The following is a 70,664-nucleotide window of genomic DNA, read 5'->3' as shown; positions in this document are numbered from 1 at the left end:
TTATATATGATGTCTGTCATACTGCCAATGCTCGGGATTTAAATTATACCACTTGATTAATGACCTGGTTTAAAGGCACTTAGATAAGTCTTATCGGTCAAATAATTGCGTTTACAGGCACTGCTTAATGGGAGTCCTGGATTAGGTGTTCGAATGTCGAATTCAAGAAGGCTATGTGTTTCTCTGATATTTAAAAAATATGTATATAGTAAACAAGTTGCGTAATTTTTCCGCTAATCGAGTCGGCAAGGTGTAGAAACTCGAATTCTGAGCTCGATTTTCGATACAGGATTTCTCTCGCTTTGATTAGGGATGCTAATCAATTCCTGGTCAAGATTACACCACTTGGACTAACGATCTGGTCTTATCTGCCGGGCCTGAGGGATTTTATGGGAAAACATAGTGATCACTGGGTCATCATTCACTCAACGTAAATTCCATTATCTGAGTAATTATACTAGAAATGTATTTAACAGTCGGATCGTGTTTAAATAATTATTCGGTACGCAAGGCATTCCGGAGAGGTTTTTTTTCTTGTGGACGGTGATTTTTAAGGAAATTTTAGTGACATTCCTTAGATATAAGGTAAGTAAATAATCCGTCATACGACTCGGATAATTAATTCAGCAACACGTGGGTACGCGTCTCGCTAATTACTAAGTTCGATTTTAGGTCGTTAATTCCGGGAACAAGATTAGACTACCTGGACTAATGAGTTAGACTCACCTGTTGGACCTGCCGTGTTTTATGTGAGAACAGAGGAATAGCAGTCTAATGAGACCGTTTAAATTACAAGAATGATATCAGCTACGGCCAGATAACACTTCCCAGAAAATTCTAATCTTCGCAGAATTTCCATTGGAAAATCAAGTGCTCATAATTGTTGCAATTTGGGTCTGGCAAGTCAAAATTCCACCCGAAGGTAGATTTTGATTCAAGTCTCTGCTGTTCGATCTCGACCTCAAGTCAGCCATGGGCGAGAAAGTTATTAGCAATAACGGCGCGCCGTCATGAAATTTATCGATTAGTTCAAGGTACATTAATCTGGTGCAAGTGCATCCTCTAGAATTACTGGAGACGAGAATTTCATCGGGTAAAAAAGTCGATAAAAAGTCTCGGTTTACTTTGAGCATTCTATCTGGCCGCATAACGGTGTATTTATTCCAGGAAATTTACGGGCAGCTAATTAATTAATTATTCCACCATTACGTGCCGTAACTTTTAATGTCATGTCGAGATCCTCAGATGCCAGCTGCCCCTGTTCGCGTACTCGCATATACCCGAATTACCGGATATTTTTGCTTAATTACTTTGTAAGAAAATAAAAAAAAGAGCGATCGCATATTTTTCGTCACATTATTTCGCAGTGAAATTAAATAGTCATACGTCGTGGAATGTCGACTTCGGGGAAATTAATGATCGGTCACCCGAGTTGCCCTTTGTAACAGCTTGCACCAATAACCAACTTGGTAACCGGTGTGCGTAAACGTATATCGTGTACCAACTCCCAACTATACCAATTTGGTCGGAGTTTCCCCTTTCGAAAATTTCTCGAAAATTTAATAACGCCACCTAATTCTAATTTCGAGTAAACCGAGCATCAGAATCGTGCGTCGGCAGTTGTGAATACGCTTGTAAAATCTGAAATTCTTTTTTTCGAACAGATAAGATCTTGTTAAATGGTCCCGCGGTACAAGAGCATCTCATTTAGCTCTGGGGAGAAGTTTTCCGAGAAGTTGGAGAGGCGAACTTTCCAATTTACCGGAAAAGTCGGGAAACAAGAGCAGAGGAGCAACATCGAGGATTTCCTAGAAAGTGTGGCCCGAAGACATGGTAATCGGTATAATTTCGTGGGGCTCGTTCCTCACGAGTTTATGCAAATTTTTCTTGGCACTCGGTTTTCCGCATTATGCGAAAGTCTTGGAGGATGGTGGGGCACGATTTCCGGGATACTTTTCTGGATTAATCTCGGGTATCGAGACGATCGGTATCCTCTTGAGCGATGTCGTTCGTGATCCGAAATGGCGGGGGCCGAAGAACGGGAAGAAGAGGAACTCCCTGAGTGCCTTAAGATACGACACCAAGATCATTTGTTTTCTCGGTTTCACCCCCAAAGAGCTCCACATCTCGCTTCCGTGTCGATACGACCCTGCCTTTGCATGGTATTATTAATGAGACTTGTGCAGCTTGCCCGCGTTCGCCAGGACCTCCACGTGGACGCTAATGGCGACCCCCGGCACGTGGAAGCGTTTGCAAACAGTTATCGGAATGAATTAATTGAGATATGATATTAGACAAGACCGGTAATCCCAGCAGGCCGTTCATTACTTTTAATGCTCCTCAACTTATTTCAGGCTCTCCGTACTCGAGAAACCAGCGACACCGCCGGTGAACTTTGACCGGGATTCTCGGAAATCCTTCAATTACAGATGGAAAAATAAAGTGTAATTCTCCAGAACAATCATCGCCGCGGTATCTTTAGATGATTGCAACACTACCTGTTTGCATTAATATACATACTGCACCGAGCTCGGTTGCAACGTTACATGGAAAGAGCTTAATAGTGTTATCACGTTCACGAGTGTAGCGTGTAATCATTGTACCGCCTTCGATTTTTCTTTCTTATTTTTATCCAATTCGTTCCTAATTACTCCTTATATAGGTAACGATCTTATCGCACCGGTAATGGGTTCAGGTATCGCTGGAATATTCTTATCTTCCTCTCGAGGAGTGATTCTCGTCAAACTGGTATTCTTGGCGAATTTTAAATATCCTTTCTAAACGTCGGTCGAAGTTTTCTGTGACAAGATGGCCGCGGTTTTTATCGCTGGATTCCTGTGGTCCGAGACGGAGTGCACCTCGTCTTGGGAACTCGATGGAAGTGATAAGAGCCGAGTTTGGCGTGCATTTTTATATCTTATCTCCGAATCCACCACCAGCGGCGACGAAATGGGGGAGCTTGTAAAGAACCCTTGTAAACGCGCCCTAATGCGAGCGCGAGCATCGGGTCGCTAAAACGAAGAAATACTCGGATCTTTCCCCCGTTGGCTCTTCCCTGAGTCGACTTTTACGGTGACGAATAAAATCTCACGACCGGGATCAAATTGGGTTGTGTGACGTCATCGAGCTTCCTCCCGAATACGCGAGTGCTTTCCGAGGAAACTTGCGAAGGTGGTTCTCTTCGCCCCCAAAATGCGGCCTTTTCTCGAAATTCCAGAAACACACGTTTGCTGGGCTTTCCCGAGAATTAAAGAAAATAGGAATGGTTTATTACTCACGGGATTTAAAATGATTAATATTCCCCCGAGAGTTCTCCGAGGAAACTTGCGAAGGTGGTTCCTCATAATTTCAAAAAATGTATCTTCTTATTTTTTTTGCTAAAAATTTGTAAAATATACGTTTATATAATATTGAAGGTTTCTCGTTGAAAATTAGAGAAAATGATAGATATCTTTTTGGAGGAATTGAAAATTATTGATATTCTATTATAGATTGAGGAACGCGTGATCTGGTGGAGCCTTCCTTGGAATCAAGAAATTAACGTCTGAATTCTTCGTGGAATCCCTCTTTTTTCCCCGAAATTCTCTTCTTCGATATTCGCGGGAGCTATTTCGGCGCTTTTAAATGAGATCCTGCCTTTTCAATGAATTCGCGATTTCGGTCGGAATTCCGTATGGGACGCGTGATATACGAGAAGTAGATGTTTCATCTTGCCCGGCTGCGACCGGGGGACGTATTTTTCTTCAAGTTGGAAACGTCACCAACGCGGTGCGGAAATTCCTCGAAATGAAACCGCTTATAAAAGAAAATGTTCTAAGTTAACCGTTTAAGTCCTAGGGGGTATTGAAAAAACACTGTCGAAGAATCCCGAACAGCGCAACCGCGCTTTCTCTAAATGAGTACGAGAAGACCCAAACAGCGCGATAGCGCTTTGTTTATTTTATGTCGATGGATCCCACTCGGCGCGATAGCGTTTCTTGAATTGTAAGATGTATTATTTACACCCTTGCGTTACGATTTAAATTCCAATAGCGCGTGCCATAAACAACAAAAGTGTCGGTCATACATCGGCCCATTTCACGGTTTGGCTGAACGTAACTTCTCATACGGTTTGTTTACATTTGGCCCGATTGACATACCACGTCTTTCACACGTTTTGTTCACGTTTGGCCCGATTGATTTACCACGTTTCTCACACGATATTGTAAGTTAAGAGGTTAAAAGAAGGAGCTGTGTAATGTACTTGGGTCAGTGAATCTGAACGACTTTGACAATCGATAACGCACCGTCAGTTGTCCACAACGCTCGAAATGTGCTGGGTTTCCTCGACATAAGATCTGAACAGCGCAATCGTGCTGCCTGGGACTCAAACGGTTAATGTCACAAAATGAGACTTTACTTAGAGAAATATCAAAGTTGCGTAAGAGCGAGTATGTCCGTAAACAGGTTCGAGAGGAGCGACGGCCAGAAATAGATGTAGAAATGTTTTCATTCGCTCCTTTTCTCGATGAGGTCCTTGGAAGGCGATTTTGCTTATCCCAAGGCGAGAGACTTAACCCGTTGTTCCGATTGATTATGAGAACTGCTTTACGAGGACCTTAAGCCTCGATATCAAGGACTTTAATATTTCTGCTCCGCGAGTTTTGCGTCTCTCCATTCGGCTTGTGTGATTTATTGAACTAGAATTTTTAGCGATTCAAGGATTAACCGCCTTTGAAAACCTCGCACCGTTGAGGCCACAGTGAATTCAGAAATTCCTTTCGGCAAATGATAAATTCGTGGTGGGTTTTGGTTCGACCCTGCTATCATGTAAATTCTTTCCCTTCCAATTCATCTTCCAAATCGGGGATTAGTAACGAATAACCACCAGATACACCCTGATATAAGAATCATTGCCATGACGTCATAAATCAGGATTATATAAAGTTTGAAAAATACTAGTTAGGATTTTTCAAACTTTATGTAATCCTGCATTTTCCTCACCCGGCGGAAAATGTCTACAGCGGGATGGATGACGTTGAAATTTAACGTTGTTTCGTCATCTAAGGGATATTTTGGAAGATTCTGGTAATCAATTTCTCACAATTTCATCGACGTCGGATCATCGGGAGGTTAATGTGCAGTGATAGAGACTTGTTTAAAGGCACTTACCGATAATGGCTACATAATAGTAAACGTGTCCGGAAGAAAAAGAACCATCGTGAGCGGACTTCTTTCCTCGGTTCGCGTGCTGGTAACATTTAATAATCGGTTGCTACTTCATTGAATCGATTGCACTTGACCCCTTTGTCGGCAGGACGAGCATCGATTGGAAAACGGGCTTCCGTTTCCTGAAAAATGTGGAGATCCCATAAAGTGCAGATGCTCGCCTCTCTTTCTTTCCCGGTTACTTTTCAATAAAATCCTCAGAATTCTCGATATTCCCTCACTTCATTGTGCGAGAGGTATTCCGAAGAATTCGCATTTTCCAAGACGTATCCGATGCGCATCCGTTTGCGAAAATATGATGTCATCAGCGAACATTTTATGACGGTCATCATGAAAAATATGATTTTACAAGTGCGGAGTCGATAATCTTGTCGCGTTGAAAGGATGTAATTATTCCGTAGTTTATCGTGACACCTACCAGGAAAATGTGAAAACTCTAAAATTATACGTTTTTCTTTATTTTTTAGGAAAGGTCCAATCATTGCGATCATTCAATTTTGTCTCTAAAAGTCATGCACGGGATGGAACGAAATTTTCATCGGGCTTCAAAAATCCACCTGGAGTTCGCAAAGAATGGAATACCGATTTTATCCGCGAGAGATTCAAGGAAAATTCGCATTTTCCGAGGTGTAGATAGACAAGAACAATTAATGCCGATTTTATGGAGAAATGCGATTTCACGAAAACAGGGTCCATATTTTTCTCGCGTTGAAAGGACGCGATCGTTCCGTCTGTCGTGGCACGTGTCAGAAAATGATAAGATTTTAAAAATAAATTATAAAAATGAAAAATAAATTGCACGTTTTTCCTTCAGGAAAAGTGGCGATAATTGCGATCGGCTGATCTCCTTTCCTCCATAAAACAGGCACGAGATGAAGCGACGTAACTTTTGCCGGGTTTCTAAAATCCATCCCGGGGGTGCAATCAAAGGGTGGAATGCCAGCCGGTGGAAATTTTCCCTCGAATTTTCGCTTATTATCGAGGGTGGAGGCGAACGGTCCATGTATGAAAATCCGTGAAAACCTCCCCTGCGATTGGCTCGAAGCAGCTTTTGCGCCTCCGAGCAGGGTGAACGTACTTTTATTAAGTAACTCCACCCTGTCGCGATTCCCTCGAGGACTTACATAAGACTTTTTCTACATCCCTCAGTCGACCCGATGCCTCCAAATCGCGATTTCTCCTGCACGCCACCCCCTGGAGGATGGGAGCCAATAATTTTAAAATAGCCCCCTCGTAACCAACATGACGAAACGGAGGGATGCGAGTTACAAGCACGTTCGTTACATAAAGGTACATAAATTATTCGCCCTCTAGTTTCCGCTTTCGTGGGACTCGGGGTGGATTTTTGTTCGCCAGAGAGGCAAGCTCGCAGAAGACGTCGGTAAATGTCTTTTGGAACTTGGAAAAATGGAGTTTACTCGAGTTGCCCACTTATGAGGGGGCTCTTCGAGTCGATAGGAGGGATTAGGGGGAAAGGGGACTTAGCCTCCCTTTCTTTCATTAAGGGAATCGAAAGTACTTCGCGATGTAACTCGGGATGCAGCTTATCGTCGCCCACGCATCCTCTACATGAGATCAATATCGAATTAATAGGATGGAGCGATCAGCTTGCTCCTCATGACTGCGCCTCTTGGTACTTACGGCATGACCTATCGAATTGATAAGGAACTCATTTATTTTCGGATTTATTTCCTCGTTGATTTAGTCAATCGGTGGGTGCGTATTGGGAACGAAAAATGTAGCGCATGCGTGGTGAACATTTAATCCAGTCCTAATTTTTATTTTCTGAACTGCGTGCAGGTCGTAAATCATGGTTTTCTGAATTAAATCTGTTAACCTGTTTTTCTAGTATCATCTGATACGAATGTCGGGCTTGGCGTGAGATCTGGAACAGCGACTCGAAAGAGGAGCTCGGTATGCAAAAGATTCCGACCAAGATCCTCGGTCCCGGTTGATAGATATTGGGTTTCCGCTGAGGAATGATCGTGCTCGATCTTTCCGATGCGGAATGGCGAATTTGCAAGTCTGTCGTTTTACTGCGACCCATTTCCACGATTCCTTTCCCGTCCGGCGTGGACTTTACTCGCGAATTCGGCCTCATTCTGGCTTACATGTGAACTTGACATTTTGATCAGCGAATAATCAACGCTCACCTGGAATATTAACATTTATTATGCAAGAAAATATACGTGGCGATTGCAGAGGAAGGGAGCGTTCTTTACATCCTTTGGCAAATGTGTCAAAGGGTGTCATTTAGGGTGCATGCGGTTCCCCGGTTGCAAACTAATCACGGCGTCGAGCAGGAGCATTTTGTCCGTGTAAAATTTGAGAGACATGGTTAAACAAAATTAAACTTACCTAATTGGATACTAGGAGTAAACCGGAGCTTGAGGTTGAGGTTTGCGTTTCCATAGAGTTCTGTTGCGTCGATTTTGCGGAGAATCAAAATCATTCGTGCAGAAAGTTCCTTTCGTGAAACATTGTGGCGTGAAAGGTTAAGGCAGAAAGAAGGAAAAAGGAAGAAAATAAGGCGAGGACGACTGGCGGCGAAATTTAACACGTGGAGCCTGCAACTTGATACAATTTCACCGAGGAAAAAAGGAGACTTCCGTTTCCTGGGGAGTCCTGTCACGGACGTCAACGTAGTCGGGGATGGAAGTCGCATGACACGCGGCTTTTACCCCAAGTGTCAACACCAGCTGGGAAAGTCTTCCAAGATTAATTGTAGCTTTGGAAAAATCTTATTCGCGAATACCATCGGAAAATACGAGGGTCGGCCTCGTGGCGCCCAGAGAAAGCTCCGAAAAGTACGTCATACGTCATCGCGCTTCCTATTCTTTGTATAATTCCTCCGAGATCCCGTGGAGTTTTTTTTATACCCCCCATATACTCGACACAGGGTTTAGGAAGGATGCCCCATAATTAATATTCTTAGTAGTATCTTTAAGTGGCAACAAAAGAAAAGGGGATGTTCGCTCGAAATGGCGAACGTATTGTTACGTAAAGAAACACTTTGAGTTTAACGTTGGAAAAAGTTTTCTCAGAGAATGAATTAAAAGCGAGATAATTAACGAGTCGAACAGGAAAGGATGAGTAGGAAAGCTATTCCACTGCTTTTTCCTCTTTATCACTGGCCACTTAGCCAGGGGAAGACAAACTGCAATAATTCATTGCAGCATTTTCCTTGACCTCAGATAATTTCTTGATTAACAACGTCGCTTATTTTTCTGCCCAAAGTGGCATTATCCTTAAAAGAAATTTGGTAATTTTTACTCAATGTCATCATGTCATAAGTTTGCAATTTGCATATGCAATCTGGAAATTCAGCATATTCCCACGTAGGTAGTCGCGATCAATAATAGTTGCAAAGTAATGAAAATGTAAATCTGTTTGTTTAAGAGGAACATTTATATTTTTCGTGCACATTCATATGACGTCGAGTGATAATTACTCAATTTCCGTCATCTTTATATTTGAAGCTCGATTAAATTTGGAAAAGATTTTGAAAATCAAGCTCGGTTGCCCGTCCGAAAATAATTCATCAAAGAGAGATAACGAAGGTCTCGGAAAAAAGGGAAAAAGAAGAGGATACGTTCCCTTTCATCTCCCTTATCACACGATTGTTGGCCCTCTGTGCGCTGGCGCGAAACTCCCACCCCGCGAATGCACAACACGCGTCGCGTCGGAGGGCGTCGGGACGCGATCGCCAAATCGAAACAGCCCTCAAGCCCCGTCGGGTCTCTCCTCCATGTCGGTCCTTCGTCCCTGAAGGACTTCCTATAAATCTCTATCCCTTGTGGGGAAAAGAGCGAGGAATCCCGAGGACCTCGGCGAGCAACAGGTGAGTCAGCCAGGAGGTCTTAATTTTAAAGAAGAAATCAATAAAGAAGATTAAGAGCGCGGATTTACGGAGTGATCTCTGCGGAGGAAGATCGATGCGAACAAGGGAAATGCATCGGATAGAAAATTGAGAGACACGCAACAGGTGCACTGCAAACCGGCAATGCCAGGTGGGATGAGATTCCTCGACGAGGAGACAATTTGCTGGGATGCTGCGTCGTCGAAGGATTATTTCCCGAATAGAAGACACTTTGTTGCCGAGAATGTGTCATTACAGTTCGTAACAAGTATCAACACCCGAGGATACTTGAAGGTGTAAAGCAACGAAAGTTTCGAGGTCCTCGTTAGGTGACATTCATTTTTTAATCGGAAATTGCAGAGCTCATCTGCAATTCATTAGAAAGAGTCGGGAGGATCAGCTGCACCTTTGCAGGATTATATCTGGACGAGAAGATAGAGAAAGAGGAGGGAAGTTCGAGCAAGAAATCCTATTTTCGGGGGCGGAATTGCCGATCCTGATTCTGGAATCCGGCCAGGATTCGGGGAACTCTAACGAGGTGTGAATGCGGTTGCAGGAAACTTTCGGAGGCTTAATTAATTAATCACTTCTTTAACTCCTCGCCTTTAAAATGGGAGCTGGAAAGTTTGGAAACGCTTCCAGGAGTGGGAATTTAGTGCAAAGTAGACTTTAAGGAAGCTGCATCCTGGGGATTTACTATTCCGAAGGGACGCGAGGTGTTTCAAAAGTAGACGCCGCATGCGAGTGAGAAATTCCAACAGACGGTGCAATAATTCTCCTTTTTACGAGAAGAGGAGCTTCATATGCAAGGGAAGAGGGAAAATAACCTAAGGATTATCGGGTGATACTTGAAACGATAGTCGACCTCATCAGAGAACAGCTGGACCTCACGAAAGGTAAAAATTATTCATCTTTCCAAATCGTGATATTTATAATTCCCTGACGTCGTCATTTATTTAATTGGGCATTTTTTCCATGAATTTTCATTACTTCGCTGAGTTTCTGTACCGAGTGCAAACGCGGAGCGACTTTTACGAGTGCACCAATCCGGCTTATCAGACGAGTAGAAAAAGAAGGAAAGAAAATGCGCACAGGACCAGAGACAATCTCTCGGATTATTAACTGCAGTTTACGATACAGATGTTCTGAAAGTAAAATTCCCTCGTAACCAAGCTACACTTTCGAGCAGTTAAATATTATCTAAACGATCCAAAAAAAAAAGCGTACGAACGTGACTTTTAATTAATCATCTGGGAAATCGTCGTTTTCCTGGATCCCGGGGAATTTCACAGAAGAAACGAGAGCCACACAGTTCAAGGCAATCGGGATAGTCGATAGATATCGAAGAGGAAGATTTATTTATGTGTGATATTGGGAGTAACAAGGTCTTCAGCATTTTTTGTTGATATCTATAATAATATACGTAGAAATTTCATATTACTAAGATGTGAAAAAAAAAGTCCGAGCATCATTTTGTCTGGATTTGTGGCAAGCTCTCGATATGAGTTTCGTCAATGGGATTTGTTAACTACACCCTCGAGTTAACGTTTGCCATTATTTAAAGGATTATTAAAGAGATCGCAAAGCGCCTGGACGTAAAATGAATGCCCACTCCGGCATATCGTAATCGGATAATTAATGCTCGCGGTAATGAACGTCTCCATACGTCGTTGACAGAGTTATTAAATTGACAATCGCAGGATCTGCGATTTGCAAAAACCACAGAGCCTATATACACGTCGTAAACGATCGAGGGCGGAATCTTCCATATGCACAAATCATTAAGGATCTCGCGGCCTTCGCGGTCTCTGGTTGCGATCCGATCTTTCAGGAGATCGAATTACGCCTCGTGATCTCTAATAATTCCTCGATAGCGATCGACGGAATTAGCCGGGGAATTCCTATTTGTCTAGGATCAGGATCGAGGATCAAGGATCGCCTCAAAAAGACGGCCGATCGAGTCATTGAGCGATCGGTTGATGCCCTGTAAATCGACATTTGGTCCTTTCGCGACGATAAGGCTCTCCTTATCTCCTCTACCTAATCGTAACCTCCTTGTCTCTGAGGTCGCAATTTATTTTCCACCGCCTCATTTTTGCTCGTTTGTGTCTCCGTTGGCTCGAAGTGTTCTAATTCTGGGTGGCGAACGACGTCGTAAAAATTACTTCCACAGGAGTTACGTCGAGATAATGATCGAATCAATTAGCCGGGAATCTCTGTGTTTATCGTGGACTAGGATCAGGAATCCAAGGATCCCGAGAGACGAACAATACGACATTACGTGTCAGTCGATGACACAAGGTTGATACCTCGAAGATCATTGTTTTGACTCTTTTTTTTTCTAGGCGTCCCCATATCCAAGTCGCACTCTGCTGGACCTTGATGCTGGGCGTTGGTGTTCATCTCGATAAATCCAAATTCAGGTTTAAGGTCCCTGTCTTGAAATCTTCTCGATAAATCGTCAAGATTAAGGAAGATCCACGGGACATCCAACCTCGACGTTGTATCTCATCTTTGGACCTCCGCCTTAATCGCATCAGCTGATCGGATCTCGTCTCCCGGTTCCCAATTCATCATCCACCTTCTTTCTGGAACACCTCAGGAAATCCTAAGGATCAAGCGAGATCCAGAGAAAATCCAACCTCGACGTTGAATCTCGACATTAGGAAGCTGGTGGATATCCTAGGAAGGAAGCATCAGCTGATCGGATCTCATTCCCTAAAGGTTCCGTTCAAAGTCTGTTGACGAGTCTCCTGGAAACAAAGCGACAATTGTTGCATCTCCTCCTGTCAAGAGGCCTGCCTTAGACGAAAGACAAGGAGTGTTGTCATCTCCCCGAAACGAGAGTACGAGTCACGGGTGACCGAGAGGAGGTCTCGGCGTCGCGACGGCGAACCCTTCCGAACCGGTCGTTCCTCCTCTCTCTTGGAACCCGGACTCGGCCCAAGAAAAGAGCAAGAAAAGAGCCGGAGTTGTAGTCGATCCCACTCCTGTCTCTCGTAAGAGAGCGCGTGGAGTCGCGCTGGCGACTCTATCGAAGCGTCGCGACGACAGTCGCCGCTTAGGCGCGTCCGCACGATCTTCCACCTGAGAGTCTCTGGGGCGAAGAGGGCGAAGAAGTCGGCGCCGTCCTTGAAGAAGGCCGCGTGGCGTCCACGGAAGACGGGGCCAGAGGTCGTTCGCGCGATCCTAGGAACAATAGACTCCAAGAGGGCACCTATGAGAACCGGCGAGCGATTCGATCGGAGCCGGTCAAAGTGTCAATCGGATCAAGTGGATGCGCTTCGCGGTATCAAGGACGAGACCAGCGGAAAATTAGCGCTGGCATTCGACCGCTTAACACCGAGACGAGTGCAGTGATAACGAGGAGGGAGAGAGACAGGTGAAGGAAGAACGAGGATCGATGGACGAATTAGGACCTGGGAAAATCTGTATGAAATTCGAGGGTGACGAGGATGCTGGATTTGGACCCGAAGTCGACTCTAATCGAGGAGTCGAGATTGCAGGGTGATAAGTGCGCGAGATAATTCCAAGTTGGATTTGGAAAACGGTTCCAGTTTGGCTCTTTGGTCTCAAGTCCCAAGGATCTGGAAGTACCGGAAGTGAGGGTAATCCGAAAGGACGCGGTTGTAATGTTCGTATGAGATAAGAAGGACGAGATGATCGGTCCAGGGGGATGATTATGTCGTTAGGGCCACGTGTGAACCTTGAGGGTTTTTTACTACTTAGCGACGACATTGATGTTCACGTTTGACAGATCGTGTGACTAGGGCGATAAGGGGCGGCGAGATTAAAGCTTGGAGTCGGACGATCGGCAATGTTGAAGGTGTCATATATGCTGACAATGTTGATGTCAGGCTTGGGGGAATTAAAAAAGTTAGTGGCAGTAATCGAAAAGTTGACCAGCAGAGTACTTGGAGGAAGTAACGAGCGTCGGGAATTTTGAGGATATTGGAACCAAAGATAAGAAGAATTTTGAAATTAATTGAACGACGTCGAGGAGGTTCGACCCGAGGATGGTAAATATCGCTAGGACGTCGAGGGCTGATAAGTGGAACGCGAAAAGTGCGACTTCGATTTTGGGGGGCAAAACCGAGAAAGTTCAGGCCGGCGAGGGGGTCGTTGCAGTAATCGACCCTGACGTGACTACTTTGACAAGTGTAATAACCATTTACATATCGACTTCCGGAAAGTTTCGGACCCCGAAGAGTAACCTACGACAGGGCAGATTGGGAGAGTTATGGAGTTGCCTAATGAATTCGGAAATCGATGGGGAAACTTAGGGTGGGTTTGCATTAAGGGTTGAAAAACCTTGGGGAAGTTTGGGGGAGGTTTCAAGCGTGGAATTACTTCGGGGAAGTTCGTCTTGGTAACGCGGACCGACGGTTGAAAAATCTCGGGACATTTTCCGGGGGTGTGTATGTACTAAAGGGTGGAAATACAGAAAGTGGCAAGTTTCGAGGAATCGCTCAATGACAGTTGAGGAACCGTCAAACATTCGCTGAGATTGTGTGCGCAGAAGTGGAAAAGATTAGAGAAGTTTGTCGAGGGTGGAAGCACACTGGGGAGATTCCGATGTCCAGCCTCCCTGAGAGCTCTTAAGTCATCGAGTTACGTCTCCTCAAGATTTCCCGACTCACGGCCATTGTCTCGAAAGACTTCAATTCGATTTTGTTGACACGAGAACAAAAAACGAAAAAGTCAAGATTGATCCAAATTCGAGCACGGGACGATTCTACGGTCGTGCACACCTCATGCATTCCTGAAAATCGAAAAGTCACAGCTGTGTTACTTGGATAAGGCTGGTAAAAAAATAGAATCTGCACCAAAGATCACTGTCGGAATCTTCGACACGTGAAAGCTTCCCCAAGAAAACGGGACTCCCGTTTTGAAAATTCAAATCGCGCATCGGAATTCAGAGAAAGCGTCGCGTTCTCCAAAGACTGCCAAGTGATTCGCGACCAAGTCGAGGTGTCCAATCGAATTGGCAGCTCATCTCCGTGACAGCGATCTGTCACCCTTTAGACTGTCATCGATATTTCTCTGGGCCTCGCCGAAGGTGATCACCCCTTCCAACACCGATCCAGAGTCGACCTTGCTCCTCGACTTTAATTCGGCCAAATTGAAAGTAATCGAGTTAGAGGGTCTTGACCGCTCCTCGTGTAGTTAAAGTAGCTGCCGGAGTAGCTAAGTTCCGTCGATTAGTTGGCCTGGTGACACCGTGCCAGTAAAATCGCAACGGCAAGCCTCGTCCCGGCCATTGGTCAGAATTTCTCGAATAACATTTCCCTCATTCGGAGTTTCGTCGGAACACGATTCTCTGAAACAACTCCATTAAAGCCGATTGTTCCAACCATCGCTTGATTGCAGACCGTTGACATTTACAGTCTGTTGGCACTGTTCAAGGAACCAGCCCACCCTGGTCACTTTGGTCAGCAAATGCTTGGTTGGACTCTGTGAAAAATATTCCCAACCCCCAAGATAAAAAAGAACAAAATAGTACCACGTGGCGATGAGTGGGCGAGGATTTACCAAGATTGCTTGAAGGTCTAAAAACCATTGTCGAGGATGATCAACGAGAGTTTGTCGAACCTCCTCGCCCAGAGTCCGGAACTCGGCCTGGGCGAAGAGTTCTCCACCAGGAGTTTACCTGTGGACTTTCTGAAAGAAGGCAGACTGCAAGCTCAGCTAAACGTTTCTCACGCCGTCACGGAATACCTGAAGACCGAGGAAGCCTCGAGGAGAGACTCCTTGTACGTGGTTTTACCAGTCACCATCATTTACGTGGCCATCTTCTTCACCGGAGTCATCGGGAACGTCTCCACGTGCGTCGTGATAGCTCGCAATCGGTCGATGCACACCGCAACTAATTACTATCTCTTCAGTCTGGCCATCTCCGATCTACTTCTACTGATCTCTGGATTGCCCCCCGAGATGTACTACATCTGGTCGCATTTCCCCTACGTGTTTGGCGAGGTCTTCTGCATCATCCAAGGATTCGCAGCGGAGACCTCGGCGAACGCGACGGTCCTCACCATCACGGCGTTCACGGTGGAAAGGTATAAAATAAGCATGTTTTATCACCCTTCCGAGGGAAATATTCGACCCCAGCTATTTTTCCCGAGTACAGGAACACCTGACAGATTTCGCATTGATTCGCGACCTATCAAGTTTCCAAGCGAACGATTTGTTTGACGGCTCCAAATTCCGCTGAGCAAAATATCACCATTGTCGAAACGGGGAATGTTTTCCCCGGATTTATTCCGACACGCGAGGACAGGATACAATGTTAGGGGGGGGGGGGGGAAATACCGCGTTCGAAAAATTTGCAGAGATACATTTTTTAACTATCTCGGGGGCGGGTGGGAGATAATCGTTGGAAACTCGTCCACATACCGCGGGTGGATTTAACGTGCAATTTCACGCGGGAGGCAATGCGAGGAAACGCATGGAGAAATGTTTATTCCCCTTCGCAGGGGGCGGACAATTAATTCCTTGATGTTCTCCCCGTAGTTCTAGATTTCCCCTACACGCGGTAATTCCTCTAGTTCCGCCACCTTCTGCACTTTCCCCCATGGAGTTAACGGCATTGTAGTAATGGAGCAATGTCGGCGTTCCTTGCAGATACGTGGCCATTTGCCACCCCTTCATCTCGCATACCATGTCGAAGTTGTCGAGGGCTGTCAAATTCGTAGTTGCCATATGGCTGCTAGCCCTGTGTCTCGCCATCCCTCAAGCTATCCAGTTTGGGGTGGTCTACAACTATGACAGGAATGGGACTGCCATAGAAGACAGCGCAAGGTGCACCGTCAAATGGGAGATCCTGGCCCATGCCTTCGAGACCTCGACCTTGCTCTTCTTCGCCGTGCCCATGACCATCATCACGGTCCTCTATGTCCTCATCGGCATCAAGCTTAGGAAATCAAAACTGCTGACGGCTGTCAAGAGGAACTCCGTCAACAATAGTCTTAACCACAGCGAGTACAGCAGAAGGAAGTGCGCAGCCCAGAGGAACGTCATCAGGATGCTGGGTGAGTCCTATTCCGATAAGCCGATAACGCGATAAGGGCCTTTTTCCGTTCTTCATTTTATATCCTCACCTTCGTTATGTATTTCGGACCATTAGGATTTGGACCATTTATTATTCCCTCCCGTTAAAACACTTGACAGAGAAGAATTGACTGCGATTTCACGTACAAACATTTGGACACCAGAAGAAGTCTGATGACTCGATGACTCAGGTTTCCGGGGTTTATTTTTATATCTCGTGGTCTAGAGGGAGTTATCTTTAGTTTACCTCCCGGACGGACAATTTTACAGGATGTAAAAATAGCGGAGGTGTAAGCACATGGGTAGGTCCTGCGTCTTCTTCATGGTGTCAGGATGTTTTTACCCCCCACTCCCCCCTTTTTTTTGTGGACATGAGATGCGAACCAATAGCAGGGCATTTATCGTGGATATTATCTGCCGTGCTCTGTAATTTTCTGGAATAAAAACGAGTTGGACGTACGAGTATGTCGTTATTTAATGATATTGTGGGCGGGCGGTCGTAAGATGTAATTATTTATTCGATTCGATTCAGTACTCGCATGAATTCTAAGGGGAACGTCGGGTTTGGATGACAAGAAGTTGGTGGCAGTGTTTTCCTGTTAATCGAGACTTCAGGGTGGGGGTTATTAATATTTCCCGATGATTCTACAACGCGATGACTCAAGTAATACGAGACATTCGAGATTTCCCCCTTTTTGTCCCGCCTTTTAGATTATGGGACGTGAGGTCAAAAGTAATCGCGGGCAAAAAATTAACGACAATGCGTACCAGTCATTACGTTAATATTACTACTTGCTCGGTGATAATCGGGTTATTAAATCGTTATTTCACACGTCCAAGCGATTGTAGTGCGCAAGCTCGACATAGTTGCCTATAGACGATGACCGTGAAGGACGTTTTTCTCCCTTATATCTATTTACCATGAAACACATTTTAATAAAATCGTAAAAAAAAAATGTTCCGTCATTAACAACACTATAACGCAGGATTTTCATATCGGTTAAGGAATTCAAAGTGTGTCCGCAGCGGAGAGAAAAATCTTGGAGCTGGTTTGTCATGATTTCCATTTTTTTTTTTTCCCAATCTAGAATGTTATCTTTAAGTAGTCAAAAAGTGCAGAAGCCGAAACGTTTGAAGCGCAGTCGAGTGAATTATCTCGAGCCTTTCCTTTGAGATACACGGTGCATCTTCAAGGACGCCGCTGCAACAGGGTCCTTAATAAATTCGAGCGTATTCGTGATAAGAGCGAAAACTTTCCGATGGGGCGCTGATAATTATCTCGTACGGCTCGAGTTCGCGGGTATGCTAATGATCCCGTAAAAGCAGGAACCAGGTCCGTTAAGATTCCTGAATAACCGATCGCAGGTTTGGAAACAATTTCGGACTTTACCTTGAGACAACTCTTGCCGATGGAACCGGTTGGCGATCGAGTTGGTGCCGAGATACAACATTTTCTTTCCTCGTGGTCTTGTTCGCTGAAATCTTAGAACATGACACCTCGTTCGTAGTTTCAAGCTCATTCGAGGAGTCCGCAAAATCGCGAGTCGATCAGAACGAGCGAGGATCGAGATCGATCCGTCTCGAGATGATCGATCGAGGCGACCGTGGGTAAATAATAAATTAAGCCTTTCATTTAATCCTCTCCTAGGAATAACCCTAAAGAAAGCACCCTTACATGTGACGTTATAACGTGAAATTTTATCAAAATTGAATCTGTAAGGATTATCGAAAAATTTGGGAGTAATGGACCTAGCGAGGTTTATCAGGAACGTGATTAACGCGAAAGCGTTTCCTTAAGGGCGCGCCTTGAGGGGAGATCCAATAATATATAACGAGATGGGGCTCTTTAAAGTCGACATTTTAATTGAGTATAAAAGGAGTACTCGAGGAGAGTGCGGATTATTTTTTTTTATTTTATAATTTTTTTTTTTCTACGCGCTTTCTTAACCGTTTGAGTCCCAGGCAGGGCGATCGCGCTGTTCAGATTTTATGTCGAGAAAACCCAGCACATTTCGAGCGTTGTGGACAACTGACGGTGCATCACCGATTGTCAAAGTCGCTCAGATTCACTGACCCAAGTACATTACACAGCTCCTTCTTTTAACCTCTTAACTAACAATATCGTGTGAGAGACATGGTAAATCAATCGGGCCAAACGTAAACAAAACGTGTGAGAGACGTGGTATGTGAATCGGGCCAAATGTAAACAAACCGTGTGAGAAGTTACGTTCAGCCAAACCGTGAAATGGGCCGATGTATGATCGACACTTTTGTTGTTTATGGCACGCGCTATTGGAATTTAAATCGTAACGCAAGGGTGTAAATAATACATCTTACAATTCAAGAAACGCTATCGCGCCGAGTGGGATCCATCGACATAAAATAAACAAAGCGCTATCGCGCTGTTTGGGTCTTCTCGTACTCATTTAGAGAAAGCGCGGTTGCGCTGTTCGGGATTCTTCGACAGTGTTTTTTCAATACCCCCTAGGACTCAAACGGTTAAGAGGCTTAGGTCCTCAAGACGAGATTTCGCTCTCTCATGCGAGCGTTCACCTCTTAAGATCGGCAATTGTCGATAGCGCCAGAAAAGACCGTGGCTTTGTTTTCCTCTCTTTTTCTTCAGGACAAATCGCGGAATCGCGTGAGCGAAGGGCCGTTCCGGTGTTATCAGTGCCGATATCGAGACGACGGACAACCTTCGATTCAGGGATTCGGTTCTGGAAGGCCATTGTTTTCGGCGTCTCCGAAAATACCTCGAGAGTTCTGAAATTGCTTCAGGGCTTCCCTGGTATCGTTTCTGTCCCTTACAATCTTTTGCCTCGAGCCATGAAATCGGTAAGAAATTCTATTCGAAAACGCTAGATCGGTTCACCGAGGTGTTATCGCTCGGTATCGATGAAATATTTATCAGCAGGGGAAATATTCTGAATATTTGTCCTCGGGTCGGGGCGCCCTCGATTTGGGTCGGTATTTAGTCTCCCTAAGTGGAGATATCGGCAGGACTTCTAAAAATGGACCTTTTTTTACGTATGTATGGCGCCGTTCCGGGTTTCATGCTCCCTCGTGGTTCAACCGCAAACTTGGGGACATTAGCTGGGGCCAACTTTGTAATTCGGCTTGGGGGATGCTTAAAGGGTGTCTTCACGTACACACAGATGTACTAAATTCGGTCGTTTCGAGGTTTTGAAGCAATAGCGACTATCGTGCGATATCGCCTTACCTTCCAGAGGAAACTTCAAAGAGCGATTTCATCAATTTGCGGAACAATTATCTTCTGGTATATTCTGCTTTCTGGTAATGTCGCGTCGTGGAATGTGAATGCATAGGATTGTTCGATAGCAATGGCCTTTTATAGTGGAATTCAACTATTTAGGTCGGCTTGGGATCATTTCGAGGTGTCCTTACGTTCACGGATGTACTAACTTTGCTTCGAGGTTTTGAAGTTGTAGTCCTGACCGCATCACGCCAATGGCCTTATCGTTAGGGAAGACTTTGAATGGAGATTTAATTAATTTGTGGGATAATTACTTCCTCTAATGATATTATCTGTCACGGTGCAGACATTTTTAAGATCGTTCGGTAGCAATGGTATGTATGGAACTTCTCGATTAGATGGGGCTGGGCGCTCTTTTCAATTTTTATCTCGACGTGACACTCACGATCCTGCCTGTCTCAGGAGCATCCTTACTAACACCTGATAAGACGTCCTATCTCCCCTCAAAACCCCTTTCGCTGGTTTCGGTTTTCCCCTCGAAAGAATAAGGCTTCGAGAAGAGTGAAGTTTCGGGTTTCGCGCGTGAAATGTTTATCTTCGAAGAAGGAATATTAGGGAGGTCCTTCCCAGCATCGAAATGTCCACCTGACATTTGGACGATGCCTTCTAGGATAATCTAAGTCGTTTCTCGAGGTCCAAAAATAACACAAGAAAGCCTAAAACGGTCCACCTTCTTCTGTCCATCCTTAGCACTGCCTAACACCGACCAGAATAGATCTTGTCCGAGACGACACGCTTTTACACTCCGATCGTAATGCTAATCACCTTTACGTAAAAATTTAGGAATACCGTAGATTTATTTTTTTTTTCTACGCACGGAAAAAGGGCCTTGGCATTCCACGAGATGGTATCAGAATGATAACGACTCGCGAAGACGCATAGACTTTATCCATAAAATATTAACCAGGATACGGAGGATAGCCCGGGATATCCTGGAATACCCTTTCAGCCTTTCCCTCTCATGAATGCGATATCGACATCCTTGATCCCGAGACAAATGAGATCCTTTCTTTGTATTTCGATTCGCCAGGAATTTCGACTAGGTTCAGGATTTCTCCTCACGATTTACCCGAATCATCTTACGAGTTTCTAGACATTTTTACGAGTCCGTTAATATCGTGAATTTTGCTGATGTCTTTTTCTTAAAGCAAATTTTTACCAAACCGAGAGAGAAAAATTCCAGGATTTTGTAGCTATTAAATTTTGAAAGTGAGGATTAAGTGTCTTAATTTTTATGTTTTTGGGACAGAGACTTATAGTCAATCTAAAATACAGTCTACCGGTTATAGCACCCTGTAGTATACGTACTGGTAGATGTAATCGAATCGATAAGTCACTGTTAAGCCTTCCTATCTGCACTGGCCACGTTAACAAGGGTCCTGTAATGCAACAATAAATACTGCTTTAACAGTTCCGCTGGAAAAGTTGCCTCAAAGTACTCGCTTTTCGTTCATTACGCTTCGATTTATTTAACGTTAAGATTTATCATTTCTCTGGCATGTAATTGATGTAACGATAGGCTGACTTAATTCAATTTGATCCGATTTAAGCGGCGATGTCGGTGAGATGTATGTAGGCCGTTAAATATTTTTATTTCAAATACATCTTTAATGACAGGTAAGATTTACACGATATGTTCGCCTGGCATTGATATTTTATTAAATCAATTTAATCTAAAGGTCTTTTACGTGCTGCTTTTTTTTAATCCTTTTTATGAATTATCCGGTGTCGAGTATTGTAAGTGAGGGACTCATTGCACTCCATCGAAACGATAAATATTGTCACGATAAATATTCCGATTGAAAAAAAGTGGGGAAGTGCGTGTCGTTGCTCTTTTCAAGTGCTGCCCGAGGTGATTTGTTGAGTAACGAGATTTATCGACTTTTTTCGTGGAAAATTTTTCGCAAATAGACTCTGCGGAATACTGTTCTAGGACGTGGAACTCCGAATATCTGGAGTCCGGATTCTCCGCAAAATTTTCTCCCCCTTTTTACGGTTCGAATCGACGTAAACGCGCTAAATCATTTTTCACGAAGTATCCGAATCGTCGGTTTCTGACATAACCGTAAAATTTTTACGGTTTCCCGCTTTCCACCGAAAATTCTTCAGATAGTAGAATTAAACTTTAAGAGATAGATGAGTGAGGAAGTTGCCAATGCACCGCCCCTTAAATGTGCAGCGGGATTGATTGCAGTTACTTTTGGAAAGATTTATATTTTCCTCCTAAATTGCTTCTAACTCTAAATTTTCCTCGTTAAAGGTCAGTTTTATGGGTAGGTGCAGCATAATGCGATGTACTATGTCGCATCCGGGGCGTTTTTGAATGTACACCCTTGGGAAATTATGGAGCACATATTTCAATGGAAACTGGACGTGATCCGTTATCATGGAAGCCTGTCAATTATTACAGAATTGTCATCCGTTTTCCTCAATTCTGCACGTAAGCGCGCGCTTAAAAGTGTCCTAAATTCCTGTTAAGAAACTCTCTTTAAATTTCCCTAATTCTTCCTACTCCCTCCGAATTTTTTCCAGCGTTTCTAACGCTCTCGGTAAATCAAGTTCGGCAGAATGAAACGTAATACGGCAATCGGATATAGGCGGGTGGTTTTTTTTTTCTCACGATGTCAGGCGATATTACCGCTCCTTTTTTCCCCCAGGAAAGAGGATCCCGTCAGTTCCGCTCCAGCTTCCGATGGTTTCCCCTCGGAGGTTTCTATTTGTCCGTATCCTCGGAGTGGAAAATGGATCCAGCAACACCTCGATGCCCATCGATCCTTTTTCCCATTTTCATCCTCTCGTTATCATCCCGCACGCGCCTCCCCAAAGTTAAGGTATCGGAACCGAGCCTCTCTCTATGGGGTCCCATATCGATTCTCCACCCAACCCGGAAACCTCGAGGTCTCGGTTTTGCAAGGGACTCAACGAGACGATTAATCGTGGCCGGTTTCACGCCGAGGGCATCGGTCATTCCTCAAGAGGGATCGATTTATTGATCTATCGATCGGATTTCGTCCCTTGGATCCGGGACACGCACGGCGCTTAATACACCATACTCATCCAATTACATTCGATTATATCTGATCACAGGTAGGCAACAGTTAACTACGTTTGGGATCTAATGGCCTCACCAGAAGGGAGAGAACACCTGCGAATAAGCTATTTAAAGTTCCCAGTAGTTCGCCAATGTCTTAGTAAATGCCATCAAATGACGGTTCAATTTTACAGAAATAGTTATCTTACATAATACCGCACATCATGAGGTGTTGGGTAAAAGCAACATTAAGCCATTTATTTCGAATGATTTATATAAAACTCAGAGTAGCCCATATTTTGGTAAGCGACATAAAATATTTCTTATGTCGTTTCAATTATACGGAAATAATTCTTTTGCGCATTCTGCATCACCAGATATTGCCAGGTAATGACTGCGAATTTTTATGTGGATTAAATGAATTTTACCAATGGCGTTAACGAGCGTTAAGGCGACTCAGAGATTTGCGGCTACATTTTCATTTGCGCGAAAGTAATTCAAAATGTTATCTTCCGGACGAAATGTGCGTCGTCTCGGATCCAATTTTACGGAGGCGTGACAATTTATCGCAAAATATTCAGGGGGAAGGATTTTAAAGGGCACGAGCATTACCATTCAAGTTGGTTTTAGTACCGCAATTTACTCGCCGCGGCGGAGATTCATGCGTATAAACTTTAAATGGTGCTATCTCGCGATTGTACGCACGAAATCCCAGTTTGACATATATATCGTTGAATTTGTTTCGGTTTACCGCAAAATCCCGGCTCGGTTGCGAGTGTATGAAAAACCGACTCCGAGTTCGCTCGAAAAAGATGACCCGAATAAATCGAGGATGTAGGAAAAAAATCTATGATGACATTATATCACCCTAGAGACCTGAAAATATCTTTCGGCGTCGTAGAGAGAGTGGAGGGTAAATTCTGGCGACATTCAAAACCGTGTTAAATTACAAATCCAGATTTTTTCCTTCAGAGCACCTTTCACTGCGGACCATCTTACGGCTAAAAACATCCCCGTACGGTTCAAACAAAAAATCGGTCGCATTTTTTTTTTCTTCAAAACGGAGCAAGATAAATTTCACCATCAGTGGTCGTGAAAAAAGAAAAAATGGTAAAAAGTCCCGCGCCATGTCAGTTTTCCCTTTTCAGCGTAGTCAAATGTCGCGTGAATTTGCGATATTCACCTTTTCCGAGGCTGGGATGCGAGCTTTTCAGGGAAAATGGATTTTGATAAGGACTTCGGGTCAGATAAGACGTAACGTGGTATTGCGGCGCAGCAACGTGCTCGTCGCGAATGCGCTCCATATCCGAAATTTCGGAAATTGAACATTTCGACGGATGGGAGATCGCCGGTGAATACGTGATGGATTTATGCACCCTTTGGGAAAGACTATCTTTGCATACAACCCTCGGGCTACTTTGGACCCACTGTCATGCAAATCACGGAAACTTGACAGAAGTCTGGAGACACCCCTCCGAGCACCTGCTACGCGGGGAGGAAAAATGTTCCCGGTTACCTATCCCTCCGAAAATTATTATTATTTTTTTATATATATTTATTTCGCGCTCGTAAATCGCGGAAACTTTCAATTCGCCGTTTCTCGTGGGAGGTGAAATTGTACTGTTGAAGACATGGCATTAAATTTACGGCGGATTTACGCGCACCCTAAATGATGCCATTAATGCTGAATTAATTCCACTCGGGATACGTACAGGTCTAAAGTGTCGACATTGATGTCGTGTATTTCACAGTTAAGTACGTCCAAATGGAGCGGTTCATATCGGACGCGAGGGACGCCATGTTGCTTTCACGCGAGTCAGCTTTTACCCCTTTGGGGGTGCCGGGGAAGATTTCCCAGGTGCTGCTCGTATTATGTAAATCGTGGATATTTGACCGAAATCGCCGGTCCTTATTCTTGAGATCTGCGTGGCAGGCGTCGCGAAAGGGGAAATAATTTATTTAGATACGTACTTGCAGATGCAAACGGAACTGCATTCGGCGCTGCGACGTCGTGCGATCCCACAAGGTGAATCACTATATTTATTGCGCGGAAAACCGAGCTTTTTTTACGCCGATGAGTCGATATATATGTCGAGAAACATTTTATCCTTCCCCTTTTTATTCTTCAGATTTTTATTCGATCGGACAGCCCTTCGGAAGAACGAAAAAGGTCTTTGTTTACGCCTCCACCGTTGTCGGACGTGGATGGCCAAAAATGGCGGCGACCAACGCGCCTCTTCCACGCCGTTGTAAGGAACGTGGTTACAATACAGTCTCACCTTAACACGCTCCAATTTTAACGCTGAGTTACTTCTGAATCATCGTCGTAAAAATCGTGAAAGTTGCGACCAATTCGAGGATGCACCTTATAGGGCATAATTTATTGTCCAAGTCCACTGCATTGTGATTCCGGTTTGCGAGCCCCTTAGAAGATCGCTTTTATTCTCGTCGGAAGTTTGTTTATGTTATAACAGCTATTGTAGCACGTAAAGTGGTATTGTAATCTGGGCATGTCTGTAGTTTAGTCCCTCTTTTGGATTTATAAAGTATGAATGGACCGTAACCAGGGGTTGATACCTTTAGAGGGATTATCGGCTCCTTCGATTGCGCAACTTTTTGGCATTTACGCGAAAGGACAAGAAGATGGCCGCGGAAAGTGAATCCAGCGTGAGTGGCCTGCCCTCGACTTTATCTTTGCTCGTAGAAATCCGAGGAAATGGCGTTCCAGTTTCTTCCACCCTTTTCCTGACATTTTTCACCCCTCTTAGGCGGACTCGTAAAGGAACGGGAAACGCTGTTAACACGCCACCATTCGGGGGTTACGTCTTCCGGAATATTGTATGTATCCCACTTCCCTCTTTCCTTGGGATCTCCTCGTTCGTCGAGTACCTATACTCCCTGGAAAGCTCCCTGGACCGCTGGTTGGTTTATTCACTTTTTATTGAATTTACTGAGCCGTCTATGAACCGACCAGGCCGTAAAAACTGAAAGTCGGGGTCGTAAACGGAACGCCGCGGAAAACTTGACACTTCGTAACCGTCCGAGGTCGATAAAAAAGTCTTTTGAATTCTAATACTTTCCAGATATACCGGGGTTAGATTTTTCTCTTACAAGGTATCCAAAGTAGTTTCGAATGTTACGATCGCTTCGATTGATTTTCGCCGACTTGCCATCAGCGCTCCTTCCATTGTCTGCATTTTAATTTCTCAGCGAAATAGATTATTTTAACTTTTTCACCCGCAAGGGGGAAACATCATTTTATGCCGTCACTTATTCCTTTGCGCACGGCGTCGCTGTAACCGGGTAATGAGAAATTAATAATATAATTATGTATTAATTAGATCCCGGGCAGAATACTTACTGGCTTCTTCGCTAGCGCTCGTTACACCTGGTTTGCTTCGTTCTAATTTCAGGGGATGTTGCGAATTCGAGTTTGATTTTGCGAAATACTTTACCGGGATGCAAAGCGTCGTGCAACGAATTTCAATATGATGGAAATTAAGGGTGTCCAGATCGTGTGGAAATTCAACAACTTAATGGAGATAGAGTCTTTCATCGTCGTCTGGGTCTCGAGGCACGTTTTCGAATAATTGGGAGAAATATTAATATTTGCCAGATTTGAACTATTTCTTTCATCCGCGTTAGAATTTTTTCATTTTACCAGCGGCCATGTTCTTCGTCGTTATCGCTCTGCGGGGATTTGCAGGAGTCTCTCTCTCTCTCGAGAAAATTAACAGTGCTCGGATTATTTCGAGTTTCCTTGCTTACTCGACAAGATTCCGCAATTCCTTTACCGAAAGGCACACCGTCAGCCTGTATTCCAGGACGGGACTTCTGTAAACAGTCGTCAGTTACGTGGGTGTGTTGATAAATGTTTATTCATTCAAGTCCAATTATTCCGCGAGCAGATAATCGTCGATTACAGCGGAAAGGTGCGCACCTTGCGCCGCGAAGTTCGATTAATTATTAATCTCGTTTTTACGACATTCCGCTATTCTATCGCCGAGTAACGTTGATCATCGTCACTGCAGTCTGCGTCTATTAGAATATTGCATTTCGCGATATCGCGAACTACCGACGCGGAATATTCGACTTCTTACGCGCGAAAGTGACGAGCCAATTTCGACTCGTTAATTTCTCGCAATTTGTCGCAATCCCGTTTTCCGGAATTCCGCGCGACCCGTTACGGATTTAACGCATTTCCGGATAGAGGAAAATATTTCCGGCATTTCCCACGCGGCGTTCCCATTTACGGTATTATATTGAAATTGATTGAAAAATGTCTGCCGGCTGTACAATCACGCGTAAAAAAAAAAAGTGCTTGTAAGTTGAAGTAGAATGCGGAATCTTGGAAAGTAGGCTCGTCGGTACGTTCGCGTTTCGATAAATTACTTATCGCACATGAGAGTATCGTTTTTTTCCCGGGAAAGAAAAAATGTTAAAAAGTGTCTGTCCGGCCACGAGGGGCAAAAAATGAGAGAAAATCGAGCGGGCTTGTGGGCCTGTGAAAAGGGAACTGGGAGAGTTTAAAATAACTCGACGAGGCGTTTCTCTTGAAGGGAAGACAATGTTTCGAGACAAACAAGAAGCTTCCTTTTTGACGAGGTACACGTGCTGAAAGAGAGCGCGGCGCGAAATGCGAATCCGAGAAGCAGAAATCAGGACGGTAATTACAGACTGGAATAAACATCTAAATTTTCATATCCATTTTAATTTCATTTCAAATAAACAATTTTTATTTATAACCGAAACAAACCGCAGGATCAAATAGACAGGTAAACCCTGCCTACTTCTATTCAAATTCCCATTTGAAATGTTGTGCAGGAAATAAATCAAGCGAACGAAATAATTGCATCGTATGTGAATTGATTTTTCAGATTTAAACGGTATAAGAAGTATTTCCATGCTCATGATTCTCTACCGAGGGTAGTGACTGGTAGTCCCATGGTTATATTACATTTACGAACATGATAATTTCTACCATATTCTCTACTCTCGAGAATCTATATTCAGAGTGCTTTCGACATCTCCGGTCGCCATAAATCACGCCACGCAGAGATACAATTCCATTAGAAAATATCTGCAGACTCTGCTGAATGAAATTCTCTATTTTAAGATTCGAAAAAAAAATCTGGGAGTTCGGAATAGACGTATGACACGTATCCGCGAAACAAGGAGAGATAATGTCCTGGATAAGCATAATTCTTGTTTCGTGAGGAAGATGCGTGCCAAGAGGACGAGCACGCATATCCTCGCAGGCTTGCGAATCGCAAATCCTGCGAGCATAAATCACTTTATGATGTACTCAGGATATATCATTGAAGAGGTTGGTAAATAGTCGCCCTGCTTTCGTGGATTTCGTGTATCGGAAAATCTATCGAGCCCTTGCCTGAAACTGCGGACTTCCCCTCTTCCTTGGGACCCTAAATCACGTCGGAAACATCGGGAATAAATTCGGCAAATTACTCGGGGTCCTTTCAATGAAATTCGTCGGTTTGCTCGGCAACGGGAAGCCGTGGGAGTTGAAAACAGCCGAAGGAAACATTAGTCTCCTGTTGAAAGAGGACAAAGTTTCACGACGAAGAAGCTCTCCTCGGACCGCGACCCGTCGAGACACATTAACGATGACGTGGGACGTAAATCGCTACGAGAATTGCACCCGTGGAAAGGATCTCGAAATCGTACATTTTTCTTTTTCTAATCGAGACAACTCGGCGATCCCGGAAATCTCCAACGCCTTCGAGATCGTAAATCGCGAGGCGATACGACTCCGTCCGGAACAAATCCCCGGGAAATAATCAATTAATTCCGTCATTTCGAAAAAGCACCCACGGATGAAAATTCCGCGAATGAAAATTCCGGGAAAGGCCCCGTGAAATATGCATCGATTTTCTTACCGGAACGATGCCGATCACGAGGCCATTATCATACGAACTGGTTATCGAGCGAGTTTTTGTAAGATCCTCGGGGTGACACCGCGAGGATGTGAATCCTTTCGACACGAGGCGATTAACACTTGCAGCGATAAGGATTATTCTAGACGACTGTGATTTATAAGACCATTTATGACAAAGCTCCCATTTTTCTGGAAACGGGCTACCTGGAATTTCTATATTAATGCTTGATCTACTGGCGGATTTTTCTTGTCCTTGGCGGGCCGTCTGAAATCCGCCATTTTTTCAGTTCTTGTTATTCCAATGTTACATTGAATTCGTTTTATAATGACATAAGGTCCTCATCTTGAACGCCCCGATAAACATCGTTGAGTTAAAAAATAAATGTCGATTAACCCAGATCGCTTTTTCAAGGCCAAGCATCACCGATAAAAAATAGATCGAAGCCTGAAAGATACGTTTTTTCTCATTGTCGAAGATCTTTCTGGCCCGGCTCCAGATTTTTTCGTGTTTTACAATGGTTCCTTGAAAGCTTGTAGACTCAATGAAAGGAGGTGTCGGGAGGATCTTGAGATAGGCTTGTGTTGATAAGAGATACGTTTCTCCGTATTATGCATTGACTCGAAAAAGTACATGTACAAGACACGTCTGGTTATGTTAATTATAAAATCCGTCTGCACTTGCAAGTCCGTGGGTAAATCCTTAAGAGGAAGGATCAGACTCGTAAAAAGTCGCATAAGAGACTTCGGTCAATTAATAATTTGCATCTTTCTTATCAGATAATACTGTTGCTGATGTTAAACGGAATAACAATTTCTGGTGTACAATTTTTTTCTCCGGCGATTAAATTTTTCATTCGTAATCGAGGTGCTACAATGATTCTTTTCTTCCTCCACTATAAATTTAGCGGTAATTTTTTCCCTCCGTTTTTATCTCACAAGGCCGAGCTCTTCTTTCTACAGTTGACACCCTGCTCATGTTTATTGCTTCATGTCTCGGTGTCGGTATTAATATCGCCCTTGATATTATTACCTGCCACCGACATGAAAGGCGCGGGATCATAATTAGACCCATTCTCGATCCAGTTTTAGGAATCCAAAAATACATTGTTTTATCACGTACTTCACCCAAAATTTTTCCCTCCCACGCGAAAATACTTCCCACGTCATGAGCACGAGTGAAGCTGTGAAAATGTTCAAGCCCTTACACTCTAATATTGAATTATTCAATAATTTGGCCCCTCTCTAATTCCATTATCAATAACGTACTCAAAGGATAATCGACTTACGAATTTTCCGATATGGAGACGTACCGACACAATTTATTCCGGAGTCGTTGAAGCAGAATCGTGATACCGGGGCTTTAAAGTTGACGGATGAGTGAAACTATTATCACGAAAAAGGTTGCATCAAATTTGCATTAGGTCTCCGTACTCTAGGAATAAAAAGTCTGGATATTTCTATAATCCCACAAAATGGAAAAAGTAATAAAAGTAAAATTAATCCCTGCATCTCCGAACGCATTTCGAAATTAATCAATCACGGCACCCCACGTTATTGTTCCAAATTCGTTTATAAAATAAATTGGAGGAATCCAGAGGAGGTTTTCGGAGGGCGCCTAAATCTTCCCGAGGAAAAGCTCCCGGAAATGTTTTTCTAGCGTTTCGGCCCTCTTGGGTCGTCAATCGGAAAACTCGGAGTGTCTATGGCGAGGGCCATTTTCTCCTTAGAGAGCTTCTGGAGGTGTAATTTAGACCAGGAACAGGAAAAGAAGAGGGGTCGTCCTCGGATTCCGAATTCTTCCACGATCTTTCCGATGTGCTCTGGGAAGAACGACCCGGTAATAAAAGTTAATTTCTCCCGGCGCGGCGCAATAAAAGTATCCAGACTCGCGGGTAACAGTTAAATGAAGCAAAACTGCCGGTCCTCGATTTAACGAGAGATCATGCGTCCTTTTATTACGAGACATATGTCATTGTCGCTTCCTCCCCTCAGCTGTGGTTTTAAACAGAATTGGGGAACCCCTCGAGGGATTGTCCCGAACTTCTTGCTATTGTTGGCTAATGAAGGGCTTTTCCTGGGACGGTTTTACCGCGACAGGATAATGAATGAACACGCTCATTGCAGAAGATCCCTTCGAGACCACGAATTTATAATTTCGTGCTATTATTTCAGCTTCTCGCAAGGAAGATCGTCAGGTTGAGAAGTTATTCGGAACGCATGGGCCATGTTTCAATGCCGGCGGTTTCTAACCCTAACCTCTGCAATTAAGGGTAAATAGAGGTGTTTCGAAATTCTAAGCAAACTGTTCCGAACACGACGGAATTGACGCATAATTAATGATCGTTCTTGGGAAATGTTCAACTGACCTGGAATAAATATTCGCCATTAACCCGATTCTACTTTGTTCTACAACTGGAACCGACATAACGCTTCCGTTAAAAAGAAATTCTAATAAAGCCATCAAACATTTTCAGTGAGATTTATTAAACATATAATCGACGATATATGTAAGATAAACGCTAGTTAATTACACGAATTAAAAAAAAAGAAATGTTTTATATATAAAATCTCACAAAATTTGAAAGCTGTTTATAATTTTACGAATATTGCCTTCTTTAATCCTGCATTAGATTTGCAATTTTAGGAGAACTGTGTACGAGAGGGGGAGAAATTTATTCACAGTTTTAGGAGAGTTTCATGAATCTAGGGATAGGAGCGGAGAATAGGTGCAAGACTCGTCGTAAATTATGATTTATCATTTTGCAGTTGCGGTGGTTGTGGCGTTCTTCATCTGTTGGGCGCCATTCCATGCACAGAGATTACTCGCTGTGTACGCCCAAGGAAGTGGTACACCTCATCCAGGGTTGATCATCGTATACACCACACTTACATACATCTCAGGGGTGCTTTATTATCTCTCGACAACGGTGAATCCATTGCTGTACAGCATCATGTCCAACAAGTTCCGAGAAGCCTTCAAGGTGAGCCCGAAACACGACACATATCTCCACAGGAAGAGAAACAGGTCGGCAGGCAAATCCTGCAGAAAAAAAAAAGAGTACAAAATATAAGCCGATATTATAAGCGAAGAGACAAAAACACATCGATCTTGCCCGAGGATCGCACTTATCTAAATTCATTTAATTCTTCAGGCCGACACGCCGACAAATTGGACACGACGGGTCGGAATTTCCTCCCTCAGATCAGATAACCCTGCCTAATTTTATTTGTCGCCAATTAAGAGCTCGACACATCGTCAAGAATGATCGCTGTTAATTAAAACACCTCGCAACTCTGGAAACGGAGGACAAGCGCATTTTCCTCATCCAGGCGATTTTATCACCCGTCGCGAAACCGCATTTAACGTCAAACCCCCGGAGGGAGGAAGTTTAACCGGGATCCGAGTTAAAGTTTAAGTTCGAACGCAGTTCCATACCAAGACGAGGAAAGAGACGCATCTACGCAGAGGAGACAAGCTCGTTAGTTCCTCCTCCTGTCCCTCTCCGTTTAATTTCCCATCGCCTTGGTCGGCCCCTTCATTCGATTACGCTTCCTCTAGGGATTCCCCGAGTGCGTCTCCGCGTGCGCTGATATTCAAACGGAAGAAAAAAAAAATTCCAGAAATTATATTCCTCCATCAGTGTAACGATTTTCCTCTGTCCCTGCAGTCGATGTTGTCGCAGCATTGCGGAGGTCGCTCATCCCAGAAGGGAAGTCCAAGAAGACCGACGTATAGTGCGCTTTCCCACTATCCAAGATCGACGATTCGCCGGACGAATCAGCTGTCGGCGTCGATATCCGTCAGCGACGAGACGCAGAGATTGGCACCGACGAATTCGCCGAAAAGCGTCGCCGAGGAGCAGCCCGTTGTCAAGGACCAGGAGCGGAAGGACCCTCCAGAGGGGACCCCAGCGACGAAAGAGTCCACCCCACGGGAGAACCGAAACCACAGGTCGAGGGGCTCGTCCAACTCGAGCCAAGTGACGGTGATGACCTCCGTCAGTAAGGGGGGTAGCGAGGGGAACAATAACGTCGGAGGGGCATGTATTAACGACTGCTTGCCGAAAAGCCATCGCCCGGGGAAGACGGTGACTTTAGGTAAATCGGCCCTTCCACATCATCCCGACCTCATCTCGAGCGATCCATACATCAAAGGGGCCCTTTCGGCGCGGCGAGAGATAGTTAGGGTTTATCAGCGTTACGATTCCGGGAGATGGATTAACGTGTGACCGGAGGTCGGAATGTCTGATGGATGGATATTCGGTAACGTTCGTTTAGCGAGCCCTCGATTCGGGTAAATTCCTGGCAACGTGAAATCCCGTGTCGGTTTCGCGGCGCCATGTCGCTTATCGCGACGCTATCGGCATTCCAAAATCCAGTCTATGGATGGTTTTAGCTACTTTATGCCGTATTTTAATTTTTTACGTATGATTTAAGCACCGTTGTCCACGTGAAGAGCGGGTAGGAGGTGGTCTAGGAGTAACCTCGACGTAGAAGAGTGTGCCGAATGAGTTCCTGAAGAGTCTTTTACGGTTGTCGTGGGATAGATAATCGGAGACGGGCCATGCGGAAATGAATCATGTCATCGATCTTCCCGACATATCCCCTGTTAATCCCGTGGGAAGAGCCACGTCCGTCCGCCTACAAGGGACGATCGTTTCTATCCTCAGGGATCCTTGCAGAGAGACTCAGGATGGGCACTCGGGGGTTCTTTGCTCAGCAGCAGAAGTCACCCCGGCCCAGAGTGACGCCGGAAGTGGCGAGCGCGCCGCCGAAGTTGCAGAGCCATCCTAGCATCGACAGTGCCAACACCATCAGCAACTCCAGCTTGCAGGACCTGGACGAGACCGAGTTCACCGGCTCGGAGTTGGCCAAGTACATGGGGGAGCTCAACTTTGATCTTGTCACTTGACGCTCGTTCCTCCACTGGGAGGTCTCGTTTCCGCTTAGAAGGTTCTCCATGAACACCTGAACCTCGGCTCGACCGTCCATTGACACGATCGAGTTGCGGAACTTTGCCTAAAATACCCAGAAATAAACAAAAGACTCCGCTAGTCGAGCCTGAAGACACTCGTTGCGATGTTGGCTTACCAAGATGGCGGACTCACCCGAGGTCATGCAAATTTCGAGGTACCGATTGAATGTAATCGAGAAAGAGGCAGCATCGATGAGTTCGAAGGACCGCCCTTCGAATTGGATCCTTTCCAAGTGCGGTTACGTGAATTTTAAGTGGTCTAGATGATACGCGGTAATGGAAGGATTTGTACTCCGGGTTCTCCAAAATGGCCGCCTGGAGTAGGTCGCAGATGTGGGCTGTAAGAGTTGTAAAGTTTTATCGACGGGTCTGTAATGTAAATCTACGTAAGTAGTGAAAGTGAACTGTCCAACAGTCTATCGAGCTTCGTGTTAGAGTATATCTAGGGTTAAGCAAATGACTGGAAATAAAGCTCGTTTTAATATCACCGGAGAACCGAGTCAGGAGGATATCGATTCGATAACGTGAGTTTACCCTCGATTTCAAGGGGCTTCCAGAAAGACAACGGAAACCACGTTTCCACGATAACCACGCCAGGTGGAAAATCTCTATACCTATACGTGAAATACGAGAAAAAAATACCAGATACAAGAATGCACAATCTTTATTGGTTATCGCTCGTTCACTGCAAACGTTAAACCGAAGAAAGTAAAGGCGCCATTTTGCTCGATATTATATAGAGCTTTTCTATCGCGGTAAGTGACCCGTAAATTGTGAACTGTTTAATTAATTAATCTGCGTAGATCCCTGGACTCAGCACGAGGTTTAACGATGTGGTTATCACGCTACGAATCGCTGTATATCGGATAACCTAGAATTGGTTCGGCGCATAGTCAGCGGAAACGTAATGGAGGGACGAAAATAGACACGTAAGCTATGCTGGTTAATTTAAGTTACGATATATATATTTGTGTGTATGTATATACGTATTATATTTATTTTTCTATTTGTGCTATGCGCCGGGACGCAAACTTATATCCGGATAAATTTTCCTTTCGTTCTACGAATTTTCGATATTTCCTCTTCTTCGTGGTAGTCAAGGAGAGACATTCGCGACGATTCGTATGGATTTACGGCACTGTACTGTGACACTTGTTCCACTGTCGTTAGTCTTCTAATAAAAAAAAAAATTCATTGCCTTCTCAGTCCTGGTTTGTGAATTCTCAACATGGCGACCGCGATCTCTTGACAGGTGGATGTTATCAATTTTAATATCGCGCAACCTCCGATCCCCGATAACGCACCGTCACTTATTACAACGTAGATGCATAATCTTCGCGCACTTCGGGGGAATTTAAATGATAATCTGATTATTAAACCGTGAGTAAATCGGTCCCTCGCGAATGCGCGATTCACGGCATCGGTGGCTTCGTTTCCAAAATGGCGGCAAATGTTGACTTGCAAATATCCCTGCCGATAACACGTGCCTCGTAAACAAATTGTGGAAGCTCGTGGCGCTCTTGAATACGGTCTTCTTATTATTATTATAAGCACGGGATTGTACTCACAAATCAAGCGTGATACGGCATAATGTAGAAAATTGCGGAGGTTTGTAGTTTAGCGACAAGAACGCCGCGTAGCAGCCATTACGGTACAAGATAGCGTGCCCATTGAATTCAATGTATCTGTACAAGATGAAGACACCACGGACGATCGCCATTTCTTCTTCTTGTAGTTATTTTACGCTCACCGCAGCTTTCCGGGAATTTGTATAATTTCTGTCCCTCGCATTTATACGGCGGGGAGACGACGAGAGAGTCGGCTGGCAATTGGCGAATTCAATTCAATTGATTGAGCTCCCAGGAGGGGGGATAACGGGAGGTCGAATAATGGTAGAAATAATTGACATTTATTGCGAGGCCGGGAACCATATTTTTTCCCTCCTCACCCTCTCTATTATATCTCGAGATCTTCTAGATGGTGAAGCAGAATTCCATTAAACTTTTCGATCTTCTATTTTAGACTCGTGTGTCCGGTCGGCCGTCGACGTACTTTTTGATATTTGGAATAGCCAGGACCTTATCGGTCAATTTCTTCAGTTCGGGATGATCCTTCGACACATCCCCCTCCAACATGTGTGAGGCAAATTTTGAGTGAGCCGCGAATACGATGTCCGGCCACGATAGCTGAGAAAGAAATGAAAAAAAATCAGAACCTTTGTTTCTACCTACTTTGCGTGAATTGGCATCGAGGCAGGGTGACGCGACTTAAGACTCGACGGTATCAAACCGACAATCGGGATATTTGCATGCGATAAAAAAATATAAATAGTCCCGCCGTTAACGTGTCAGAGGGAATTTCATTACCGGAGTAAACGTTGAAACATTTAGACTCGTTCCAGAACAGAGCGGGTGAAAGTTATTCAATCCAGAGGTGTCTTTACCTTTCCTCCAACGAAATATCCTCCATTTCTCTCTACCAAGGACTCCAGCTTCTCCAGGAATAACGGGACCTTCGGAGAGTTCTTCTCCTTGAGCTTGGCTTTAACGTCAGGATCCTCCTCGAAGGTGTAGGAAACTAAGGCTAAAGTTAAATACGAAATTATTCAACCAGTCCACTTTAGTTCTTCGCAAATTTCCTATTAGTCGTACTTTCTTTTCAGATAATGACTCACCTTGCCTGAGGTCGTCAATGGTGTCAACGACGGCGTCGATCTCCATGGCTTCGAATTCGTCGGACCCATAAAGATCGAATTTCTTGGCCAGAAACCGGCCGATGGCCTTCGACTGATAATACTTCTTCCCATCGATCTCCAGAACTGGTAGTTGGCCCATGGGAATTTCTAAAAGAAAAAAAAAATCCACCCAGAGTGTTATTTTTAGAACGCCGAAAATTGCAATCCCCAAGTGGTCTTACGAGGCTTCAGCTCCTTCCATTCTTCGGAATTGATTCGTTTATCCTCGAACTTGACTCCTCCGTAGCTCAGCATGAATCTAATGGGCTCTCCAAGGCCAGTAAGGTCGAAATAGATCAGCTTGTAATTCGTCATCTGTTAAACGAAGTCTAATGATTTCTAATCCCCGACATAGTACACCGACATAATATCACTTTGTATTAGATTTAGATATACCTTTTCGGTAGCTTCTTTGAGCTTCTGGAAAGTGAAATTATGTTTATTAATTTTAGACCAGTCGACCTGGACGGACTGAACGGAACTGAATGGCAGGAGCAGACTGGAGGTATATAAATGCTCTCTCAGATTCATTTCATCGTTATAAGCCATTCCTTCTTCTCCTTCTCAGAATCCTCACTAAGGGAATGACTTGCAGAATATTCACTTCACGAAGATAAACGTGAGTTACGGGTTTCGGCCGGAAGGCAAATTCGACGAATTCTGTAAATTCTCACCGTTACTTGATAGGCTAAGCCGAATGAATCATTTTCTAAATGAAAAAAATAAAAACGTAACAAACCTCGACGATTTGAGGCGTGTTACGTCACCGGTTGTCGATGATAATCTCCACAATTTGAGTGTCACTCTATGTTACACTTTTTGCGAGGACAAACGACAAACTGGGATATTGATAGATGACGCTTTTTTATACGGGTTTTGCAATCGGGTGAAATTGCCACTTCTGTGATATGGACATGATTTTCTAGTTTCAAGGATTTCAGAGTCCGGACGGTTCGAATTGGTAACTGTTTACAATCGGCGCCGATCGTCACGACCGCAGATGGATATCAGACATCGTGTGGAGTTATTTATTATTTCCAATTGATATCCTTCTTTTGCAATCGCGAGCGACAGGTCGTAGCACCGTCTTGGAAAGAATATTCTTCCCCCCCAGGTATCGGCAAACTGTTACGATACTTTTACTTCGGTTACAATTTTTCTGTCAAGTTTAATCATTAGGAAACGGATCTGATCTAACCGAGTTCTTATATTTAGTATCGGTTATCGGCTGATAAGTAATCATTAAAATCGAAGTCTCGATTTTTGCTTGACAAGGTTTCACTGGCGTCGACATAACTCTTGCTTAGAAAAGGTCCCGCTTCTGAGCGTGTCGAATGCTTCGAGTTAAACGAAGACTGAGATTTGCATTTCGACAAAGCAACTCGGCCAACAGGTATAGTAAAATGAAGTATTTATTTGAATACGAAATACACCACGCGCAGCATCATCGAACTCTATTCTCCTTAATTGTTTAACGAACAATACTTTTATCTGTGACAAGCTGAAAGCGGTAGCGAGGGAAAAGGACGCTGATAGCAGGAACTTCTTTTCGGTAAATTGCGATTCTCCTTGCGAAGAGACTTCCTTTTCGCATTTTCCTGGCACAGATAGGGTTGCGGGCCTACAGCTATTTCTCTCTTAGAAATGTCGAAACTTTCAACGATTCGGTAAATCCGAAAGCGTTGGCGACGGCGCCAGGATGAGAAGACGCGTCCAGGTTCAGCACTCGGAGGCTGGGCGCTTGTCGACCCAGGCCTTGATCTTCGGCTCAGCCAAGACCTTATCTCTCAGCTGTTTCAAGTTTTCGTATTTCTCGACGAGATCGAACTTTGCCATGAAATTCAGATAGTCCAGAAGAGCGACGAAGGTGAGATCAGCCCAGGTCAGTTTCCCTCCAACCAGGTACCCTCCGTTCTTCTCCACCTGTGCGTCCAAACGCTCCAGGTAATAAGGAAGGGTTTCCTTAACGAGGACTTCGTACTTGGCGTCTCGCACTTCGGTGTTGGTCTCGTAGTGATAAGCTCCGAGTTCTAGCAAACGAAAACAGACGTCGCGTCGGTAGGATTAGAAAACCTTCATCTTCAATTCAAATCCGCAAGGAATCCGAGTAGAACTCCGTATAAAATATTCATGCCACATGACAAGTGTCCTGAGAATACAGAACAGCCTTTGTGGATTCAGCATGTGCTCTTACGTTTTTACATATAAATTAAATCGAACGCTCCTCTCTCAGCGAAAACTATGACTCACAATTACTATCAGCATGGATTCATTTTTTTTTCTCGCTTAACCGGAGTATTCGTAGTTTATGGAAATTAATATTTGGGCATAATAGTTAATTTGAAGGAACTTCAATATACTCACTGGCTCTCAAGTCATGGATGGTGTCGACTGCAGCGTCGATTTGAAGGGCTTCCCAATCGTCCTTGCCGGCAAGACCAAATTGTTTAGCCAGATAGCGAGAAATAGCAACGGATTGATGAATCTTCTTTCCGTCCACCTCGAGAACCGGCACTTGGCCGAACGGCATTTCTGAAAGTGTTACAATTAATTACTTAAAAATCTCCATTCGCGATGGCAGTCATAGACCCTGCGCTTGTAATTCCAGAAAGGATTTCTTGTTCCTTAAAGGGATCGCAATCGTAGATGATTCCATAGTGGAGGTCAAACCGTGAAAAACAGTTCTATCAATTATGGTCTCATCCTCTCGCCTGCTTGTCCAACTTATCTCTCTTTGAAAACACTTGACAATGGGTGTATTGTATCCAGATTAACTGGAAAACGATTTATTTTGATTCTATATTTATTCCTGGCGACTCAAAGCCATCACCTTCGGCTAACAATACCCATTGTTATTCTACCCTTAGAAACAACTTTTATTGAATGCGTCCACCGCAATCACAAGGACATTCCTCGCGGGTGATGGCCGGTCATTCAATGTCGATTTACGATCCATTTGTCTTTTAAATAATTATGTAATAATTTATTTCAAGGTCTTACGAGATTTCAGGTTCGGCCAATTTTCGCGGTCGAAGCGGTCATCGACGAAGTCCACTCCTGCATAGCTGAAGAGGAATCGGATGGGCTCAGCCAATGCCTTCACCGGGAAGTACGTGACTTTGTAAGAAGTCATTTTATCTGGAATAAGCAATAAATTCTGCATGAAACTGTGTATAAATAATCCTGATAGTCTACGATTACAAAACTGAACAGTGTAGTCATTGCTAGGTGAATATTAGGCCTTTTTGCGGCCAGTTTTGCTCGCTTAATGTTTTTATCGGACCGGCCGATTATTGTACATGGTTCGCTCGTTTGGATGACTAAGATCGCAGGAAATTGAATTACGCAACCGTGAGTTGCACGATCTCGCAATTTCCTGATACCAGCAATGGCGGTGCATGAACGTATCTCATATGTACAGTGCGTTCACGTTAAATGGGCTTATCGTGGGTTTGAATGTTGTTTTCAGGAAAGTGTATCGACTCGATGAGAATCCCCGACCAGTTGATCGTGGATAAACAGTCCTGCTGATAAACCCTATCACCAGGCCCAGGCATCAGCCGAGGTAACTTTTTTTTTTTCTAGAAACTTCTCCTACAATACCGATAAATCACCTCGCATGTCTCGTTATATTCAAGATATCTGTCTAATTAATTTATTTTTCCAGATTGATGGTGAATTCTGTGCTGATAACAGACTTCTGTACATGATATAATGGGAAGCGAGTGTTAGTGCTTATAAATACTGGAATGTTTCTTAATATTCTTTCTAAGAAAGATAATGGAACGATTTGGAGGTACCAACGACTTTTCTTTCATTGACTGCCGCTGTTTCCAGGTCACCGATCACTCCATTATTTTTAAATAATTGAAGGCATTCCCAGCCAAGGCTACAAGCATTGTGGGGCAGTTTTTTCTCTGCATCGATCAATAAGATGCTACTTTAAGATTCAATAAGCTTAAAAGCAATGTATGGTAATTCCTGCAGTAATTGGAGCTATTTCCAGATCGTTAATAAGCGGTGAAGGGTCGCAAGGAGTCGAATAGCCGAGCATTGCCGAAACGTGCCGAACTCGCCCGAAGTCGGCGTCCGACGCGACCGGCTAAGTTCGACGACCCGAGAAAATGGGCTTAAATATTCGGATTTCTCACGAGATGCAGCGAATTAGTCCTTCTGAGCAGGAAAATAAGGGCAGCCGAGGTCCAAGCGAGGTTTAGGTACGAACACACCTACCTGATCAGGTCTATCGACAGCGAAAATTCGAGAAGACGGATGATCGTTGGCGTCGTCGCCGGCTACTAACAGCGGAAATAACGGACGCCGCTCGCCCCGCCAACATAGTATTTATTGTTCCCACTATCGGCAGCAAAAGGCCGCTCGTTGGTTCATCGATACGGGCACCAACGGAAAAGTCAAGGAGAGATGTGGATAGTTTCCGTTGGAACCTGAGCGCAGCATCACTAGGGACGTTATCGATCACGCCACGTTTGAACGGCTTACAGCGCCACTCTAGCGGATAACTGTTATCTCATATCTTGCATATCATGGGTCGGTCAGGCAGGTAGCTACGTTGATAATTTATAAAAAGATGGTACATTGACGTAATATTCGTTTTGCGTGACTGACAACGTAGCTCTAATCAATCCCTCACGTGTGCTTTAGAGGGTCACGTGGGATAAGATATTTCGGCGGTAAGTTTAAAAAGTAAATCGAGCATTGATTTTATTTGGAGAGTAGAAAGGAAGTAGAAAGGATCTTGTTAACAGAGATGAGTTGGGAGATTGCTTACGGGCAGGATCGTGCGATCGCATCCTGTGCTGCCCTCTGGTTTCGTACATTAGCTTTCACCGTTTTTTGCCCCCAAGGGCGGGGCAACGAATTTCTGATAGGAGCTCGCGCACTCACGATGGCGGTACCATCTACCAGTCGCCATTGGCGGCTCACGTACTCGTGATGGTAATACCATGCGGCAGTAGACGGTGGTGGCTTACCTACGCTTACAGATACTGCTCGCTTTTGATGGTAAGGGAAGAACACACGTGACGCTCCATTTTACTTTATCTACTTATCTACTACTATTAAGTACATTGTTGCCTCGAAATCGACATGATGCGGAGCTTTGGGGCACGCGTCGGTGTCGCGTACGGAACCCTCATGCAGCGAATCTGGGTGAGTGCGATAGCTCCTAGAAATCTTCGCGCGTCACAACCAGCCAAGCGCCAAGCTACGGGTCGAGACGTTGAGTATGTGTGCATTCGGCGCTACACTCGCCAAGTATGCGTTTGACTCGAAAACTGCGAAAAATCCTCCCGAGGCTTACCTAACTGCGGATATAAGCCGAGTCATTTTGTTGCGCCGCCCTTGGGGGCAAAAAACGGTAAAAGCTAATGTACGAAACCAGAGGGCAGCACAGGATGCGATCGCACGACCCTGCCCGTGAGCAATCTCCCAACTCATCTCTGTCTCTGCTTGTTAAGGAGAATTCAAGTATGATTCATGTTTGGGTAATGAAAGTGAAGGCGGTACTAAATTGAACCAGTGGCGCCATCATCGAGGTTAAAATCGGGAGGTAGGTATGAAACGGCTCTATTATTTCCAACGGAAATGTTAAATTTTTAGATGCTTATTCATGGCACCGTAGGTAGGTTTATTAATGAGGAAACGTTTCAGGGTATCTGGGAATGATGACTTCTGTCGAATTTGTTATCGTTAACGCAGTTATTATTTCTCTTAACACTCATTAAATTTATCAGATCGTATACAACGCAGAACTAGATTACGCTCACTCCAAGTGCGTACAACCATCTGAGTACCAGCTCCTCGACGAAGAACCTAACATGAAACGTTGAACACACTCATAGTAACACCTTTTAGAAACCATGCTCCGGATAAGGTTGTCACGAAATTTACATGGCAGTTTCTATGAATGTTCACTGCTGTGACGTGTTCGGTAAGCTTATCAGCCTGCAGGCCGTACAACTTAAACGTATATACATTTATGTTTATGTATAATATGTTCCTGCCTATTGTATCTTTTTTACAAAGTGATTCTCTGCCTGTCCGAAGCTCCGATTGTGTCGCAGCAGAAATCTATCCTAAGAAACGAATTAACTCAACAGAATTCCTTGGATCAAGTTGGATCACGGTACACGGTTGAAGAGGTACAGCTTTAGATTTAATATCCAACGCAGGCCTCATGGTGCCAACTGGACATCTCGAAATCTCTCATTATATCGTAACATCGATGACATCAACACGTCTAAATATATATGTCTCTTTTTTTTAGTTAATTCTCCGTTCGCGTGTTATCACGCATCGCCTGTGTACTTCCAGCTTACATTTACACCGAAAGGTGTGACGTTTAATACCCGCCGTTGTAAGTAAATGTCGTTGCCTAGACCCTGAAGGTAGCCGGCTGATCTGATTGCACTTATTTCACTAGCGAGGGTAATTCGCCAGGCACGGATGATTTTTCGAAGTCAAGGACTGCGACCTCGCGGAAATGGAAGAAAAATAAAAAAGAAAAACGCCCCGAATGTGCGATCTTTAATTTGTGGGTGAACCAATTGACGGACCGTCTCGATGTAATCTCCTTTTTAAAATTCCGTCTGCGGTCGCTTGCCAAGCCACTCGACTATCGCTGGAATTTCGTGCACTCGTTGCTTCAAGCCCCTCAGTGCTGGATAATTTTCCAGGGAAGCTGGCCCGAAGATCTGCTCGAAGTTCTCAAGAGCCACCGCGAACACGAAATCCGCCCACGTGGTCTGAAACAAATTAGATCATTAAATCCAAGGACATTCATTTTCGACCCTGATGTAACCACCTGTCCGATAAGCGAAAGTTCCTATGATTTTTCATTTTTTAGACAAACTTAAGCTCGGGTAAATTTACCGTCGTCCCGACTGCGTAACCACCGTTGTTCGCAATAGTTTGCTCGAATTTATTCAAATAGAAGGGTATTGTCTCTTTCAGCAGTCTCGCCTTCTTCTCCTCCTTCTTGAAAGGGTCCTCCTCGGTTCGATATTGGAACAAGACTGAAAGAAGAAAGCGTCTCATTAAATTAAATTTCTCGCACCGCGAGCACCTTCCTCGTTTGATATCATCCACGATTGAAAAAATTCGGGCAATACTATAAGATTACTTTGTCAAATATTCTGTCTTAATATCCAAATTCTAGTGATTTATCTTTTTACTTTTGTCAAAACAGGTCGCAAGGAATGAGGGTCTCCAGGTAGGGGGCAAGAGCCGTGGGAGAAACCGCAGAGATCTGAAATTCTGAATATTCCGGTGATGTTAAAGGACCGTGCTAGCCACTCTCTCGGTTTCCACGGATCCCGGATCCCTCATCTCGGAAACTTGCCGCAAACCGGGATTCTCACCAAGGGCCACCCTCGGTGAACCACCGGGTCCCTTTACCGCACTCCCATATTTACCTCGGAGCACCGAACAAGTACGCCAGCATTGCTCACCTTGTTTCAAGTCGCCGAGCGTGTCGACGAGGACGTCGCACAGCATGGACTCCCATTCGTCCTTTCCTGCTAACCCGTGTTTCCTGGCTAAATATCTGGCGACGGCGTTGCTCTGAGCTATCGGTTTCCCATCGATCTCCAGGACCGGCAGCATCCCATAAGGCATGGCTAATAAAAAGCAAGAACATTTTTCGCAGTAAAGAATGCCGCACACACGGAGAATGATGTCCTTGAACCAAAGAAATGGATTTTTCTACAGTACCGAAGAAATAGATTCAAAGGATAATTATTTGTCTCAAAATCGAGGAAATTGAATGCAACGTATCTTAGGAATTAAGACGATTTATTTGAGTTCATTCGTTTAGTTTAAGGACGGGCCATTTGATGGTGAAAATTTGTTCGTACGTCATAAAGGTTGTCATAATTATAGTTCTTTTTTTAAACATTCAACTGTAGAAGTGTACACGTGCAGCGTGCGACCGGAATAAGGAAAATGTGTTCGGCCCTTGTTAAAACCGCCTGCGTTGTCGAGGATGAAGAGCGCTAAATGTTGATGAATTCGTTTAGCGATTTGCCGGAATTACTCCTCTACGCGGAATTAAATCGCCTCACGGTGTAGTGGTACTTTGCATATTTGTTCTTCCCTTTCCCATTCCGAGCGAAAGTAGATAAACTCAGTCGCGTTCGGGCAAAAGGAGATAAATCCTATCCTATTCCATCTAGACCGAGCGAATGCAGCCTCGTTGGTACAGAAGTAGGTACATTCAATCTCGGTCCCGTTTTGCATCGAAATGGCAATTTGTGCGAGCATTACACCGTTTTAATAAAGTCGCGGTATAAGAATTCTACTCATAACCGCGCACGAAGTTTAGGTTTTCCTTTAGAATTTCCGTTTATCCTGAAGAACCTTTACTTTGATTTTTGAGAATGTGACCCTGTAAATAGGGATGTGGGACCTCGAACGTAATTTTCATTAACTTTAACGTTTTAATTTTCCTGCCAGAGGAAGTAATATGGGAGACCTCTTTGATGTAAAGACCTCACTCTCCGGCGCCAGAAAATTTTCGCAGATCACTCACACTTCTTCAGCTCCGGCCAGCGTTCCTTCGGGACTCGCTCGTCGACGTAATCGATACCAACCATGGCAAATATGTAACGAATATGCTCGGCTCGGCCGCGAGCGTTGAAATATATCAGCTTGTAACTCGGCTGCTCTTCCGTCATTTTTCCTCCGATTATCTCCGACCTGAAATGCAATACCATTAATTGGCCGGAAATAAATCGTTCCAAGTTCCGCGAGCCATTTCATTCGAGTCCAGACACTGATTGATCGCCGATCAGTTCCGCCGCGATACTTTTATCTCCTCTTACTTCCTCCATTTTTATTTTCAGCTACAGAATCTATTTCGAATAACTAGACTACGTGACATTTGGCGGCAGTAATGGAAAACTGGCGTGAACAAGGAAGAGATGAGCACAAATTTGGAGGAGGATGATCCCTGTACAAATTTAAATCTAGGTGTAATAAAAGTATTATGATTTAGTCCGTGTCACTATTTTCAAGGATTATTTCTAGAGTACATAGGAAGTAGAAGAGTCACGTTAAGTTGAAAAAAATCGTTCGGAATAGAAGCGAATTGTTGCCTTATCCATCTTAGCCGTATCCCATTAGTTTACATACTTTGTAATGCAACTTGTAGCGACAAATGAATTTATTTTAATTTAATTACAGGTGTCGTAATGCCTGTTTTGCAGACGTTACGTCACAGTGATGGAGAGTATAGGTCGGTGGGTCGATGATGGGAATGTGTGGGATATTACCAGAGATCGATAGGGAGATTACTGCGGCGATGGCTGTGCATTCGTATGCTAATTTCACACTCTTGGAGCTTTTTATTGCACGTGATGTTAATTCCCCTAGATCAGACCTTAGGCAATTAATAATCGAACGTACGAGTAAGGATTTAAAAAAGTCCCTCCTGATCAGGCGACCAAAGTTGGGACGGAACTGTAACTTTAACTTGGACGTGGTTTAGGCGGAACTTTCGGGTCGCCATCGATTTTTCTAATAGTTTGAAATCCTGCGGTAACATCTTTTATTCATAGATCGAAAACTCGTGGAATACGGTCTTCCAAAGAATCAACAAACCGTAAAAGGACCAACCCTTTTATTTTTTTCCAGGTTTTTGTAAAACCACGTCTCCTCCTCGGCATTAATCCGCACTCTGTCAATTAATTCAGCAGTCGGAAGAAGAGTGGAACGGCTTTAGAATAGAAAAATACTAAAAGCCACACCGAGTCATACCAAGAGGATAATATCGCTGCCGAGGAGTGTTTACCAAAGTGGCGTAAATAATGTAATATTCTTGGAAACTCCGCTCTTTGATGCCGCTAACGAGGTGAACTCACGCATGGAACCATCGTCTGGTACGTTGGTGTAAATTATTATAATACCCCTCCACTATCCCGCGTTCTCGGTAACGAGTTGTAAACTGACACACATTACGGACCTTTTAGTACCCCTGCGAAATTAAAATGCCCACGACCTTTCGCCTCGTGAAGCAAGCCGATGTTTAAGGGTCAGGCGAACAATAATTCCAATATTTCTCTGCCGTCGTTGGCGTTTTTCCTCGCCCGATTTGATATCCCGCCTCCATAAATGTCCATTAGAGTGATATTTCTGAGGTTATTTCCAGAGAGGGAATGCAGGAAATGCCTTTTCCCTTCCAAGGATAGCACAAGAACGACTCAGGGCTCGAGAAGGAAGGGCGAGTACTGCTGGGGGACTTTTCCGAAAAATGCCTCGACTTCGAGATGAGAGACCTCGGACAGAATTGGTCGTAAACTTCCGGGCTTTTCGACGCCTTCGTAAATCGGCGCCATGGGGATCCCAATCGGAGCCACCCTGGCCGATATATTTCACCGAGTTTCAATAAATCCCGTCGAGTGCTCGCACCCCGACGTCGAGTCGTCCCGTTTCGGCTTATCACGTCGGACGAGCCGTTCCTTTGCTGGTGATAAAGCCAACCGAGTCCAACTCGACACGCGAGCGGATCGTTAACCTCGAAATAAACCAACTTCCCGCTGAGAGGCTCGACGTCCTGACTTCGGAAGCACGTCGAAGACGCCGAAGATGGCGAAGGAAAAGCGAGGGTTGCTCCAGTTTCGGCGCCTTATCACTGACGGCATTTGGGACCGAAATCCCCAAACTTACGTGAAAACGTTTCTTTTTCAGGATGGAGCACTCGGAGTCCCTAGGGATCGAGGATCCAACTTTCGCGAGGGAGGAGGGGCCTGATGAAAATGCAATCCGCGCACCCCTGATAGGAAGAATAACGAGGGAAGAATAATACCGATAGCCAACCTCCAGGGCTTAATGATAACAGGCTAAATGAGAGGCGTGATAAAGACGAGGCTCTGGGGTCTCGGCTCGGGGAGCGGATTCAATCTTGCCGAAAGCCCCGGAAAAGCTCCTTCTGGATCCCCGGAAATCGGGTCGAGGTGCAGCCAAGTTCGAGTTCTCTGTGCACTCGGACACGACGTCGAGGCGAATCGTCCTCGACAAAGCGAGGGTGTCAAAGGAGTCGAGCTGCTCCGAGAGGTTCGATCCAGCTCAAACGAGATTTGGCCTTAAATGCGGTCTCCTTCGTTTAAGAACTTCCCAGTGCTTTTGAGGTTTTGCGCGATTTCCACGGCGGAAAGGATGGCAGAACGGTATTTATGCGTGCAGACACAATTTGCATATCGAGCTTAAGCTAATGGCGACCGTAAATGTAAAAATTGGCCAGTCAGATCGAACATCAAGGCCATATTCAAATTTCTGAGATTTTATCGACTTGTTTTTACCACTGCGATTGTCTTTGCGCTTAGAGATACTTGTCAAGATCGTAACGACAGGTCGTCTCTCAATAAATATGGCAATATTGTGAAGTAAAGACGAAAAACGTCGATAGCGTGGATAGTTTTGCCGGAGGGTGGACGTAATTCCGGAAAGAGGCGCAAGGATCGATTCGGGTCATCAGCTCGAGTATCGAGGCCCTTAAAGCACTTTAGACCGCGAGGTAAGAACTTCCGCGGTAAGTCGGGAGGAATCTTGAGTTAACCTCCGTCTCGGAGGTTTATTTTTCCGGCTTATCCCCGGGATTTTCTCAGCAGGGCGAAAGATTGTCGGGTCCGAGAGGCGGAGGCCAATGAGACAGTCTTGATCCGAAGTCTTGACGGGAAGTCGATAAGAAGGACGGCGGGAAAGTCTTCCCGGGAAATTCGATACTCGGTATCGGCCGGACTGTTCGCATACACGTAGGTGTATGAACAGTTTGTATGGATGTACGAGTCGGTATCATCCCCAAAGGCGTCGGAAGGGAGATAGACTCGATTCAAGGGTGTCATGAATGTTGCCATCGGGCTCCTATCGCAAGAATGCACCACGCAAGGATATGCATATTCCTGCATATTCCTCTTCGTTTTAGGTCTTGATGTATGCACGCATTGTGAAACAGGACGCGACGGTGTATCAGGATACTCGATATTCAGTTCCTCATGTAAAGCGTGTTTTTTGTACAAGGCGTAGGTGTATAGTTCGAGTGCCGACTAGTTCGATCCATTATCATAAGTCGCAAGGACGTGCGCCAGCGATTGCGTGGATCTAGCGGAATATTTAGCAAAAAATAAAACCTGCCTCCACACCCTTGGGTTATCGCTCTTCCGCGCCATTTTTCCGGATTTATGAGGACACTCCGGGCGCTCCTTCTTCCTGGCGGAAAAAAGGAAAAGAAAAAATAGGAGGAGGAACGAAGAATCCCCTCGCTGATCTTGTTACTTCTGACACTTCCGGAGATTTTTCGGCTCGGCAATTCGCCTTGCCCTCCCTGCGAGTCCTGAAACCCTTATGTACGACTATACATCTGGAGATCCCTATTTTTATGGATTCTTGTCCTCTCGGTTCGTGGCGATTTCTACAAGTGGAGGGCGCAGAGATCCCGTGACCAGCCCATGTGATAACATATTTCTCATGTGCTGAATTCGGATGATTTGAACTTTTTACTTCTGATACTTCCAGAGATTTCTCGGTTCGACAATTCGAGACACGAAGTCCTTATGTATGACTATACACTTGGAGATTCCCTTTTTGTTGATTCTTGTCCTCTTGGTTTGTGGCGATTTATAGAAATGGAGGGCATAGGGATCCTCTGACGCAGATACGTGACATGCTCACGTGGTAACGTATTTTTCGTGCGCTGAATTCGGATGCTGCGGTCCAGAGGAATGGAGAAGAGACTAGGGGTGACAGCACCGGGAATGAATGAGCTTTAATATGCCATTCCCGCGCTACTGAGTACGCCTAACACCTCTATTGTTTGTCTGGGCTTACTTCTGGTAAATGGCGATGTGTACGACAATAATTAAACCATGTACCATCCACCGGGCTAGATTACACGGAATGAAACACGCGTTGAAAACCAGACACGTGATTAATAACGCCGGCCTTACGCGGCACAATGTGAACAATTTGTTACGCCCAGATCTACCGGTTCGATCGGTCTGCTTAACCCGATTCGTCATTGGGAAACAGTGTTAAATTTGCCCTGAAAAACCCTGGAAACGACGGTGAATATTATTCCTCCATGGGTACAATTTTTCTTCAATTTGTGCTTTTCAGGGGGAATAATTTGCCACGCTCGGATCGACTGATTGGGCTGTCGGTAGAAGGTGGAAGGCATACGCTTCATTACTTTTAACAATTGTTAATTAATTTTATCCTTGTACAGGTGTATCTCCAAATTTCTGACAGGGATAGATGATCAGCAATTTCGACTGCTCAACCTTAGAAAAGAGCCGGTGCCACTTGGGCATCTCCAAAAGCTCGGAAAGTTTCAAGTGAGTTTTCAGGTCGGGTCATTCGGCCTGGTTCCTTGAGGAGACCTAGAAGTACCACGAGAAGAAGAACCGGGGCTCTTGGGCGGAAAAGAGGTCGGATCGATGGGTCGGAGCACATTCTGATTTCGATCCGGGCCAAAGGATCAAAACGAGAACGGGGATGGTAGTAAGGAGATGGGGGTGAGATGAGCCGATCATTAATAATTCCTGCCGGGTGCAAGTACTACCCTCTCTCTTTCTCTCTCTGATATGCTCTGGACCATCGGAGAAGGTAATTTCGATTTTCATTTTTCCCTGCTACCACAATCGATCACGTTCTTCATTACGAGATGTTCCAACATCTCGTAAATGATTTGTAATTTGAGTGTATAATTTTAATTAGTCCCAAATACATAATAATACTTTATATTTTATCCGAGATAAGATTCTCAGGTATCATCTCGCTATCTAAATTTTTTCTCCATCGTCCAAACTATACTCGAAACATATTTTCGGGATTTTGTTGCGGCACGGAGAAGCAACGTCGGGCTCCCTATCGCTCGTTGGAAATTCCCGTATTTCTCGTTACGGCTCTTCCAAAATTTCCGGAACCAACGCGATGGAAATATTTTCGCTTTCGTGAGCCGTGTACATCAGAGCTGCGGTTATCCATAGCTCGTCCCTCGTTGGCTCTTCATTTCGCCAGCAATCTCGCCTCGACTTTTATATATCTTTTATGAGATTTTTCTCGACGAGCCAGCCGCTCGAATTACGGATTTAGAGCCTATCCAGGAATTCCATCGAGTGGTGTTACGACAGGGAACAATTTGATGAAGATTGATCCCCGGAAAGAAAAACGGAGCGAAAAAAGAAGAACCACAATGGAATTCCTTGAAACAGAACCGAGGCGTCAATGAGTTTATCTTCAGAGTCTTGACCCGATTCCTCGATGGCAAGTTCCACCGTTAACATTTTCCTTTTTCCCTCATAATTCGGCAAATCGACGGGGCGGCAATCCTCCCCACGTGGAGGGTGGCGCAGGTTAGAGTGCCACCTTTAAAGTGCCCCACATCGGCTTTTCATTTCCCGAGCAGCCCCTTTTTGACCTCATGTAAGTTTTATGCAGCCTTTTACGGCACGCTCCTGGCTCGATGCACAGATTTAAAGTTTACCCGGGAATTCCATCACCCCACATTACGAGTAAGAACGACGTTCGGGTCGGATAGCCATATCGGAGCTCGTTAAGGGGATTCCCGGGAAAGGGGGTAAATTGTTTCTCCTCGAGAAATTAGCTCCGTTTCCCGATTGAACTGAAAATTTCCTTCTTCTTCGATGCTCTGAAAAAGAAAGCCCTGGGGGTGACAAAAGGAGCTGGTGGAGGTTTGGTTTTAATAACGCGCCGAAGACGCACCCCCGGCTTATTTAGTGCTTTAATATTTCCTTCCCTTATTTCCTGTGAAAGGCTGTTTCAGGTCGCTTTTCATGGGATTTCATGGAGTCCTTGGAATTGCCTTTTAACGGCGCCTCCTCGGGTTTCCTACCCCTTTGACGTTTTCCTGCGACTCTTGGTCCCGCGTTCCCATCGGGCTGAGTCGCAGGGGCGAGTCGTCGATCCTCACGGGGGTCTCGCACTGAAAAGCTCCTCTTCAAAGGAGGAACCCGAGCTCGAGAGAAAGTGCAGGGTGCTTTCTCGACGGCCACCGGACGAATGCTCGGCTGTAATCACGTCGTAAAGCTCCTTCGGGGCTTTGCTGCACCCCTCGATTGGGGACCTTCGAGCGCGCTTCGGGAAATTTGCAAGAAATAATGGAGCAACTTTCAGAGGGGCCGAACTACTTCCCACCGGCTGCTTTCTTTGGCGACCATCGGGGGTGAAAGCTCCGAGAAATATGGCGCTGAAAAATCCCCCGTTCAAGGGACGCCCGAAAGCTCTTCAGAGCTGACGACAACTCGCGACGAGTCTCCTAAACGGCGGAGTGATAAAAATATAATTCTGCCAAGGAACTACTCGAGTTATTGTTCTTTTTCACGGAACGGGAATTTCGAGCTCGCAGGAGGAAATCTGCAAATAATAACGAAAGCTCGAAAGTACTCCAAAACTGGCGACGAGCGTCCTAAACACCGCAATGATAAAAATATAATTTTGCCGAGGAACTACTTGAAGTATTAATTTTTCAGGAGGTACCATCGCCAGCGGGAGACTCTGATCTGGACTTTCGAGCTTGCAGGAGAAAATTTGCAAGAAATAATGGAAGAAGTTTCCGAGAGGAGAGCTCCTCGATCTCGGGCAGGAGACTGCGAGTTTTGAGGGATATCAGAATTCCCTATCCATTTCTGATATTTCTCTCGGTGTTCCAGGTCGCCCAAAATACCACGAGGTACAATGAGATACAATGGCCTTTTCTGGTGGTTTTGAATCGAAGAAGAAATAAGTGCCCCAGGATACGATCCTCGAAGGTTGCCAGTGACAGATCCCAGTATCTTTAGTCGACGGAAACGCAATTCGGTCCGCTGGGCAAATCGCCGAGGAGAAATTTCGACTTTACCGCTCGGCTTAATGGACGCCGGACTTCTCTGCGTTAATTGAAGACGAGCGGAGAGACCTCGAGGAATTCTCGCGAGTTTCTCCTCGCCAAAGGAACCCGGAAAGTGGGGCTCGAGGAGGACCTTGGCGACGATTTCCTGCGGAAATTTCAATTTCCCGTTCGCCCTCGTCCCTTCTCGCTGGCGTTTAAAGGTGTCCGCATTGTTTTCCAGTATCGCCGCTTGGCGGTTTTTCTTGGAGTCTTGGGTGGAAAAGAAAATCTAAGGAGATATAAAAAATGGCCAGGAAAGCCGAGGACTAAATTTTAACGAACAGCGCATAATGGGCACCACCTAGGGCTCTTTTCATCCCGCTATTTTTCACACGGCCTTAAAGGGCGTTATTAATTCCTCGTCATTCCTCGACGTCTCTGGCGAGGACACCTGTGCTCCTCGGAAACTTCCCTTTTCCGTGAAGCTGCCCTCCGAGACCCCGGCTCGCCAAGAATTTTAACGAGGCAAGTTTCCCCGGCGCATTCCAACTTCCCCCTACTTGAGAATCCCCATCGGAAGCTTATTTTTCACCCTGGGGTATTACACCCCCCACGAGGCGCGATAACGATATTGCCGTAGATTCGATCGACCCGATCGCTAGATCGCCATCGAAAACTTCACCCTGGCGTGTTTACAGCTTTCGCGGAAGCACCCCAAAGTTACGTCTAATTAAGTTTGCCTCGATTTTCAATCAGCGCCGATAAAGCTCGATTTATCCGGCAAATAGGGCACGAAATCGAGTCTAGATGTTCTTCGGGAAATCAAAAAGTTAAATCCTCCGATTTCCCCCGCAAAACTTCCCGACGTCCCGAAAAAGCTCGGGAAATTCGTATTTCCTTTTTTCCATAAACCACCGACATGGAAAACTTCCCCCTCCCGGTTTATTTGCGCCTCGAGTTTTGACGCGGCGAAAGGATCATGCAAATTTATGGAAATCGCAATGTTTTTATTTTTCTTTTTTAATGGCCCCGGTTTTCTTCTTTCGACTTCTTTCCTTTTCTTTTTTCCCGAACCAAGTTTTCAAGAGCCTGGAGTTGCGCTCATCTCGGGGGAAATTAATTTCGATTGCCGAGTAATCCCATGCTCGGGGAAAAAGGGAAGTTTCGAATCGAGGTGGTTTTAACTTCTATTTAATTATTCCCTCTTTCGGAATCGCTCGAGTTACGTTATCGGTGGAACGCTATCGAGGTTTAGATGCGAACTGGCGATTCAATGGACTGCATCCAACAATTCCTGCAGTCAACTATTTCCGAACAGGGCAAGAGCTGTAAAATATAAACACCGCTGGAGTTCCCTTGGGAGAAAAGCAACTAGTTCGAACTTCCTGATTGGTTCCATGGGATCGGAGGGGAACCGGAAGCGCAGTAAATGGCCGTTCAGAGGGTGGTTATTAAACGTTGAATGGACGCTTTAACCTGTGACGTTTCCCTGGGGCTAACGTCGGGAATTCTAGGCAACGCCACCCGGAAACGTGCAAAAAAGGGCTCTCCCTTCGTCGGCAATTTTTTTTTTCCAATTTCGGCCGATGATAACGTTATCTCCTCTCCTATTCGTAAGGCAAGATTTGTTACGCGGGTACGCGTACAATGTATCGTATCCCTTTCATCGGCATAAATGCACATTCGGAAGAAGAGCGAAAATTAAACTTAACTCTGCCGCTTTAACCTGTGACGTTTCCCTGGGGCTAACGTCGGGAATTCTAGGCAACGCCACCCGAAAACGTGCAAAAAGGGCTCTCCCTTCGTCGGCAATTTTTTTTTCCAATTTCAGCCGATGACAACGTTATCTCCTCTCCTCTTCGTAAGGCAAGATTTGTTACACGGTACGCGTACGATGTATCGTATCCCTTTCAACGGCATAAATGAACATTCGGAAAAAGAGCGAAAATTAAACTTAGCTCTGCCAGTGGCAGTCTGTATATATTTTTATTCACCATTTTAGTTATTTCCAGGTTCTCCAGGCTTCGATGAAAATTCCGGATTCCGGAAAATCGGGGAATGTGGCTGCCTCGATGAAAAATGCAAGTGGCTCGTCGGAATGGCGATAACATTCCTCCTCCATATCGGCGGGGAGGCAGAGATTAACCGCGAGATGCTGAGGAATTCCCTCTTGGAGTTGCGGAACCCTGGAACCGATTTCTGATTCACCGTTCAGGAAACTGGCTCCGTTATATCGCGGACGAAGACGAGTAAATTCCAATTTAATTACAGCCGCCATTGAGCCAGTCACTTGCGATTTCCGGAGGGAAAAAAATCCGCGATTAGCGAGCCGGGGAAACGCACTTATTGCATTGGAAAGGGATATTGTTAACCCTTTAGTGCCGACCGAAATTGTTATCACTTATCGGAAGACGATATATCGTTGTTCGGCACTAAAGGGGTTAAGGCGATGTAAAAGTGGCAACACAAAGGTCTCATTTATGAAACTTTACCCTGAACTAAGTGTATCGAATTGTTTGAAAGTTGACAAAGTAAATATGGACGCTATAAGGAAGGTCCTGACACCCATGAAATTTGAATGGTTAAAAAATGTCTTTATAGGCATTCTTACAATTTTATATTAATAATGAAATTTCATGGGTGTTAGGACCTTCCTTATAGCCTCCATATTCACGTTGTCAAGTTTGAGACGACTCGGTACATTAAGTTCGGAGAAATGTTTCATGAACGATCGACTCCTCCGGTGACACTTTAACATTCCCTTAACCCTTTGACCTATAACCACGAGTCTGACTCGTGGCAAAAACACGCAATTGGCATATATCGTATAGGCCAAGGGGTTAAGAGTGGAAAATGACGGGAAGGAAATTACATCGACTCCGATTTAAAGGCATGAAATAATTAAACATAAGAATCATTTTCTGGAGACGAAAATACGTTTGAGGATTTCTCTTTTAATCCTTGTCATGTGAAATGTCAGAAGATGGACGTGGCTTGAATTTTTCACGGGGTCATTAAAACTTAGGCCTCTTCGTGCAGGATCGCTCAAATCGAAGCCTGGCTTTGGTGCAATCTCGAAACACGCTCCCCTTTCTGTCCTATTTGACACCCGTGATTATCCTTTCATGGAAACGTCCTCCAGGAGAGAGATCCTCGTGTCGTGCCAGCTAGGGATTTCCTATCGAGGATCGATAGCGATGTCGCTTCGTTTAATTTTTCCAACGCAGCCGGAGACCTACTTTCGTTTTCCCGACTTTGTCAGATTTCTTTTCTACGCACTGGCAGGACGATATTAATGAGCAGCACTCTAGAGAGCTAATGTAATTTCGGTGTAGGCCGCGATTTTTAATTCCCTTTTTTCAGGGCTTTCAAAAAGGAGGAGGAAGGTTTTCGAAGCGAATTGCGAGATTTTTACAATTTCGAGGAAAAATGCCAAAGCGCATCCGAGGGACCGGCGAATTTATTAATCGGCCACCTGTTTCAAAGTCTTGGATAATTTATCGTCCAAATGCAATTCCCAGGTTTTCTTTTTAAATCGGGGCAGGATGAGGAAAATAAAGGAAACGAACAATGGCGTTCGCTCCAATCGGTATAAAGTGCACTGTGTATACGTATATATATACATGTAACTACTTGCCGATACTCGAAGTAATCGAAATCTCTCGCAATACCTACTTTGATCTGTTCGATCGGTCTCGTATTTCGAGTAGCTCCGAGAAGTTTCACTGTTTATCGGATTCGTCACTAGGAGCAACGGGGTGTTTATGCTTCCCCGAGGTTCGAGGAGGAAAGCGATATCACACCTATCGATGATTACGCTCGAATTTCAGCCGACTGAATTTTTGTATTCGTTTTATCGAAACAATCGAGCCGCCGCTATGTGGGCACGTAATGCTCTTATAACCGTCGCCAGAACAAATCCCGCGTTCCAAAATAGATTCAATTTACGGAAGCTTTACCCGGTAAGCTCAAAGTGGACTCAATTTGGAGTAGCTCGAGACACATCGTCCCACTTAGCGAGCACGGACTTATCACTAACTTCCGATCCCGAAGAACAACAAAAGCAACACCTACATTTCCTAAGAAGCTTTAAACATCTACAAACTGCACTTCAAAGCGACCAACGTAAACTGTCCATAAATTTCCGGGAAGGAACTCCTCGCATTAATGACGTTGAATCCACAAATGTATGGAAGTTTATTATGGGCTTGGGCGAATGAGGGAAAATATAGGGCTAGAGAGTTTCTCATGACGAGGGGCAAAAACGCGACGACCCTGGGGAAGTACTTTAGTTTTTATTATTATATGGAGGGATTTCGGACTTGGGGGGATGTTGGAACATTTTTTGATAGAGCAGTCTTGACGTAGAGATGACGCACGAAAACTTATCGATTTAGAGCGGTCATTTCGATATTCCGAGGGGAATACGGATTTGGGGGGATTTTGAAGAATTTTTTGTCAGGTGTTCCGATATCGAGGTAATACGAAAACTCTCTGATTCGGTTCGACGCTCGAGTGCGGTGGAATTGTGACGTAGGAGAGTTTTCACGTGGAATTACGTGCTTATTTTCTGAGCGTAACGAAAATCGGACATCCGGGTACGTGAGCGTCGTGAAAATCGGACCTGTGGGTACTTGAGAGTCACGAAAATCGCACAAGTCGGTACACGAGTCATGAAAATCGGTCGTGTTGGTACTTGAGAGTCAGGAAAATTGCACAAGTCGGTACACAAGTTATGAAAATCGAACGTATGGATACGTGATCGTAACGAACATTGGATATGCAAGTACGTGAACATCACAAAAATCAAACATGCTGGTACTTTGAAATCATAAAAATAAAATATGCGGGTACGAGGACGTTACGAAACCGGCCATGCGGGTCACGAATACCAAACATGCGGGTACGTCGAAATTTTCAAAAAATCGGACATGCGGGCACTCCGAAATTACTGAAATCAAAGATGCGGGCAATCAGGCGCACGAAAGCCAAACATGCGGGTACTCCGGAATCACAAAAATCAAACATGCGGGCAAACGGCCGTCACGAGAGCCAAACATGCGGGTACTTCGAAATCACAAAAATGGGACATGCGGGTACCCAAGCGTCCGAAAAATCGGCAACGCGGATACACAATCTACTTGAGAACAGCACATAATTCTACGTTCAACGTCATCCCTCGAATCTCGGCGTGAAATATTTCCTCACAAACATCCCGCGACATCGAGATAGCACGAAAACTCACTGGTCCACAGAGTACAGGATCGCGACGTGGGAGGATGGAGGAAAATTTGTCGTCAGAGGTGTCCCGACATCGAGATGACGCGAGAACTCCCCGACCGAGAGGGTGCGGAATTCGATGCCGGAGTGGAGTCGAATTGGGACGCGGGGGATTCGTGACGTAGGGGAGATTTTTGTCAGAGGTGTCCGGAAATCGGGGCGACACCCGGAAACTTACCGGTCCAGAGGGTGCGGAGTTCGATGCTCGAGCGGAGCGCGGGGCGGACTGAATGCCGAACGTTACTCCTTCGGCACGGCTCGCGCCCTGCCGCGCGTTTCCGCCAAACTCTCCCTGCTGTAAAACACGGTGCGCGCAACCTCGGCGAATTTCTGCCGCCGGGGAACATCTACCGGGGGTTGTACCTGCGCGCGGAATCGCCGCCTTCCCATTCTTCCCCGGATCGTTGAGCAATTAACATCGCCGAACGTCCCGGCGAGTTTGCGCCCTGCGCACCGCCCCCCGCTATGCCCGCGATTGTTTCACCCGCGTCGTTAAGTGATTAATGCCTTCGCGAAATGGAACTATTGCGATGGTTCCTACAAACTACTCCCTGCGTAATTAAAAAGTTGGCCGCGATAATTCCCGAATACTATTAACGTCGTTACAAGATACAAGAGGGAAGGAAAGAGAAGCTTCCGCAATGCCCCGAGGCGACTTAAAAAATGAACCTCGGCAAAAGGGAATAATTTCAAGCGTTACGCGTAATCTCGTATCTTTCAAAGGTTATTCCTAGCCCGATGCCGAGTTGTTAATTTCTCCGTAATAGAAGTTCCTAAAAATGATATTACGGCAGTAGTTATTGGGACTGTGCGAGAACGATTCTTAGACATTTTTTAAACGATTATTACCTTACCGGGAGTCATCGATATGAAGAGTATCTATATCAGGATCCGGCTGACAAGGTGCGGCTATTTCTACGTGCATAATTTGTACTTTCTGCGCCCGGACAGAGGAGGAACTCCCGTCGACGGTTTCTTACACGAGTCCGCCTTGGCGGGCAAAAGGGACGAGATCGATCGATCCGAGATCGATAATCCCGGGGACCGAGCCGCAGTCCTCGTTGATAATGCACCTTTGCGGGCTGACCTTTGCAGGTTATTACTACCGCACTCGGGCGCAGTGGAGTAGATCGCTTTATAGTCGGGCATTATCCTCGGGCGGACCGAAGAATCATTATCCCTGAGAACGGCGTTGCCGGGATTGCCGGGACGGTCGGTAAATCAGCTGGCGAAGCGGCTGCCAGGACTTCCTCGTCAAATATTGACCCATGTCGAGATTTAACCACCCATGCTCGCTATACTCGCTACTTACCCTTCGCTACTTACCTGCAAACTCTGCTCCATCGGGGGATGCCGCGGGAAGCGGAATCAAAAGTTGATCCGCACTTTTATCAGCAACTCGGAGCGAGCTCCTCCACTTGTTGCAGCGCTCGGTGTGCATCATCGTATCGGACGTGCGCATCACTTATCTCGTACATTTTGACCCGCCCATGTATCTGGAAAAGGGGTGATATGTTGCTTTTCGCCTCTTTTTCCCTTTTTTTTCCTTTTCCATCCGAAATGATCGCCCTGCTTCGCGTCAAATATTGACTCGGGCGACTTCGCGGCTTTCCTTCCATGAAAGCTCTTCGATCGAAAGAGGCGAAGGAGGTGCGAGTTTCCCTCGAGATCTTGTCGCTCCTTCGCCCTTTTTTTTGCCCCCACTTCTTGAGAATGACCGCCTGATGCATTTCCAGACTCCCATGCATATCGAGGCCGGTTTTTTCTGAAATTCTAAAATATACTGGCCTTCCTCTGGCATTGGAAACCTGTAATCGCGATTACCGTTCTCCTGTACCTTTTTTTTTGTTCGTGATCTATTGCTTTTATTAAGAAAAAAAAATGGCAAATACGCAAACAACTGTCTTAAATGTTACACCGTGACACGTGATAGCTGCGACTATGTACCGCTTATCTGTAAATGCTGGTGGACGTAGAAAAAAATGCCAGTATTGTGCACTTTCACGTCTTTCGAAATATATTTTGCTATTGTTTCGTGATACGATTGTATCCTTTGAGGATGTCGATTTGCAATGGCGAGTATTCGTGCTTATTTTTGCAATTTTACGCGATTAACCGCAAGACCGTCTTGTCATTTTGAGGGATGTATTTCTTTTTCATTGAATTTTGCTTTTCTTTTTTTCCTTTTCGAGTGCTTTGACATTGACCCGATTCCACACGTGGCGGAAGATTCGTTCGGTCAGGAATAGAAAGAGGCTGACGTCTACGTTAAATATTGTGTGCTCGCTTGGGTCGGTTAATTGGCCAAACCAAGTCAGTTAGTTTCATTATGTTGCCTCCGACTTCGTGGGTTTCGGACAATGGGCACTTCGTATATCGGGGCCACTAGGAATACGTGCCCTAGAGACCCTGTATCACTTGGAGATAAAAATGAACGGCGAAAAATCCCCAGAAATCCCAATCTTCGCATAAAAAGGAGCCCCTCATTTTCGAGAACGGTGAAAATAAATTGCAGGTATTTGCGGGAATTTTTTGTCGTCGATCGTCAGCGCGCACAGTTTTATTGTCGCAAAATTATGCATCATGGCGGTATAAGATCGAAACGGCTATGAGGCTTAAACAATTAAGTCACGGAGTGAATCCTCCGGTAAGTTACGGAACGCCGAACAAATTCCGACGTTTTTCTCCCCGACCGATAAGAACAAATACAACTGTAACGTTTTATGCACCTCAGACGGAAACGACAGCAGTACAATTCGATGTCTTCGAGGCGGAATGATGTAAGTCGTTATTCATGCCGGGTAATGTCGTAACTTCGATTTTCCATAGAAAAATAGCGTGGCTCGTTTCCTTACGACAAGGGTCTCGTAAATGCTTACGAATGTTCCGACGTTTCATATCCCCTCAAAAATCACTTTCAATTTTGCCATGCATCCGAAGCGAAATCATGAAATATTAAAATACCGTAGAAAATTCAAAGTATCGAATTTAGTCGCAAGACACCTGATTTTTTTTTCTTTCCCCCAATTTAACCCAGCTCTTTACATTCAGAAAAACTGAAGATCATTTTTCAAGGGCTCTTTACTGAGGAGAAGTACTATTTTTCGGATGGAAATTTGAGTTTTCCTACGAATCTTTTGGAATTTCTTGTTATCTTGCTGCAATTAACCCCCGTCGTGCAGCTCCCTTCTTTACCTCCCTTCTCTTGGCGCAACCCGGGCTAAACGCGGGCTCTCTAAAAAGCTTCATTATGTTCGCAAGTTTTGTTATCGCCGGATGGACGAGTCCGTTATCGAGGACGGTGCAGTTTAGTGCAAGGTTAGTCGGCGATGAGTGAAGCAGCTATCGAGTTTGCGGCCCGTTTCCATCGGTAGCATCGCTCCAAATTTGCAAGCAACGGTACCGTGAGCAAATTTCCCTGGACAATACGTATTCGATAGTGCGAACTGGCATCAAAATGGGAATCGACAGATCGCGCGTTATCAGCCGCAAATTCGTATCACACGGGATCATCTTTGGGGGCGTTTCGTAAATGAACAGCGGAGCGACAGCTTTGGGGTGAAATTTGATGAAAACGCGAATACGGAATGTTTGCAAACAATTTATCACGCCTATTGCTTTTATGATTAATTAACGTATGATTTCATCATCGCGATGGGAAGGTACCCACTAGGACGGATTTTCTCCGATTTTTATGAAATAGATAGGATATTTTCAGGATTTTCATTTTTTTTATATTCAGCTGTATTTCATTTATATCTTTTAATGAATAGAATGTCATCGTGTTCGTTATCACTAGTATCACTCAATGTCATCTTCGGAAGCGTTGCACGCGCGGCTACCGAGATGAAGAATTTTTGCAATATCAATACCTGACGTAACGCGAGCGCACTTCTAATCTTTGTGCATTAATTGCATCGGTTATCTTGGACGGGTTCTCCTTGACAATATCTGTCGGGGGACTCGGATTTAATCGAAACAATTTACTTTACATTTCTTGTCCGAGACAGACATCGGCGGGCAAAAAGCGAGACTCATTGATAACGAGAATACGATTGGTTGGGTTGTTTTTTCTCCCCTCCGAATTTACATTTCCTTATGGATGCTTATGCAGAACTATGGCCACGGATTCAATAATTTCCATTCATTATCGCCTAGAGAGGACGGAGTTTCGGGTTCGGCGACTGGTAAACGCTCTTTCTCAAAATTCGCCCCCCATTGTTCGCGTTATCACTCTTTGACGAGGATCGTCGACGAGGGACGTAGATATAGAGGTGAGCTCGGGTGGAATTAAAAAGGTCAGCCAGTCGTACCGATTTTCTCCCTGCTCGAAAAGCTAGGTTTGCACACGATAGAGACGAAGGTGCTCCAATTACATCAGTCAAGCAGCATCTTTGGTACGAATTTTCTTGTTGACAGTGTCATCTAAGTGTGTCGCGCCATTCGCGGTAATCCCTGACCAAATCCCCGGCGTCGTCGAAAATCAATAAACTCGCAAAAATAACACACTCGGGATTAGGGTTCGTCATTCTCGTCCCGGAAAAAATGGTCAGAACCGGAGATAAGTCATTTAAGAGCAAAAATCAAGTGCCTCTCCATATAGGTACATTACGCGCACTTCGAGGTCGCCATTAAAATTCTCCGCCGTTCGATTTTTGGAACATGAAATTCCGTAAAATAATTGTACCAGCTCCGATAAGTTCGAGCCATTTTTTTATCTATTTGAAAAAATCTATTTCAAGAGGTGAAATTGCGCAATATTAATCGATATGTTCATTTCTTTCTAAGGTTGAAGCAACCATTCGATTCCTCGCTTGAAAAGAATAACGTGATAGAAATTGACGTATTTAAATGGAAACTCAGGTCGACCCAATATTTGATGAAAAAATGTTTAATATTTTTCTGGCTTTTGAAGCGGGATGAAATGTGTGCCACTGCTCGGGGGAGCTTCCTCCCTTGATTTTGATGGTCCATCGAGTAAGTCGATACACAGAGGGGAAATCGGAAGTATGTCGAAGAGAGGAAGCGACGTAATCTTGCAACTGTGGACCAGATTCGCGTGGACGAGCGAATAAATTGGGGAAGTGAATCGGAGGCTTCGCAAAGCTCGGATTACAGACCAAAACGACAATGCGTCCCTCTTAAGCTCCAAGTTGGCTTATGTAATCGGTTGATTAGTGAAACGTTGCGATCGTCGAGGCGAATACGTAAGCGGGGACCGCCGTGTAATTTTACGGCCGCCATGTTTAATCCCCGTAAAGATTGGCAAAGATAACCACACTCTTTAGGACGGCCTTAAAACTAAGGGGTAAAAAAAAAACATTCCGTGACAATTATTCGCGTCGTTACATTGCAATCCTGCGAAGGTCCCGTTTTTTCGCGCTCATCTTATTAGCCACAAAATTCAATCTCGCCGAGAATGTAAAAACACGAGGCTCTACATCCGTTTTCCATTTTTTATTTGTTGCACAGAATTTACGATCGTATCTAAAGTTCCTTCTTCGCAAACGAACTTGAAACGTGTTTTATCGGAGCACCGATATCGATTTGCGTAACTAATTGGTAGCGTATCATAATCACCAGGAGTTGGACGGTGGCGATTATGATAATGAGGATTAAGTACTCAAATGTAGCATCGCAATAAAGAATTTTATTATAATTCCCCGGTCGACTGGCATGCTTCCGACTTACTCTCGCCATGTCGCAAAGCTGTTCTGGGATAGCAGGACATAATTCTTTTACTTTTTTTTTTCCCCTTAAATCAAGAGGATTAAAGTAACTCATGGTCTCGATCGTTGACAATGCCTGCTACGCACGTACGAAGGCACCGTCTGTTACATCTTATTATTCCTGATAAGAACTTTTATGTTTCGCGAACTTCGCGTACAGACGGTCGGTTTGTTTTTGCAAGACCCGAGTGTCTTTAAAGACGGCGATAAATCATTTATGACGCGTACCAATCACTCAAGAGCACGTAAAATAAAATCGGCAAACGATGATGTCGCAGCTTTCGTTCGAACATTGACTCTGGAAAACTTCGACAATGCCTCGATTTGCATATCACCGCTCATCGGTGCGCATCGGTGCTCAAATTATGAATGTCGAATTTTGTCCTCGTGGTCTCCGCAACGATACGCGGTGCCGCTGTTAAACATACTTAATTTTTAGATTGTGAAATCTCAAATGTTTCCGACATGACTCAACGAAATCTGGGTGTACTTTTATCGCATGATAAACGAGCGTTTAACCCGTTACATTAGACTAATCGGGGCCAGACGAATTTCCAAGGCGCATCTCTTCCAGAGAGATGCTCGAGCCGGCTTATGTTAGCGCGTTATCAATCGATTCGATTGAATCTGATCATATCATCGCACTAGGAGCAATTGCGTGCATGCGAAGGCGCCTCCATAAATTGAGCGATACGAATCGAGAATCAACCTCCGGGTCAATCTCGCCGGGATATTTGCGAGATGACGCCGATACGTCCTATCATTGATATCATTCATGAAAATGGCTGATGGAAGGTTGTTAAAGACACTTGCTGCCACGCGTCAGAAGAAATTTCGAGTGCCTGGATAATTTACCGCAGCGTAGAAAGTAGTAAAAAATTAAATGGCAAGATATTTCGAAAATTTCCTCATAATTAATGGCTGCGAGTGGTGGGCATGAATATTCAAGCGATAAACGTAAATAATCGGGCGTTAATTTGTTACTTTTGGGGAGCATTCATACATCCCTTATTGAAAGGCTTTTAAAAAGTGCGCTTAAGGGATGTTTAAACAAGGAGGGGCGAACTTCGGTTTACCCAGAACATCGCCTGGTTATTCCCGCAATCGATGTTCCGCCGATATTGGATGTGTATCAACAATTCCCCCTCCCAACCCCTGTCGTATCGACAACCCTTAACGGGGGCGTCGATAGGGGGCGAAAATCCGCCCCTGCATAATTTCCCGCGAGCTCGTTTTCGCCATTTTCTCGACCCGATAATCCCGAAAATCCGCGTTCCCTCCCTGCTATTACACTTCGCAGAATCTCTTTCGAAGACCTCCCTCATAAGTTTCTCGGGAACTTCGCCGATGCTGCGCCAGGGAGGAAACTCTCCATCTTCATGCTTTCCGAAATTCCATCCGCGCTTTTCCCTCGTTAATAATTTCGAGCCTCGGTGCTCCATCAACCCTGTCATCGATCGTATAAATTTCTGGGCGAACGGCAATTGATATCTCCATTCCGCATCGAGAAACTTAGGGCCGACTGCACCGAATAAAACTCAGTAATTAAGGGTGACTTGACCCGTGATTAAAAATAATCACCCGATTTTTTTTTAATAATCACACTTAACAGTGGACTTTAATCCTGGGTCAGGGTATCACGACCTTCCTTCGAGCCTCCATATTCACGTTGTAAAGTATGAAATAATTCGATACACCCTGTTCGGAGAAAAGTTTCATGAACGATTGACCCTAGAGATGCTATTTCCGCATCCCCTTAAAGAGGCGAAGGGGGGGAAGAATCAGACCGAGGATATCGTCGCGGAGGATTTCCGATTTTCGGCGAAATCCTCGGAAGAATTGACGAAAAGTGAAGCTGCACGTAGGGGATGAAAACGGGTGGAAGTGGGTGGAGGGGTTGGGTGGCATTGGTCGCGCTTGTATCAGGTCGCACGTAATAACAGCTGTACAGGGAATCCTCCTAAAGGATTACCCGGAACTTCTGACCCTCCTGGTCCTTCGCATTCTCTGTCCTTCGTCTTGCTAGTCCTTCACCCTCCTAGTCCTTTACCCTCCCCAGACCATCTCGGGGGTTGAAAGCTTCGGCCAGCTCGCGGCATAGCAACGAGGAGGATCGATCCTCGAAAGCGAGCGGGATGAAGATGGAAAACCGAGAGAATGAGAACTCCCTCTCGCGGGTGGGTAGTCGCAAGAGGGTGGCGGGCGGTCCCGGTGGGTGGTGGGTGGAAGTGGGTGGCGGTGGGCGGGCGACGATTGTGCGGCGAGTGGGTGGCGGGTGGCGGACCGTGCTCGCTCCGGTGTGCATTGGCGCGCACGCGTGCAAGTGCACATGCATCTCGATATGTCTCGCTACGTCCCTTTGTTTCGGCTCCTTTAGCCGGAGTATATTGGAAAAGACGGCGATTTCGACGAGCACCCCTTTTTTTCCCCACCCGGCGCCCCTCGGGTGCGCGAAAAATGCCGCGGTGGGAAGCTATGACGTCATTGCACCCGACTTTCGGAAATGGCGACAGTGGGGGGTTGTCGCGATGATATACCTCGTTTTCCTGGATCCCGCGAGCTGATAACCGGGATATCTCGAAAGCCGCTTCGCTGAAGTTTACAATTTTCCAAGAGCGGGCCATTTTGCAACTGCAAGTGCACGCGTGTATATGTGTATATATATGTACACATCTCGCAGCACCCCTTTGTTTCCCACCCCCCGCCCTGAATATATTGGAAAAGACGGAGACGATTTCGACGTGCACATTTTCTCCTCCCCCTCCCCCTGCAGATGCAACGCTGCATAGGAAATGTCGCGATGGAAACTCTCTGACGTCACGGCGTCCGACTTTCGCAAATGACGAAAGCCCCTCGATATGCGCGAGTGGGGATTTCGTGGTTGCACCCTTTTTTACGGGACTCTATGAGTCGACAATGGGGACGTTACAAAGCCGCTTATCGGCAGATTGACATTTTTTCACCAAAGGGTCGTTTTGCGACTCTGCATCTCATTAGCCCTCGCACTTGACTCGGCGTATCTCTGAAAATAATTAATTAATCCTGATATCGCGTAAAACGAGCCTCGATAAAATTCTATTCCTGGCTTTAATTTGCATTTCAAGCGGAGATTTCACTCATTTCAACATTTATTTCGAGAAGTTATCCTCGCGTGACATTTGTTTCTTTCCTCTCTAAGCGGCTCGGCGATTTAATAACTTCCTCCGTATCTCATAACTAGCAACTTTCCTACATATCTCTCCATTTGTACGGGAATTTCTCCAGAAACTCCCGGGAAATAACTCCTCCTCGGCAATAACCTTACTCGAACTCTTGCAGCTTTGTTCCAACGCGAATGCGGTTCTTCGAGAACGATGCACCGCCGACGTGCATCCAATTTGCAGGACGTTAAGTGAATAAAAAATCTCGCAGACGTCAGTAGGTATTCCAAAGGCCATCCGTCTGCACGTCAGCAGGGCGATTAAACGGACCGATATGGGGAATTTTATCATCGGAATTACACCGAAATTAAATTCGCCGTTAATGGAGCTTTGCAATTGCGCGGAGAAATAAACAGCCGGGGGGTGGACGTTAAGAACGGGAATGCGTGGTTCCCAATGAAACTCGTCGACCTACTGTATGCTCGTGTGTAATTATATCCATGTATACATATGTACGTTACGCATGTTTCAGTGGCGAGTAAAAACATCGGGGGAATTTACGCAGACGAGGTACTCGCTTTACATTCGCGTGCACATGCACATGTACGTGCACGCAGAAATCGGTACACGTAGGTACTCGAACAGTACACTTCGTGTACTGTTTGCGACGATACATACGTTCGTCCATGCACATGGACATCCGTGGGTCGGTGCATTAAAATCATAACTGCATACTTCCGCGAGCCATAAAAATGCATCTTCCTTGCGGGCGACGAAGACGATGAGACAAATATTTGGTCTATACATTAAAGTCTTTCCCAGAACTAACAAAGTGATTTAACTGGAACACTTTATTTGATTGAAGGAAACTGAAATTAGCCGAATTTATTCCATCGTACGATTTTGTTCAATTTTGTTCTGCATGTACCAACTCGAGCTTTGCACGTCTTCGGGGTGTTATTGAGTGTTATTTCATGTTATCTGTATGTGAAAAATTTCGCTTCGTAAAATGTCGGATTGGGAATTTATCGGATCGTTTTCAAAGTCACGGATTCAGTGAGTGAAAGTGAAGCGGAAAAAAAATGGCGCCGCGTGCTAAGGTGTTGAAGGGAATGGAGAACAGTCAAGAGGGTGGAATTGCAAGGTGGTTGGTCAGATATGGTGGCTGGTTCCAGGAGGTATCAAGTTACGAGCCGAGGTTCTCGTAAGGTACCACTGGCCCACTTTAACTTGGCTTGACCTACCCTAACTAATCGCCTCCCTTAAATGGCGGAGCCCAGAAGAAAGACGTCCATTGGGAGTTCAAGCGGTCGTTACTCCGCCACTTTCTGCCGGTGCACTTTCATCCCCGTCGACGGATAATCGAAGGGACCGACTCTATACCGAGGCGTGATAAATCATCCCCAATTGCTAATGACTTAACTTTCCAGAAATTCCGAGGTCTCCCATCCGGAGCGTCGAGAGCCGAAAAATCGACCCGACACAGTTCGGCCGAATAAATCGACCTCGCAGTCTCTTTCCCCTCGATTTAGCCCACTTTTCCTTCCTTCCTTTTTGCACCCGGTAATCGAACACCCCTCGTGTACAGAACAATCGAATCTGTCCTTTGAAGTCTTTGAAAGTTGCCGGCCGGGCTTGCGGGCGGTCTCGCCTCTTTTTAACATCCGCCACTTGTGCCTCCCCCCCTTCTTTTTTCCTTTCAGAGACCCATTTTTCAATTTTAGCCGAGGCATTTCCGAAGCGACAAGGCGGAATTCAATTTTTCGGCTAAATTGAAAACCGACAGTTCCTCTTTTAGGATATGTTTTGCCCGACCGATGAATGAGGTTTCCGGACAAACGGGATTGTGACGCGCGGATTGGGTTTCTTGGTTTCCTCTTTCCTTGTACATTAAACTAATTATGTATATTATGCCTCGGGCAATTTGCTCCTAAGAGTATATGCAAAAAGTAGATATTTCAGACGTTTATATTCCTCGGTTTTCCTCGTCTCGATGGGACGAGGAAAAGCGATCGCAGCCTTAGGTGGTTTCCCTCTCGCACTCTTGGTGTCGTGAACGAATATGGAATCCCCGTGTTACTACAACTTTTCTGCGTAAATGCGTTAAAGTTCAGCGGTATCGTCCACGTTTCACTCGATGCTCGATGCGTAGGATTTATTGAAGTAATTATCTGGAGAAAAATTTTTATGAGTATAGATATGGCGGAGGTTGGCGCTCCCTGCGAGCCAAGGATTCACTTTCTACATGTAAACTTGTTTCACTGCTAAATCAGCGTTAAAATGTCGCAGAAATTTATTGTTAAAAATATCGAACGATCTCGTCCCTAAAATAAGTATTTCAGGGAATCAACTGAGTCGAAAAATGTGTATTACTCGGATGGGCAGTCTCCCATCCGAGGGACTTCGATTTGTCGAAGAACGACGTCAAAGAAGCTCATAAAAGCGTTCCGCTTGAGTTGGAATTATTTTTCATTCCAGAAAGAAGTTCCTGGTAAATGCGATCATTAATCGCGAGCGAATAGCACGGTTAAAAATGCGTGGAAGTCGGGGAAGGACGAAAAGTTCGATATATTGGATCGGAAGATGTCCGACTTTTTTTCTTCATTTATTTTGCAGGGAGACTTGCAAGTGCGCACCGAGCTGTTTATTTTCCGGGTCATTGCAGGCTTCGAGAAACGACAATTGGTGTACGAGTAAATGGTGTATACTTCCTCGAGTTTCTTTTCGCGATTCTTGCGCGAAGAACTTGGACGAAGTGGGATTCATGATTTGCGAGACCTTGGGGCAATCGTTAATGAATTATTGATCAGCCCGTAGAATGCATTTGAATGCGATGCCACGGAACTGCAGATGGAAAATATCGCGAGGAAGGCAATTATGCACGAGATTGTCCGAAGGGAGGAATACTGCCTTTTCTCCACTTAATTCCGAAACTCGTCCGAATTTATTTCGTGGCTTTGCTTCTTTCAGAGCATTTTTTCCTAATTTTAAACACATATTTAGGCGCCCTGACTTCGCCTTAGAGGGGAATTCCTTGCAATCGAGGTACTTTACATGTAGTTACGAAATTACAAATAATTACATGGAAGAGGTTCTAATGGCGGACTTCGGTAATTCATTCGGATATTGTGTAATTGTGTTTGTCTGAGTGCCTCGGTAGAGCCTAATCGTTGATTAATTATGCGATCGTTGCAACATCTATGGGCGTCGAGATAGACGCGGGGAAAAGTGAGGACGTGTGTTTTCCTCAATGAAATATATTGTCGTTTTGTAATTAGTGGATTTGTTATAGACAGTTGAATCGATCCGCCTACGATTGCACCTGTTGTCGAGGTGATCGAATTTATCGTATCCATCGTAAACGAGGCCGTACTCGACGGCTGCAGCTGTATGTATCCGTAAATGAGCAGTTTAAGTCTTCAACCAATCAACCGGGACCATTTGTACATAATTAATTTTTTTCTCTATCTCGACCAACCCACCGGAAAGATTGTCATCGAATTATCCTATTTGTCTTCTTTTTATCCGATTTCCAGGCGAGACATTTCCGTACCTTGCGCGATAACACGTGTACGGTGTCGCAATTATTACCCCTCGAGATAAAAAAAAGGAAAAATTATAAGGCATAAATATCACCGTCCTAATTTCTGGAACGAGAATTACGGGTGCCGTAAATTTATTGCAATAATTCACGTAGATTTTCGATAAAATTGTGAAAGCCATACACTTATTGCGCGGTATACGTGAAAATGGTTAAGGAAAATTGCCGTTGTCCATTGTGCAACACTCGAAAAATGAATTTTCATTTACGTGAAATTAACTAAGGATAATTGGCGGCATCTGTACGACAAAAGAAGTCACTTGAAAAATCGGGTGTCGAGTTCAGTTCCTCTTTTTACGGGAATTGATCAACGTCGTTGCGTTGAGAGCGAGAAGCGGCCGTTATCCCCTCCAGAGGAGAGCCGAGGATTGATACAAATTGATACCGTCTTTTTGTCATTACATGATCGACTCCACCCCGCGAACGTCAGAGTTACCAGCACATTGGCCAGCGCTCTTCAAGGCCTTCCGGCTCTTAAAGCCTCTCATCTGACAATAGAGAAACACCTCGAAGGGAATCTCCGAGCGCCGTTTCTTGGCTGGATTTCCGGGAAATCCGTGCTCCATTTCAAATACGTAATTATCAATTATCGATTCCACACCGAAGTCCCGAATACACGTGTGTACATAGATCCTCGAAAAAAGGGGGATCTCTTCAATGCCAAGGGATCTCTTCAATGTCAAGAGTTAGACCATTACCGCACCTCTTTTTCATGTAGGAAGCGTATTACGGCCTTCTCGGAGGTAACAGTACAAGAAAAAAGAAAACAACGGAACGGTTTTGCAAATCCTACCCGCAATAGTTCATGATTAAGCGTGGATGTATTCGCGAGGAAGGGTTGTGATCAGGCCGAGGGAAATTCACGGGCTGATAGAAAAAAATGATAAAACATCTCTCACAGGGCCAATTTCATGAGCAAACAAAGGATCCGTACCTCGGTGCCGATAATGAAAAGTGTGCTTAACAAATTACGCCACCCGGTCGTTCCGCAAAAAAAAAAAGTACGCACTTCGAGTTACGAAATACAATCCTTCGAAATCACCGTG

At 45.0% G+C, this 70,664-nt stretch overlaps 4 protein-coding genes and 1 long non-coding RNA gene across 7 annotated transcripts; 2 read left to right on the top strand and 3 right to left on the bottom strand.

The window, feature by feature from the left end:
• Positions 1-12,114: 12,114 nt before the first annotated feature.
• LOC105697610 (pyrokinin-1 receptor-like) lies at positions 12,115-34,492 on the top strand. Its single transcript, XM_012421076.1, has 5 exons — positions 12,115-15,126; positions 15,692-16,098; positions 31,085-31,299; positions 31,987-32,416; positions 32,989-34,492. The coding sequence occupies exons 1-5, from the start codon at positions 14,636-14,638 to the stop codon at positions 33,228-33,230; spliced, it is 1,785 nt and encodes a 594-aa protein (XP_012276499.1). The 5' UTR covers positions 12,115-14,635; the 3' UTR covers positions 33,231-34,492.
• Positions 34,493-35,180: 688 nt separating this feature from the next.
• On the bottom strand, positions 35,181-36,538 carry LOC105697611 (glutathione S-transferase). Its single transcript, XM_012421077.1, has 5 exons — positions 36,424-36,538; positions 36,210-36,342; positions 35,968-36,135; positions 35,737-35,876; positions 35,181-35,479 (listed from the first exon to the last, which is right to left on the bottom strand). The coding sequence occupies exons 2-5, from the start codon at positions 36,340-36,342 to the stop codon at positions 35,312-35,314; spliced, it is 609 nt and encodes a 202-aa protein (XP_012276500.1). The 5' UTR covers positions 36,424-36,538; the 3' UTR covers positions 35,181-35,311.
• An 883-nt stretch (positions 36,539-37,421) lies between these two features.
• LOC105697612 (glutathione S-transferase) lies at positions 37,422-40,429 on the bottom strand. The gene is made up of 4 exons (XM_012421078.2): positions 40,261-40,429; positions 39,028-39,165; positions 38,392-38,559; positions 37,422-38,057 (listed from the first exon to the last, which is right to left on the bottom strand). The coding sequence occupies exons 2-4, from the start codon at positions 39,158-39,160 to the stop codon at positions 37,747-37,749; spliced, it is 612 nt and encodes a 203-aa protein (XP_012276501.1). The 5' UTR covers positions 39,161-39,165; positions 40,261-40,429; the 3' UTR covers positions 37,422-37,746.
• A 996-nt stretch (positions 40,430-41,425) lies between these two features.
• Positions 41,426-43,422, top strand: LOC105697732. 3 transcript variants are annotated; one of them, XR_001103878.2, is made up of 7 exons: positions 41,426-41,596; positions 41,698-41,977; positions 42,094-42,188; positions 42,314-42,403; positions 42,470-42,611; positions 42,723-42,908; positions 43,235-43,422. It is a non-coding gene; the product is annotated as an uncharacterized LOC105697732 (long non-coding RNA). The 3 variants fall into 3 exon arrangements; XR_001103877.2 differs by having other exon boundaries at positions 42,073-42,188; positions 42,723-42,789; XR_001103876.2 differs by having other exon boundaries at positions 42,073-42,188.
• Positions 42,587-57,435, bottom strand: LOC105697731 (glutathione S-transferase). Its single transcript, XM_012421341.1, has 5 exons — positions 57,327-57,435; positions 44,576-44,742; positions 43,497-43,664; positions 42,919-43,061; positions 42,587-42,791 (listed from the first exon to the last, which is right to left on the bottom strand). Exons 2-5 carry the CDS (start codon positions 44,718-44,720, stop codon positions 42,624-42,626), a joined length of 624 nt encoding a protein of 207 aa, XP_012276764.1. The 5' UTR covers positions 44,721-44,742; positions 57,327-57,435; the 3' UTR covers positions 42,587-42,623.
• Between the last annotated feature and the right edge of the window lie 13,229 nt (positions 57,436-70,664).

This window comes from Orussus abietinus, unplaced genomic scaffold (assembly GCF_000612105.2).
Source record: "Orussus abietinus isolate OABI.00-Male unplaced genomic scaffold, Oabi_2.0 scaffold64, whole genome shotgun sequence".
NCBI classification, from domain to species: domain Eukaryota; kingdom Metazoa; phylum Arthropoda; class Insecta; order Hymenoptera; family Orussidae; genus Orussus; species Orussus abietinus.
Note: the sequence above shows the minus strand (reverse complement) of the source record. Positions and strands in the feature narration are given on the sequence as shown.

What these genes read in the sequence shown, in the direction of transcription:
- LOC105697610 (XM_012421076.1), top strand. Translation starts at nt 14,636, where the DNA reads ATGATCAACGAGAGTTTGTCGAACCTCCTCGCCCAGAGTCCGGAACTC. An exon ending in GAACGTCATCAGGATGCTGG is followed by an intron (nt 16,099 to 31,084) that starts GTGAGTCCTATT and finishes ATCATTTTGCAG; the next exon opens with TTGCGGTGGTTGTGGCGTTC. An exon ending in AGTTCCGAGAAGCCTTCAAG is followed by an intron (nt 31,300 to 31,986) that starts GTGAGCCCGAAA and finishes CTGTCCCTGCAG; the next exon opens with TCGATGTTGTCGCAGCATTG.
- LOC105697611 (XM_012421077.1), bottom strand. Translation starts at nt 36,342, where the DNA reads ATGACGAATTACAAGCTGATCTATTTCGACCTTACTGGCCTTGGAGAG. An exon ending in ATGGAAGGAGCTGAAGCCTC is followed by an intron (nt 36,136 to 36,209) that starts GTAAGACCACTT and finishes TTTTTCTTTTAG; the next exon opens with AAATTCCCATGGGCCAACTA. An exon ending in GATATTTCGTTGGAGGAAAG is followed by an intron (nt 35,480 to 35,736) that starts GTAAAGACACCT and finishes TTTCTTTCTCAG; the next exon opens with CTATCGTGGCCGGACATCGT.
- LOC105697612 (XM_012421078.2), bottom strand. Translation starts at nt 39,160, where the DNA reads ATGACTTCTTACAAAGTCACGTACTTCCCGGTGAAGGCATTGGCTGAG. An exon ending in TTGGCCGAACCTGAAATCTC is followed by an intron (nt 38,560 to 39,027) that starts GTAAGACCTTGA and finishes TAACACTTTCAG; the next exon opens with AAATGCCGTTCGGCCAAGTG. An exon ending in CATCCATGACTTGAGAGCCA is followed by an intron (nt 38,058 to 38,391) that starts GTGAGTATATTG and finishes TTCGTTTGCTAG; the next exon opens with AACTCGGAGCTTATCACTAC.
- LOC105697731 (XM_012421341.1), bottom strand. Translation starts at nt 44,720, where the DNA reads ATGACGGAAGAGCAGCCGAGTTACAAGCTGATATATTTCAACGCTCGC. An exon ending in CTGGCCGGAGCTGAAGAAGT is followed by an intron (nt 43,665 to 44,575) that starts GTGAGTGATCTG and finishes GCTTTTTATTAG; the next exon opens with CCATGCCTTATGGGATGCTG. An exon ending in GCTCGGCGACTTGAAACAAG is followed by an intron (nt 43,062 to 43,496) that starts GTGAGCAATGCT and finishes TTCTTCTTTCAG; the next exon opens with TCTTGTTCCAATATCGAACC.